Below are 70062 nucleotides of genomic sequence, written 5' to 3' on the forward strand. Positions count from 1 at the left end.
GCATCCGGAAGATTTTGTTTACAAATTACGGGGGAAGCATCCGGAAAGCAGCGGGAATGCTTCCGGACGCGTTCGTTTCATGATGGTACGCTTCGAATCAACAATCCCCAGCATCCAGAGGCTGTTCCAATACGGGAACCAAGGGAAATGATTGTTCCGGGATGCGAGAATCAGCGAAAAATGCATCCGGAAGATTTTGTTTACAAATTACGGGGGAAGCATCCGGAAAGCAGCGGGAATGCTTCCGGACGCGTTCGTTTCATGATGGTACGCTTCGAATCAACAATCCCCAGCATCTAGAGGCTGTTCCAATACGGGAACCAAGGGAAATGATTGTTCCGGGATGCGAGGACCAGCGAAAAATGCATCCGGAAGATTTTGTTTACAAATTACGGGGAAGCATCCGGAAAGCAGCGGAATGCTTCCGGACGCGTTCGTTTCATGATGGTACGCTTCGAATCAACAATCCCTAGCATTCATAGGCCATTCCAATGCGGGAACCATGCGATCTGTGTGTTCCGGGCTGCGAGATTCAGCGAAAAATGCATCCGGAAGATTTTGTTTACAAATTACGGGGGATGCATCCGGAAAGCAGCGGGAATGCTTCCGGACGCGTTCGTTTCATGATGGTACGCTTCGAATCAACAATCCCCAGCATTCATAGGCCATTCCAATGCGGAACCATGCGATCTGTGTGTTCCGGGCTGCGAGATTCAGCGAAAAATGCATCCGGAAGATTTTGTTTACAAATCACAGGGGGAAAGATCCAGAAAGCAGCGGGAATGCTTCCGGACGCGTTCGTTTCATAATGGTACGCTTCGAATCAACAATCCCCAGCATTCAGAGGCTGTTCCAATACGGGAACTAAGCGAAATGTTTGTTCCGGGATCCGAGAATCAGCGAAAAATTTATCCGGAAGATTTTGTTTACAAATTACAGGGGAAAGATCCGGAAAGCAGCGGGAATGCTTCCGGACGCGTTCGTTTCATAATGGTACGCTTCGAATCAACAATCCCCAGCATTCAGAGGCTGTTCCAATGCGGGAACCATGCGATCTGTATGTTCCGGGCTGCGAGATTCAGCGAAAAATGCATCCGGAAGATTTTGTTTACAAATTACGGGGGAAAAATCCGGAAAGCAGCGGGAATGCTTCCGGACGCGTTCGTTCCATGATGGTACGCTTCGAATCAACAATCCCCAGCATCCAGAGGCTGTTCCAATACGGGAACCAAGGGAAATGATTGTTCCGGGATGCGAGAATCAGCGAAAAATGCATCCGGAAGATTTTGTTTACAAATTACGGGGGAAGCATCCGGAAAGCAGCGGGAATGCTTCCGGACGCGTTCGTTTCATGATGGTACGCTTCGAATCAACAATCCCCAGCATCCAGAGGCTGTTCCAATACGGGAACCAAGCGAAATGTTTGTTCCGGGATGCGAGAATCAGCGAAAAATGCATCCGGAAGATTTTGTTTACAAATTACGGGGGAAGCATCCGGAAAGCAGCGGGAATGCTTCCGGACGCGTTCGTTTCATGATGGTACGCTTCGAATCAACAATCCCTAGCATTCATAGGCCATTCCAATGCGGGAACCAAGCTACCGCTGTGTCCCGGGCCGCCACACTCACCGAAAACTGCATCCGTCAGATTTTGTTTACAAATTACGGGGGAAACATCCGGAAAGCAGCAGGAATGCTTCCGGACGCGTTCGTTTCATGATGGTACGCTTCGAATCAACAATCCCCAGCATTCATAGGCCATTCCAATGCGGGAACCATGCGATCTGTGTGTTCCGGGCTGCGAGATTCAGCGAAAAATGCATCCGGAAGATTTTGTTTACAAATCACAGGGGGAAAGATCCAGAAAGCAGCGGGAATGCTTCCGGACGCGTTCGTTTCATAATGGTACGCTTCGAATCAACAATCCCCAACATTCAGAGGCTGTTCCAATACGGGAACCAAGCGAAATGTATGTTCCGGGATGCGAGAATCAGCGAAAAATGCATCCGGAAGATTTTGTTTACAAATTACGGGGGAAACATCCGGAAAGCAGCGGGAATGCTTCCGGACGCGTTCGTTTCATGATGGTACGCTTCGAATCAACAATCCCCAGCATTCAGAGGCTGTTCCAATACGGGAACCAAGCGAAATGTTTGTTCCGGGATGCGAGAATCAGCGAAAAATGCATCCGGAAGATTTTGTTTACAAATCACGGGGGAAAGATCCAGAAAGCAGCGGGAATCCTTCCGGACGCGTTCGTTTCATAATGGTACGCTTCGAATCAACAATCCCCAGCATTCAGAGGCTGTTCCAATACGGGAACCAAGCGAAATGTATGTTCCGGGATGCGAGAATCAGCGAAAAATGCATCCGGAAGATTTTGTTTACAAATTACGGGGGAAACATCCGGAAAGCAGCGGGAATGCTTCCGGACGCGTTCGTTTCATGATGGTACGCTTCGAATCAACAATCCTCAGCATTCATAGGCCATTCCAATGCGGGAACCATGCGATCTGTGTGTTCCAGGCTGCGAGATTCAGCGAAAAATGCATCCGGAAGATTTTGTTTACAAATTACGGGGGAAACATCCGGAAAGCAGCGGGAATGCTTCCGGACGCGTTCGTTTCATGATGGTACGCTTCGAATCAACAATCCCCAGCATTCAGAGGCTGTTCCAATACGGGAACCAAGCGAAATGTTTGTTCCGGGATGCGAGAATCAGCGAAAAATGCATTCGGAAGATTTAGTTTAGAAATTACAAGGGAAACATGAGGAAAGTAGCAGGAATGCTTAATTATGTTTAATTATTTTTGGATTGAGCGCTCGTCGGATTCCATGAGGGCGGTCGCAGTATCATTTTGAGTTCAATTCGGTTGCTTGATATGAATTCAATATGGTAGCACTTATGGGATGATAGTGGATTGAGCGCTCGTCTGAGTCCATGAGGGAGGGCGCAGTAGCATTCTGAGTTCAATTAGGTTTCTCTAATGAGATTATAGAATGAGCGCTCGTTTTAATCCTTGGGGGCGGTCGCAGTGTCGATATGAGATCAATTTGGTTGCACTTATGTGATGATAGTGAATTGAGCGCTCGTCTGAGTCAATGAGGGCGTGCGCAGTGTCGATATGACTTCAATTTGGTTGCACTTATGTGATGATAGTGGATTGAGCGCTCGTCTGAGTCAATGAGGGCGTGCGCAGTGTCGATATGACTTCAATTTGGTTGCACTTATGTGTTGATAGTGGATTGAGTGCTCGTCTGAGTCAATGGGGGCGGGCGCAGTATCGATATGAGTTAAATTTGGTTGCACTTAAGTGATGATAGTGGATTGAGCGCTCGTCTGAGTCAATGAGGGCGGGCGCAGTATCGATATGAGTTCAATTTGGTTGCACTTATGTGATGATAGTGGATTGAGCGCTCGTCTGAGTCAATGAGGGCGTGCGCAGTGTCGATATGACTTCAATTTGGTTGCACTTATGTGTTGATAGTGGATTCCCGAGCAAAGCTTGAGAGCAAATCGATAACTAATTTTGTTGTTGTGAAATCGCCTAATTTTGATAACTCAGGTTGATTTCCTTTTGGTCGTTTTAACGGTTAAAAGATCAAAATTTACAGCAGAAAAATCTTACTGTGACATCAAATCGAAAACTATTCCTGCTATCGATGAGAGCAAATCGAATACTAACTTTGATATTGGTTTCGATAACAATATAAGTACACAGTTTGATATCAGATCATACAATATAGAAATCAACAGCAAAATGAGATCAAAACATGTCATCAGTCATGATGATTTATATTTAAAAACATATCATGATTTCAATTTGATATCAATATCAAAATATGTTTTCTATATGCTCTCATTATGTTTTCAGACTTTGCTCGGGTTGAGTGCTCGTCTGAGTCAATGGGGGCGGGCGCAGTATCGATATGAGTTCAATTTGGTTGCACTTATGTGATGATAGTGGTTTGAGCGCCCGTCTGAGTCCATGAGGGTGGGCGCAGTAGCATTCTGAATTCAATTAGGTTTCTCCAATGAGGTTATAGAATGAGCGCTCGTTTTAATCGTTGGGGGCGGTCGCAGTGTCGATATGAGTTCAATTTGGTTGCACTTATGTGATGATAGTGGATTGAGCGCTCGTCTGAGTCAATGAGGGCGGGCACAGTATCGATATGAGTTCAATTTGGTTGCACTTATGTGATGATAGTGGATTGAGCGCTCGTCTGAGTCAATGAGGGTGGGCGCAGTATCGATATGAGTTCAATTTGGTTGCACTTGTGTTTTGATAGTGGATTGAGCGTTCGTCTGAGTCAATGAGGGCGGGCGCAGTATCGATATGAGTTCAATTTGGTTGCACTTATGTTATGTTAGTGGATTGAGCGCTCGTCTGAGTCAATGAGGGCGGGCGCAGTGTCGATATGAGTTCAATTTGGTTGCACTTATGTGATGATAGTGGATTGAGCGCTCGTCTGACTCAATGAGGGCGGGCACAGTGTCGAAATGACTTCAATATGGTTGCACATATGTGATGATAGTGGATTGAGCGCTCGTCTGAGTCAATGAGGGTGGGCGCAGTATCGATATGAGTTCAATTTGGTTGCACTTATGTGTTGATAGTGGATTGAGCGCTCGTCTGAGTCAATGAGGGCGGGCGCAGTATCGATATGAGTTCAATTTGGTTGCACTTATGTTATGTTAGTGGATTGAGCGCTCGTCTGAGTCAATGAGGGCGGGCGCAGTGTCGATATGAGTTCAATTTGGTTGCACTTATGTGATGATAGTGGATTGAGTGCTCGTCTGAGTCAATGAGGGCGGGCGCAGTATCGATATGAGTTCAATTTGGTTGCACTTATGTGATGATAGTGGATTGAGTGCTCGTCTGAGTAAATGAGGGTGGGCGCAGTATCGATATGAGTTCAATTTGGTTGCACTTATGTGATGATAGTGGATTGAGCGCTCGTCTGAGTCAATGAGGGCGGGCGCAGTGTCGATATGAGTTCAATTTGGTTGCACTTATGTGATGATAGTGGTTTGAGCACTCGTCTGAGTCCATGAGGGTGGGCGCAGTAGCATTCTGAATTCAATTAGGTTTCTCCAATGAGGTTATAGAATGAGCGCTCGTTTTAATCCTTGGGGACGGTCGCAGTGTCGATATGAGTTCAATTTGGTTGCACTTTTGTTATGTTAGTGGATTGAGCGCTCGTCTGAGTCAATGAGGGCGGGCGCAGTGTCGATATGAGTTCAATTTGGTTGCACTTATGTGATGATAGTGGATTGAGCGCTCGTCTGAGTCAATGAGGGCGGGCGCAGCATCGATATGAGTTCAATTTGGTTGCACTTATGTGATGATAGTGGATTGAGCGCTCGTCTGAATCAATGAGGGTGGGCGCTGTGTCGAAATGACTTCAATTTGGTTGCACTTATGTGATGATAGTGGATTGAGCGCTCGTCTGAGTCAATGAGGGCGGGCGCAGTGTCGATATGAGCTAAATTTGGTTGCACTTATGTGATGATAGTGGATTGAGCGCTCGTCTGAGTCCATGAGGGTGGGCGCAGTAGCATTCTGAATTCAATTAGGTTTCTCCAATGAGGTTATAGAATGAGCGCTCGTTTTAATCGTTGGGGGCGGTCGCAGTGTCGATATGAGTTCAATTTGATTGCACTTATGTGATGATAGTGGATTGAGCGCTCGTCTGAGTCAATGAGGGTGGGTGCAGTATCGATATGAGTTCAGTTCGGTTGCACTTATGTGATGATAGTGGATTGAGCGCTCGTCTGAATCAATGAGGGCGGGCGCAGTGTCGAAATGACTTCAATTTGGTTGCACTTATGTGATGATAGTGGATTGAGCGCTCGTCTGAGTCAATGAGGGCGGGCGCAGTGTCGATATGAGTTCAATTTGGTTGCACTTATGAGATGATAGTGGATTGAGCGCTCGTCTGAGTCAATGTGGGTCGGCGCAGTATCGATATGAGTTCAATTTGGTTGCACTTATGTGTTGATAGTGGATTGAGCGCTCGTCTGAGTCAATGAGGGCGGGCGCAGTATCGATATGAGTTCAATTTGGTTGCACTTATGTTATGTTAGTGGATTGAGCGCTCGTCTGAGTCAATGAGGGCGGGCGCAGTGTCGATATGAGTTCAATTTGGTTGCACTTATGTGATGATAGTGGATTGAGTGCTCGTCTGAGTCAATGAGGGCGGGCGCAGCATCGATATGAGTTCAATTTGGTTGCACTTATGTGATGATAGTGGATTGAAGGCTCGTCTGAGTCAATGAGGGCGGGCGCAGTATCGATATGAGTTCAATTTGGTTGCACTTATGTGATGATAGTGGATTGAGCGCTCGTCTGAGTCAATGAGGGCGGGCGCAGCATCGATATGAGTTCAATTTGGTTGCACTTATGTGATGATAGTGGATTGAGCGCTCGTCTGAATCAATGAGGGTGGGCGCTGTGTCGAAATGACTTCAATTTGGTTGCACTTATGTGATGATAGTGGATTGAGCGCTTGTCTGAGTCAATGAGGGCGGGCGCAGTATCGATATGAGTTCAATTTGGTTGCACTTATGTGATGATAGTGGATTGAGTGCTCGTCTGAGTAAATGAGGGTGGGAGCAGTATCGATATGAGTTCAATTTGGTTGCACTTATGTGATGATAGTGGATTGAGCGCTCGTCTGAGTCAATGAGGGCGGGCGCAGCATCGATATGAGTTCAATTTGGTTGCACTTATGTGATGATAGTGGATTGAGCGCTCGTCTGAATCAATGAGGGTGGGCGCTGTGTCGAAATGACTTCAATTTGGTTGCACTTATGTGATGATAGTGGATTGAGCGCTCGTCTGAGTCAATGAGGGCGGGCGCAGTGTCGATATGAGCTCAATTTGGTTGCACTTATGTGATGATAGTGGATTGAGCGCTCGTCTGAGTCCATGAGGGTGGGCGCAGTAGCATTCTGAATTCAATTAGGTTTCTCCAATGAGGTTATAGAATGAGCGCTCGTTTTAATCGTTGGGGGCGGTCGCAGTGTCGATATGAGTTCAATTTGATTGCACTTATGTGATGATAGTGGATTGAGCGCTCGTCTGAGTCAATGAGGGCGGGCGCAGTATCGATATGAGTTCAATTTGGTTGCACTTATGTGATGATAGTGGATTGAGCGCTCGTCTGAGTCAATGAGGGCGGGCGCAGTATCGATATGAGTTCAATTTGGTTGCACTTATGTGATGATAGTGGATTGAGCGCTCGTCTGAATCAATGAGGGCGGGCGCAGTGTCGAAATGACTTCAATTTGGTTGCACTTATGTGATGATAGTGGATTGAGCGCTCGTCTGAGTCATTGAGAGCGGGCGCAGCATCGATATGAGTTCAATTTGGTTGCACTTATGTGATGATAGTGGATTGAGCGCTCGTCTGAGTCAATGAGGGCGGGCGCAGTGTCGATATGAGTTCAATTTGGTTGCACTTATGTGATGATAGTGGATTGAGTGTTCGTCTGAGTCAATGAGGGCGGGCGCAGCATCGATATGAGTTCAATTTGGTTGCACTTATGTGATGATAGTGGATTGAAGGCTCGTCTGAGTCAATGAGGGCGGGCGCAGTATCGATATGAGTTCAATTTGGTTGCACTTATGTGATGATAGTGGATTGAGCGCTCGTCTGAGTCAATGAGGGCGGGCGCAGTGTCGATATGAGTTCAATTTGGTTGCACTTATGTGATGATAGTGGATTGTGTGCTCGTCTGAGTAAATGAGGGTGGGCGGTCGGGGGCGGTCGCAGTGTCGATATGAGTTCAATTTGGTTGCACTTTTGTTATGTTAGTGGATTGAGCGCTCGTCTGAGTCAATGAGGGCGGGCGCAGTATCGATATGAGTTCAATTTGGTTGCACTTATGTGATGATAGTGGATTGAGTGCTCGTCTGAGTCAATGATGGCGGGGGCAGCATCGATATGAGTTCAATTTGGTTGCACTTATGTGATGATAGTGGATTGAGTGCTCGTCTGAGTCAATGAGGGCGGGCGCAGCATCGATATGAGTTCAATTTGGTTGCTTTCATGTGATGATAGTGGATTGAGCGCTCGTCTGAGTCAATAAGGGTGGGCGCAGTGTCGATATGAGTTCAATTTGGTTGCACTTATGTGATGATAGTGGATTGAGTGCTCGTCTGGAGTCAATGAGGGCGGGCGCAGTATCGATATGAGTTCAATTTGGTTGCACTTATGTGATGATAGTGGATTGAGTGCTCGTCTGAGTCAATGAGAGCGGCCGAATGTCGATATGAGTTCAATTTGGTTGCACTTATGTGATGATAGTGGATTGAGCGCTCGTCTGAGTCAATGAGGGCGGGCGCAGTGTCGATATGAGTTCAATTTGGTTGCACTTATGTGATGATAGTGGATTAAGTGCTCGTCTGAGTCAATGAGGGCGGGCGCAGCATCGATATGAGTTCAATTTGGTTGCACTTATGTGATGATAGTGGATTGAGCGCTCGTCTGAGTCCATGAGGGCGGGCGCAGTGTCGAAATTACTTCAATTTGGTTGCACTTATGTGATGATAGTGGATTGAGCGCTCGTCTGAGTCAATAAGGGTGGGCGCAGTGTCGATATGAGTTCAATTGGGTTGCACTTATGTGATGATAGTGGATTGAGCGCTCGTCTGAGTCAATGAGGGCGGGCGCAGTATCGATATGAGTTCAATTTGGTTGCACTTATGTGATTATAGTGAATTGAGTGCTCGTCTGAGTCAATGATGGCGGGGGCAGCATCGATATGAGTTCAATTTGGTTGCACTTATGTGATGATAGTGGATTGAATGCTCGTCTGAGTCAATGAGAGCGGGCGCAGCATCGATATGAGTTCAATTTGGTTGCTTTTATGTGATGATAGTGGATTGAGCGCTCGTCTGAGTCAATAAGGGTGGGCGCAGTGTCGATATGAGTTCAATTTGGTTGCACTTATGTGATGATAGTGGATTGAGTGCTCGTCTGAGTCAATGAGGGCGGGCGCAGCATCGATATGAGTTCAATTTGGTTGCACTTATGTGATTATAGTGAATTGAGTGCTCGTCTGAGTCAATGATGGCAGGTGCAGCATCGATATGAGTTCAATTTGGTTGCACTTATGTGATGATAGTGGATTGAGTGCTCGTCTGAGTCAATGAGGGCGGGCGCAGCATCGATATGAGTTCAATTTGGTTGCTTTCATGTGATGATAGTGGATTGAGCGCTCGTCTGAGTCAATAAGGGTGGGCGCAGTGCCGATATGAGTTCAATTTGGTTGCACTTATGTGATGATAGTGAATTGAGTGCTCGTCTGAGTCAATGAGGGCGGGCGCAGCATCGATATGAGTTCAATTTGGTTGCACTTATGTGATGATAGTGGATTGAGTGCTCGTCTGAGTCAATGAGGGCGGGCGCAGCATCGATTTGAGTTCAATTTGGTTGCTTTCATGTGATGATAGTGGATTGAGCGCTCGTCTGAGTCAATAAGGGTGGGCGCAGTGTCGATATGAGTTCAATTTGGTTGCACTTATGTGATGATAGTGGATTGAGTGCTCGTCTGAGTCAATGAGGGCGGGCGCAGCATCGATATGAGTTCAATTTGGTTGCTTTCATGTGATGATAGTGGATTGAGCGCTCGTCTGAGTCAATAAGGGTGGGCGCAGTGTCGATATGAGTTCAATTTGGTTGCACTTATGTGATGATAGTGGATTGAGTGCTCGTCTGAGTCAATGAGGGCGGGCGCAGCATCGATATGAGTTCAATTTGGTTGCACTTATGTGATGATAGTGGATTGAGTGCTCGTCTGAGTCAATGAGAGCGGGCGCAGCATCGATATGAGTTCAATTTGGTTGCACTTATGTGATGATAGTGGATTGAGCGCTCGTCTGAGTCAATGAGGGCGGGCGCAGTGTCGATATGAGTTCAATTTGGTTGCACTTATGTGATGATAGTGGATTGAGTGCTCGTCTGAGTCAATGAGGGCGGGCGCAGCATCGATATGAGTTCAATTTGGTTGCACTTATGTGATGATAGTGGATTGAGCGCTCGTCTGAGTCCATGAGGGCGGGCGCAGTGTCGAAATTACTTCAATTTGGTTGCACTTATGTGATGATAGTGGATTGAGCGCTCGTCTGAGTCAATAAGGGTGGGCGCAGTGTCGATATGAGTTCAATTGGGTTGCACTTATGTGATGATAGTGGATTGAGTGCTCGTCTGAGTCAATGAGGGCGGGCGCAGTATCGATATGAGTTCAATTTGGTTGCACTTATGTGATTATAGTGGATTGAGTGCTCGTCTGAGTCAATGATGGCGGGGGCAGCATCGATATGAGTTCAATTTGGTTGCACTTATGTGATGATAGTGGATTGAGTGCTCGTCTGAGTCAATGAGGGCGGGCGCAGCATCGATATGAGTTCAATTTGGTTGCTTTCATGTGATGATAGTGGATTGAGCGCTCGTCTGAGTCAATAAGGGTGGGCGCAGTGTCGATATGAGTTCAATTTGGTTGCACTTATGTGATGATAGTGGATTGAGTGCTCGTCTGAGTCAATGAGGGCGGGCGCAGCATCGATATGAGTTCAATTTGGTTGCACTTATGTGATTATAGTGAATTGAGTGCTCGTCTGAGTCAATGATGGCAGGTGCAGCATCGATATGAGTTCAATTTGGTTGCACTTATGTGATGATAGTGGATTGAGTGCTCGTCTGAGTCAATGAGGGCGGGCGCAGCATCGATATGAGTTCAATTTGGTTGCTTTCATGTGATGATAGTGGATTGAGCGCTCGTCTGAGTCAATAAGGGTGGGCGCAGTGCCGATATGAGTTCAATTTGGTTGCACTTATGTGATGATAGTGAATTGAGTGCTCGTCTGAGTCAATGAGGGCGGGCGCAGCATCGATATGAGTTCAATTTGGTTGCACTTATGTGATGATAGTGGATTGAGTGCTCGTCTGAGTCAATGAGGGCGGGCGCAGCATCGATTAGAGTTCAATTTGGTTGCACTTATGTGATTATAGTGAATTGAGTGCTCGTCTGAGTCAATGATGGCAGGTGCAGCATCGACATGAGTTCAATTTGGTTGCACTTATGTGATGATAGTGGATTGAGTGCTCGTCTGAGTCATTGAGGGCGGGCGCAGCATCGATATGAGTTCAATTTGGTTGCTTTCATGTGATGATAGTGGATTGAGCGCTCGTCTGAGTCAATAAGGGTGGGCGCAGTGTCGATATGAGTTCAATTTGGTTGCACTTATGTGATGATAGTGAATTGAGTGCTCGTCTGAGTCAATGAGGGCGGGCGCAGCATCGATATGAGTTCAATTTGGTTGCACTTATGTGATGATAGTGGATTGAGTGCTCGTCTGAGTCAATGAGGGCGGGCGCAGCATCGATATGAGTTCAATTTGGTTGCACTTATGTGATGATAGTGGATTGAGTGCTCGTCTGAGTCAATGAGGGCGGGCGCAGCATCGATATGAGTTCAATTTGGTTGCACTTATGTGATTATAGTGAATTGAGTGCTCGTCTGAGTCAATGATGGCAGGTGCAGCATCGATATGAGTTCAATTTGGTTGCACTTATGTGATGATAGTACATTGAGCGCACGTCTGAGTCAATGAGGGCGGGCGCTGTGTCGATATGAGTTCAATTTGGTTGCACTCATGTGATGATAGTAGATTGAGCGCTCGTCTGAGTCCATGAGGGGGGGCACAGTAGTATTTTGAGTTCAATTAGGTTTCTCTAAGGCGATAGTAGAATGAGCGCTCGTTTAAATCCTTGGGGGCGGTCGCAGTACCGATATGAGGACAATTTGGTTGCACTTTTGTGTCGATAGTGGATTGAGCGCACGTATGAGTCAATGAGGGTGGGCGCAGTGTCAATATGAGCTCAATTTGGTTGCACTTATGTGATGATAGTGGATTGAGCGCTCGTCTGAGCCAATGAGGGTGGGCGCTGTGTCGATATGACTTCAATTTGGTTCCACTTATGTGATGATAGTGGATTGAGTGCTCGTCTGAGTCAAAGAGGGTGGGCGCAGTGTCAATATGAGCTCAATTTGGTTGCACTTATGTGATGATAGTGGATTGAGCTCTCGTCTGAGTCAATGATAGCGGGCGCAGTATCGATATGAGTTCAATTTGGTTGCACTTATGTGATGATAGTGGATTGAGTGCTCGTCTGAGTCAATGAGGGTTTGCGCAGTGTCGATATGAGTTCAATTTGGGTGCACTTATGTGATGATAGTAGATTGAATGCTGGCCTGAGTCATTGAGGGTGGGCGCAGTGTCGATATGAGTTCAAATTAGTTGCACTTATGTGATGATAGTGGATTGAGCGCTCGTCTGAGTCAATGAGGGCGTTTAGTGTCGACATGAGTTCAATTTGGTTGCACTTATGTGATGATAGTGGATTGAGCGCTCGTCTGAGTCAATGAGGGTGGGCGCTCTGTCGATATGAGTTCAATTTGGTTGCACTTATGTGATGATAGTGGATTGAGCGATTGTTTGAGTCAATGTGGGTGGGCGCTGTGTCGATATGACTTCAATTTGGTTGCACTTATGTGATGATAGTGGATTGAGCGCTCGTCTGAGTCCATGAGGGCGGGCACAGTAGCATTTTGAATTAAATTTGGTTTCTCTATTTCATTTATTTAGTTAACATCTAAACAGATAACACTGAATCAACAATTTGACGCCACAATGCACGGTTCGAGGCCGCATCTCTCCATCCTCGGATACGCCCCACGCTCGCCAAGTCGTTCTGCACCTGGTCTGCCCATCTCGCTCGCTGCGCTCCACGCCGTCTCGTACCTGCCGGATCGGAAGCGAACACCATCTTTGCAGGGTTGCTGTCCGGCATTCTTGCAACATGTCCTGCCCATCGTACCCTTCCGGCTTTAGCTACCTTCTGGATACTGGGTTCGCCGTAGAGTTGGGCGAGCTCATGGTTCATTCTTCGCCGCCACACACCGTCTTCTTGCACACCGCCAAAGATGGTCCTAAGCACCCGTCTCTCGAATACTCCGAGTGCTTGCAAGTCCTCCTCGAGCATTGTCCATGTTTCATGTCCGTAGAGGACTACCGGTCTTATTAACGTCTTGTACATGACACATTTGGTGCGGTGGCGAATCTTGACCGCAGTTTCTTCTGGAGCCCGTAGTAGGCCCGACTTCCACAGATGATGCGCCTTCGTATTTCACGACTAACGTTGTTGTCAGCCGTTAGCAAGGATCCGAGGTAGACGAATTCCTCGACCACCTCGAAGGTATCCCCGTCTATCGTAACACTGCTTCCCAGGCGGGCCCTGTCGCGCTCGGTTCCGCCCACAAGCATGTACTTTGTCTTTGACGCATTCACCACCAGTCCAACTTTTGTTGCTTCACGTTTCAGGTGGGTGTACAGTTCTGCCACCTTTGCAAATGTTCGGCCGACAATGTCCATGTCATCCGCGAAGCAAATAAATTGACTGGATCTGTTGAAAATCGTACCCCGGCTGTTACACCCGACTCTCCGCATAACACCTTCTAGCGCAATGTTGAACAACAGGCACGAAAGTCCATCACCTTGTCTTAGTCCCCGGCGCGATTCGAACGAACTGGAGTGTTCGCCCGAAATCTTCACACAGTTTTGCACACTATCCACCGTTGCTTTGATCAGTCTGGTAAGCTTCCCAGGGAAGCTGTTCTCGTCCATAATTTTCCATAGCTCTACGCGGTCTATACTGTCGTATGCCGCCTTGAAATCAACGAACAGGTGGTGCGTTGGGACCTGGTATTCACGGCATTTTTGAAGGATTTGCCGTACAGTAAAGATCTGGTCCGTTGTCGAGCGGCCGTCAACGAAGCCGGCTTGATAACTTCCCACGAACTCGTTCACTAATGGTGACAGACGACGGAAGATGATCTGGGATATCACTTTGTAGGCGGCATTAAGGATGGTGATCGCTCGAAAGTTCTCACACTCCAGTTTGTCGCCTTTCTTGTAGATGGGGCATATAACCCCTTCCTTCCACTCCTCCGGTAGCTGTTCGGTTTCCCAGATTCTGACTATCAGTTTGTGTAGGCAAGTGGCCAGCTTTTCCGGGCCCATCTTGATGAGCTCAGCTCCGATACCATCCTTACCAGCTGCTTTATTGGTCTTTAGCTGTTGAATGGCATCCTTAACTTCCCTCAAGGTGGGGGCTGGTTGGCTTCCATCGTCCGCTGAACTGACGTAGTCATCTCCTCCGCTGCCTTGACTTTCACTGCCTGTACTCTCAGCGCCATTCAGATGTTCCTCGTAGTGCTGCTTCCACCTTTCGATCACCACACGTTCGTCCGTCAAGATGCTCCCATCCTTATCCCGGCACATTTCGGCTCGCGGCACGAAGCCTTTGCGGGATGCGTTGAGCTTCTGATAGAACTTGCGTGTATCTTGAGAACGGCACAGCTGTTCCATCTCCTCGCACTTCGCTTCTTCCAGGCGGCGTTTCTTCTCCTGAAAAGGCGGGTCTGCTGTCTCCGCTTCCGTCTATAACGTTGCACGTTCTGCCGGGTACCTTGCTGCAGCGCGACCGCCCACGCTGCGTCCTTCTCCTCCAGAATCTGTTTGCACTCTTCGTCAGAACCAATCGTTCCGTCGACTTCAACCCATATACCCGACGTTGTTCTCCGCTGCGTCGTTAATGGCTGCTTTAACTGTACTCCAGCAGTCCTCAAGAGGGCCCCATCGAGCTCACCTCTTCCGGCAACGCTGCCTCGAGATGCTGCGCGTATGCAGTGGCGACATCAGGTTGCTTCAGTCGCTCTAGGTCGTACCGCGGCGGTCGTCGGTACCGAACATTGTTGATGACGGATAGTTTTGGGCGCAGTTTAACCATCACCAGATAGTGGTCCGAGTCGATGTTAGCGCCACGATATGTCCTGACGTCGATAATGTCGGAGAAGTGCCGTCCATCAATCAGAACGTGGTCGATTTGTGATTCTGTCTGCAGTGGTGATCTCCAGGTGTACCGATACGGGAGACTGTGTTGGAAGTAGGTGCTGCGAATGGCCATATTCTTGGAGGCGGCGAAATCAATTAGTCGTAGGCCGTTTTCGTTCGTCAGCCGGTGAGCGCTGAACTTTCCAATAGTCGGTCTAAACTCCTCCTCTTGGCCAACCTGAGCGTTCAAATCTCCTATGATGATTTTGACGTCGTAGATTGGGCAACTGTCGTACTCACGTTCCAGCTGCGCGTAGAATGCGTCCTTATCATCATCAGTGCTTCCGGAGTGTGGGCTATGGACGTTGATTATGCTGAAGTTGAAGAACCGGCCTTTGATCCTCAACCTGCACAATCTTTCATTGATCGGCCACCACCCGATCACGCGCCTTTGCATATCGCTCATCACTATGAAAGCTGTTCCCAGCTCGTGTGTGTTGCCGCAGCTCTGGTAGATGGTATGATTACCTCTAAACGTTCGCACCATTGATCCCTTCCAACAAACCTCCTGCAGCGCTACGATGCCGAATCCACGGTCCTTGAGCACATCGGCGAGTATGCGTGTGCTCCCGATGAAGTTGAGAGATTTGCAGTTCCACGAACCGAGTTTCCAATCGCTAGTCCCTTTTCGTCGCAGTGGTCTTCGCCGTTGGTTCCGGTCCGTACTCTCTTGTTGATTGTCCGTTGCGTATATTTTTTCAAAGGCTGGCTTGCAGGGCCTGACACCAAACGCTAAATAAGGAGGACCATTCCTCTTTATTCCCGGTGGACCATGGTGCACAGTTTCACTTAGAGTCCCTCGCTGGCACTCGGACGATGATCAGCCGCCCCTAACATGGAGAACAGACGCTGTTGTGAACCGATCCTGACATGGAGAACAGACGCTCAATAAGATTTGCACCTCCGAAGAGGAGCAAACCCCCCCTTCCCTGTCAGCATACGACCATAGTTCCCACCGGGGTTGGTTACCCGATCTTCCCTAAGGTTGCTCGTATCCTGGCCAGCACCGCGAGGAGGTAGGGATAGGAGTTGCTGGGTAAGAGGCTAAGGACCGCGAGATGGGGTCTATTTTATTCCTTCAGGTACGCGAAGTACCAATGGTACGCTTTACCCAGCATTTGCCGTGCCGTGGTTTCTCTATGGAGATAGTAAAATGAGCGCTCGTTTGAATCCTTGGGGCGGTCGCAGTGTCAATATGAGTTCAATTTGGTTGAACTCATGTGATGATAGTGGATTGAGCGCTCGTCTGAGTCCATGAGGGCGGGCACAGTAGCATTTTGAATTAAATTTGGTTTCTCTATGGAGATTAGGGTGGTCCAAAAAACATTTTTTCAAATTTTTTGATGGGCCACCCCCCTATTCGGTTCTATTTGATGCCCTGATGCTCTGGACAAAATTTCAGCCAAATCGGTCAACGTTTGGGCAGTGCTAAACTCGTTGGAAGTTTATATGGAAAAATGTATGCAGAAACATCCAAAAACAGTGATTTGCAGTTGGACGGCACAATTTACGATCAAGAACCATGATACTCATTCAGTTCTTGTAAAATAAAATACAGAATGTTATGCTGAAAACCGCGAGAAGATTAGAGTTTATTAGACAAAGATATTAGCATTTTACTGGAGTGTTGTAGGGGTGAATTTATTTCTTTTCAAAGGTAAAAGAAACGAAATTTGCTCAAACCCCACTGCAGAGAAATCCTAATAACTTAGCTGGGCAAATTCGAATCTTCTCGCGGTTTTCTGCATAACATTCTGTATTAAATTCTCCAAGTTCTGAATGAGTATCATAGTTCTTCATCGTAAGTTGTGTAGTCCAGCTGCAATTTACTTTTTTGGATGTTTCTGTATACATTTTTCCATAGAAACTTCCAACGAGTTTAGCACCGCCCAAACGTTGACCGATTTGGCTGAAATTTTGTCCAGAGCATCAGGGCATCAAATAGAACCGAATAATACGGCCCATCAAAAAAATTGAACAAAGTTTTTCCCATACTAATTTGAGCCACCCTAATGGAGATAGTAAAATGAGCGCTCGTTTGAATCCTTGGGGCGGTCACAGTGTCGATATGAGTTCAATTTGATTGCACTCATGTGATGATAGTGCATTGAGCGCACGTCTGAGTCAATGAGGGTGGGCGCAGTGTCGATATGAGATCAATTTGTTTGCACTAATCTGATGATACTGGATTGAGCGCTCGTCTGAGTCAATGAGTGCGGGCGCAGCATCGATATGAGTTCAATTTGGTTGCACTTATGTGATGATAGTGGATTGAGCGCTCGTCTGAGTCCATGAGGGTGGGCGCAGTGTCGATATTACTTCAATTTGGTTGCACTTATGTGATGATAGTGGATTGAGCGCTCGTCTGAGTCCATGAGGGCGGGCACAGTAGCATTTTGAATTAAATTTGGTTTCTCTAAGGAGATAGTAAAATGAGCGCTCGTTTGAATCCTTGGGGCGGTCGCAGTGTCGATATGAGTTCAATTTGATTGCACTTATGTGATGATAGTGGATTGAGCGCTCGTCTGAGTCCATGAGGGTGGGCGCAGTGTCGATATGACCTCAATTTGGTTGCACTTATGTGATGATAGTGGATTGAGCGCTCGTCTGAGTCCATGAGAGCGGGCACAGTAGTATTTTGAGTTCAATTTGGTTTCTCCAAGGAGATAGCAGATTGAGCGCTCGTTTGAATCCTTGGGGCGGTCGCAGTGTCGATATAAGATCAATTTGGTTGTACTGCTCGTCTGAGTCCATGAGGGCGGGCACAGTAGCATTTTGAGTTCAATATGGTTTCTCTAAGAAGATAGTAGAATGAGTGCTCGTTTGAATCCTTTGGGGCGGTCGCAGAGTCGATATCAGATCAATTTGGTTGCACTCATGTGATGATAGTGAATTGAGCGCTCGTCTGAGTCCATGAGGACGGGCACAGTAGCATTTTGAGTTCAATTAGGTTTCTCTAAGGCGATAGTAGAATGAGCGCTCGGTTGAATCCTTGGAGGCGGTCGCAGTACCGATAAGAGAACAATTTGGTTAAACTTATGTGTCGATAGTGGATTGAGCGCTCGTCTGAGTCCATGAGGGCGGGCGCAGTATCGATATGAGTTCAATTTGGTTGCACTTATGTGATGATAGTGGATTGAGCGCTCGTCTGAGTCAATGAGGGCGGGCGCAGTGTCGATATGAGTTCAATTTGGTTGCACTTATGTGATGATAGTGGATTGAGAGCTCGTTTGAGTCCATGAGGGTGGGCACAGTAGCATTTTGAGTACAATTAGGTTTCTCTAAGGAGATAGTAAAATGAGCGCTCGTTTGAATCCTTGGGGGCGGTCGCAGTGTCGATATGAGATCAATTTGGTTGCACTAATGTGATGATAGTGGATTGAGCGCTCGTCTGAGTCCATGAGGGTGGGCGCTGTGTCGATATGAGTTCAATTTGGTTGCACTTATGTGATGATAGTGGATTGAGCGCTCGTCTGAGTCCATAAAGGCGGGCACAGTAGTATTTTGAGTTCCTTTTTATTTTCTCTAAGGAGATAGCAGATTGAGCGCTCGTTTGAATCCTTGGGACGGTCGCAGTGTCGGTATGAGATCAATTTGGTTGTACTGGTCGTCTGAGTCCATGAGGGCGGGCACAGTAGCATTTTGAGTTCATTTAGGTTTCTCTAAGGAGATAGTAGAATGAGTGCTCGTTTGAATCCTTGGGGGCGGTCACAGTGTCGATATGAGATCAATTTGGTTGCACTCATGTGATGATAGTGGATTGAGCGCTCGTCTGAGTCAATGAGGGCGTTCAGTGTCGACCTGAGTTCAATATGGTTGCACTTATGTGATAATAGTGGATTGAGCGCTCGTCTGAGTCAATGAGGGTGGGCGCTGTGTCGATATGAGTTCAAATGAGGGCGTTCAGTGTCGACCTGAGTTCAATTTGGTTGCACTTATGTGATAATAGTGGATTGAGCGCTCGTCTGAGTCAATGAGGGTGGGCGCTGTGTCGATATGAGTTCAAATTGGTTGCACTTATGTAATAATAGTGGATTGAGCGATTGTTTGAGTCAATGTGGGTGGGCGCTGTGTCGATATGAGTTCAATTTGGTTGCACTTATGTGATGATAGTGGATTGAGTGCTCGTCTGAGTCAATGGGGGTGGGCGCAGTGTCGATATGAGTTCAATTTGGTTGCACTTATGTGATGATAGTGGATTGAGCGCTCGTCTGAGTCAATGTGGGTGGGCGCTGTGTCGATATGACTTAAATTTGGTTGCACTTATGTGATGATAGTTGATTGAGTGCTCGCCTGAGTCAATGAGGGTGGGCGCAGTGTCGATATGAGTTCAATTTGGTTGCACGTATGTGATGATAGTGGATTGAGCGCTCGTCTGAGTCAATGTGGGTGGGCGCTGTGTCGATATGACTTGAATTTGGTTGCACTTATGTGATGATAGGGGATTGAGTGCTCGCCTGAGTCAATGAGGGTGGGCGCAGTGTCGATATGAGTTCAATTTGGTTGCACTTATGTGATGATAGTAGATTGAGCGCTCGTCTGAGTCAATAAGGGCGTTCAGTGTCGACATGAGTTCAATTTGGTTGCACTTATGTGATGATAGTGGATTGAGCGCTCGTCTGAGTCAATGAGGGTGGGCGCTGTGTCGATATGAGTTAAATTTGGTTGCACTAATGTGATGATAGTGGATTGAGCGCTCGTCTGAGTCAATGAGGGCGAGCGCAGTGTCGATATGAGTTCAATTTGGTTGCACTTATGTGATTATAGTGGATTGAGCGCTCGTCTGAGTCCATGAGAGCGGGCACAGTAGTATTTTGAGTTCAATTTGGTTTCTCTAAGGAGATAGCAGATTGAGCGCTCGTTTGAATCCTTGGGGCGGTCGCAGTGTCGATATAAGATCAATTTGGTTGTACTGCTCGTCTGAGTCCATGAGCGCGGGCACAGTAGCATTTGAGTTCAATTCGGTTTCTCTTAGAAGATAGTAGAATGTTTACACTTAGTTGATAGTTGAATTTGTTTACACTTATGTGATAATAGTGGATTGAGCGCACGCCTGAGTCAATGAGGGCGAGCGCAGTGTCGATATGAGTTCAATTTGGTTGCACTTATGTGATGATAGTGGATTGAGCGCTCGTCTGAGTCCATAAAGGCGGGCACAGTAGTATTTTGAGTTCCTTTTTATTTTCTCTAAGGAGATAGCAGATTGAGCGCTCGTTTGAATCCTTGGGGCGGTCGCAGTGTCGGTATGAGATCAATTTGGTTGTACTGCTCGTCTGAGTCCATGAGGGCGGGCACAGTAGCATTTTGAGTTCAATTCGGTTTCTCTTAGAAGATAGTAGAATGAGCGCTCATTTGAATCCTTGGGGGCGGTCGCAGTGTCGATATGTGATCAATTTGTTTACACTTATGTGATAATAGTGGATTGAGCGCACGTCTGAGTCAATGAGGGCGAGCGCAGTGTCGATATGAGTTCAATTTGGTTGCACTTATGTGATGATAGTGGATTGAGCGCTCGTCTGAGTCCATAAAGGCGGGCACAGTAGTATTTTGAGTTCCTTTTTATTTTCTCTAAGGAGATAGCAGATTAGGCGCTCGTTTGAAACCTTGAGGCGGTCGCAGTGTCGGTATGAGATCAATTTGGTTGTACTGCTCGTCTGAGTCCATGTGGGCGGGCACAGAAGCATTTTGAGTTCAATTAGGTTTCTCTAAGGCGATAGTAGAATGAGCGCTCGTTTGAATCCTTGGGGGCGGTCGCAGTACCGATAAGAGAACAATTTGGTTAAACTTATGTGTCGATAGTGGATTGAGCGCACGTCTGAGTCAATGAGAGCGGGCGCAGTGTCGATATGAGTTCAATTTGGTTGCACTTATGTGATGATAGTGGATTGAGCGCTCGTCTGAGTCAATGAGGGTGGGCGCTGTGTCGATATGAGTTCAAACTGGTTGCACTTATGTGATGATAGTGGATTGAGCGATTGTTTGAGTCAATGTGGGTGGGCGCTGTGTCGATATGGCTTAAATTTGGTTGCACTTATGTGATGATAGTGGATTGAGCGCTCGTCTGAGTCAATGAGGACGGGCGCAGTATCGATATGACTTCAATTCGGTTCCACTTATGTGATGATAGTGGATTGAGTGCTCGTCTGAGTCAATGAGGGTGGGCGCAGTGTCGATATGAGTTCAATTTGGGTGCCCTTATGTGATGATAGTGGATTGAGCGCTCGTCTGAGTCAACGAGGGCGTTCAGTGTCGACATTAGTTCAATTTGGTTGTACTTATGTGATGATAGTGGATTGAGCGCTCGTCTGAGTCAATGAGGGTGGGCGCTCTGTCGATATGAGTTCAATTTGGTTGCACTTATGTGATGATAGTGGATTGAGCGATTTTTTGGGTCAATGTGGATGGGCGCTGTGTCGATAAGACTTAAATTTGGTTGCACTTATGTGTTGATAGTGGATTGTGCGCTCGTCTGAGTCAATGAGGGCGGGCGCAGTATCGATATGAGTTCAATTTGGTTGCACTTATGTGATGATAGTGGATTGAGCGATTGTTTGAGTCAATGTGGGTGGGCGCTGTGTCGATATGACTTAAATTTGGTTGCACTTATGTGATGATAGTGGATTGAGCGCTCGTCTGAGTCAATGAGGACGGGCGCAGTATCGATATGACTTCAATTCGGTTCCACTTATGTGTTGATAGTGGATTGAGCGCTCGTCTGAGTCAATGAGGGCGGGCGCAGTATCGATATAAGTTCAATTTGGTTGCACTTATGTGATGATAGTGGATTGAGCGATTGTTTGAGTCAATGTGGGTGGGCGCTGTGTCGATATGACTTAAATTTGGTTGCACTTATGTGATGATAGTGAATTGAGCGCTCGTCTGAGTCCATGAGGACGGGCACAGTAGCATTTTGAGTTCAAATAGGTTTCTCTTAGGCGATAGTAGAATGAGCGCTCGTTTGAATCCTTGGGGGCGGTCGCAGTACCGATAAGAGAACAATTTGGTTAAACTTATGTGTCGATAGTGGATTGAGCGCACGTCTGAGTCAATGAGAGCGGGCGCAGTGTCGATATGAGTTCAATTTGGTTGCACTTATGTGATGATAGTGGATTGAGCGCTCGTCTGAGCCAATGAGGGTGGGCGCTGTATCGATATGACTTCAATTTGGTTCCACTTATGTGATGATAGTGGATTGAGTGCTCGTCTGAGTCAATGAGGGTGGGCGCAGTGTCGATATGAGTTCAATTTGGTTGCATTTATGTGATGATAGTGGATTGAGCGCTCGTCTGAGTCAATGAGGGGGTTCAGTGTCGACCTGAGTTCAATTTGGTTGCACTTTTGTGATGATAGTGGATTGAGCGCTCGTCTGAGTCAATGAGGGTGGGCGCTGTGTCGATATGAGTTCAAACTGGTTGCACTTATGTGATGATAGTGGATTGAGCGATTGTTTGAGTCAATGTGGATGGGCGCTGTGTCGATATGACTTAAATTTGGTTGCACTTATGTGATGATAGTGGATTGAGCGCTCGTCTGAGTCAATGAGGACGGGCGCAGTATCGATATGACTTCATTTCGGTTCCACTTATGTGATGATAGTGGATTGAGTGCTCGTCTGAGTCAATGAGGATGGGCGCAGTGTCGATATGAGTTCAATTTGGGTGCCCTTATGTGATGATAGTGGATTGAGCGCTCGTCTGAGTCAACGAGGGCGTTCAGTGTCGACATGAGTTCAATTTGGTTGCACTTATGTGATGATAGTGGATTGAGCGCTCGTCTGAGTCAATGAGGGTGGGCGCTCTGTCGATATGAGTTCAATTTGGTTGCACTTATGTGATGATAGTGGATTGAGCGATTTTTTGGGTCAATGTGGATGGGCGCTGTGTCGATAAGACTTAAATTTGGTTGCACTTATGTGTTGATAGTGGATTGTGCGCTCGTCTGAGTCAATGAGGGCGGGCGCAGTATCGATATAAGTTCAATTTGGTTGCACTTATGTGATGATAGTGGATTGAGCGCTCGTCTGAGTCCATGAGGGCGGGCACAGTAGCATTTTGAATTTAATTTGGTTTCTCTAAGGAGATAGTAAAATGAGCGCTCGTTTGAATCCTTGGGGCGGTCGCAGTGTCAATATGAGTTCAATTTGGTTGCACTCATGGGATGATAGTGGATTGAGCACTCGTCTGAGTCCATGAGGGCGGGCACAGTAGCATTTTGAATTAAAATTGGTTTCTCTAAGGAGATAGTAAAATGAGCGCTCGTTTGAATCCTTGGGGCGATCGCAGTGTCGATATGAGTTCAATTTGATTGCACTCATGTAATGATAGTGCATTGAGCGCACGACCGAGTCAATGAGTGCGGGCGCAGTGTCGATATAAGTTCAATTTGGTTGCACTCATGTGATGATAGTGGATTGAGCGTTCGTCTGAGTCCATGAGGGCGGGCACAGTAGCATTTTGAGTTCAATTAGGTTTCTTCAAGGAGATAGTAGAATGAGCGCTCGTTTGAATCCTTGGGGGCGGTCGCAGTGTCGATATGAGAACAATTTGGTTAAACTTATGTGTTGATAGTGGATTGAGCGCACGTCTGAGTCAATGAGGGCGGGCGCAGTGTCGATATGAGATCAATTTGGTTGCACTTATGTGATGATAGTGGATTGAGCGCTCGTCTGAGTCAATGAGTGTGGGCGCAGTATCGATATGAGTTCAATTTGGTTGCACTTATGTGATGATAGTGGATTGAGCGCTCGTCTGAGTCCATGAGGGTCGCGCTGTGTCGATATGACTTCAATTTGGTTGCACTTATGTGATGATAGTGGATTGAGCGCTCGTCTGAGTCAATGAGGGCGGGCGCAGTGTCGATATGAGTTCAATTTGGTTGCACTTATGTGATGATAGTGGATTGAGAGCTCATTTGAGTCCATGAGGGTGGGCACAGTAGCATTTTAAGTACAATTAGGTTTCTCTAAGGAGATAGTAAAATGAGCGCTCGTTTGAATCCTTGGGGGCGGTCGCAGTGTCGATATGAGATCAATTTGGTTGCACTAATGTGATGATAGTGGATTGAGCGCTCGTCTGAGTCCATGAGGGTGGGCGCTGTGTCGATATGAGTTCAATTTGGTTGCACTTTTGTGATGATAGTGGATTGAGCGCTCGTCTGAGTCAATGAGGGCGAGCGCAGTGTCGATATGAGTTCAATTTGGTTGCACTTATGTGATTATAGTGGATTGAGCGCTCGCCTGAGTCCATGAGAGCGGGCACAGTAGCATTTTGAGTTCCTTTTTATTTTCTCTAAGGAGATAGCAGATTGAGCGCTCGTTTGAATCCTTGGGACGGTCGCAGTGTCGGTATGAGATCAATTTGGTTGTACTGCTCGTCTGAGTCCATGAGGGTGGGCACAGTAGCATTTTGAGTTCATTTAGGTTTCTCTAAGGAGATAGTAGAATGAGCGCTCGTTTGAATCCTTGGGGGCGGTCACAGTGTCGATATGAGATCAATTTGGTTGCACTCATGTGATGATAGTGGATTGAGCGCTCGTCTGAGTCCATGAGGGCGGGCACAGTAGCATTTTGAGTTCATTTAGGTTTCTCTAAGGAGATAGTAGAATGAGCGCTCGTTTGAATCCTTGGGGGCGGTCACAGTGTCGATATGAGATCAATTTGGTTGCACTCATGTGATGATAGTGGATTGAGCGCTCGTCTGAGTCCATGAGGGCGGGCACAGTAGCATTTTGAGTTCATTTAGGTTTCTCTAAGACGATAGTAGAATGAGCGCTTGTTTGAATCCTTGGGGATGGTCCCAGTGCCGATGTGAGATCAATTCAATTATTTTAATAAACCTAAAATTTATTTCTTATTACAGCAATCGTACACTACTTTTTAATAACATTTACTAACCGTCTCATAGTTTTAATCCACAATAAATAGAAGTAGATTGTTAGAAACCCGGATAAAATTTAGAAAAAAAGTGATATTGTAAAGACCTCAGCTATTAGCAGCAGGACTTTGCGATTTCGTAGAAACTTCTTATAGTTGGGAAAATCATATTTGAAAAGAATTTCTACCTCTAATTGAATATTAAAAGGTTTTCTGTACTTGAAGATACAAAAGTTGAAAGTTTAATCATACATCGTGGAACCAATGCTAACAGAATCCTGAATTGGCATCAAAACATTTTCACTTGGTTGAAAACTACATTTCTTCCGAAAAAAGGCACAATTTCCATCGTGGTATGCCAGACCCCACTAAGATAATTCTCATTGCCACATGGTTAAATTCATCTACCCAAAATGAAGTTCAAACAAGTCAAAATTAAGTTCAATTTCCTTAATTCTAGATCGTTGCTGGGGGAAGCCAAATTTCAGTCGAATGGGTCAGCCTGAGCTTTAGTATTTGATTTGAGTTTGCGTTTGATCATGTGTAGAGAAGTATCTGAATTCTAAGTTGTTTCCACCTAACGAAAGGTTTGAATAGGTTCAAAAAACCTAAGTTTGAGATAAACCCCTTCAACCCAATTTTTAATTCCCCGTCGAACTGCTATCGTTAGGTGGTTTACTTTTTCTGATTCTGATATCATCGGGTGGAATGAGACAAGTAAAACAACTCAAAATTTAGGTTGTTTGATCGATCCGTGTATAATAACCATATTTCATCATATTGCTTTTGGAAAAGTTAATTTAAAATGAACAAATCTACTAACAAGAAAACAAAACCTTTTTTGTTTCTTTATTTTTGTATCTTTATTAAGAAGACTTTCAGCCCTAGGCTGGCTCGACTCCAATAAATCTTTCTTAAATTCAATTACATGTAAAATGTGAACAGTACTGCCCATGATATCATGATTGACGTAATAACCTTTCAAAATTTCAGCTAATTTAACTTACTTTCGCATTTACTACGGTAATTCAATTGTTGTAACATCGATAAATTGCATGTCTCAAACCTCATTTAAGTTTTTACGGGTAAATTGTTTAAGATTTGCGATATTTGTCTTCAAGTAATTCCAAATATCAACTATAAAATCATGGGCAGATTAAGTACCCAACATTTTATATTAAATATTCAAAATAGCAAAGTTCATTTAATCATCGTACAATGTTCTGTGAAATTGTTCTGTAACATACCAACAATCGAGCGATCAGAACCAATTTCCAAATCGAATGTCGAATGTCGGAGGTGTATTTTCCTATAAATTTTGACTCAAAGCCCCATAAAAACATCTAATCAAATGCGCAGCTTATGCTACAAGCGATTGAGCTGAAATTTTGAGGGATTGATATTCTTACTATAAGACACAATCCAAGGGGGGGGGGAGGGGCGTGGAATTCGACAACTTTTTGTTTCCTGGGCGAGTCTACTGGATACTTTGCATGGGCGCGGCGTTCATAGTGACTTGAGCGCTTGCCAGAGCCCCATGATGGCAAACACAGCACGAGTTTGAGTTTAAATATGTTGCACTGAGACGATCATAGTGACTTGAGCGCTCGCCAGAGTCCCATGAGAGCGGACACAGCATGAATTTAAGTACAAAATTATTTCTCTGAGACGTTCATAGTGAATTCAATACCTAATTTCCATAACGACTTATCTGCTTTTTGTAAATAAAGATCCCAACGTCGATTTGACGAATCTGATGGCACTCCCACGCTACCCATCACCATCTACACGTAAGTGAAGGCTTCGGCTACCTGTTATGGTGTTGGTTTGTGTGTGATTCGTCAAATCGGCGTTTGAATCTTTATTTACAAAAGCAGATAAGTCGTTTTGAAAATTTGTTATTGAATTGAGTGCCCCCCAGAGTCCCATAAGGGCGGACACAGCATTGTTACTCTGATTCGTTCATAGTGACTTGAGCGCTTATCAGAGTCCCATGAGGGAGAACACAGCATAAGTTTGAGTCTAAATCTGTTGCACTGAGACGTTCATAGTGAATTGAGCGCTTGCCAGAGTCCCATAAGGGGGAAAACAACATGAATTTGAGTACAAGATTGTTACTCAGAGACGTTTATAGTGAATTGAGCGCTCGCCAGAGCCCCATGAGGGCGGATACATCATGAGTTTGAGTTCAAAACTGTTGCCTTGAGACGTTCATAGTGTCTTGAGCCCTCGCTAGAGTCCCATGAGGGGATGACTCAGATACGATTTGATTACAATTTGGTTACTCGTAGGTGCTCATAGTTAAATGAGTGATCGTCTAAGTCCCATGTGGGTGGACATGAATTTGATTTGAGTACAATTCGGTTACTCTGAGGCTTTCATAGTGAATCGAGCGATCATCTGAGTCCCATGGAGGCGGACACAGATTCGATTTGAGTACAATTTGATTACTCTGAGCCTGAGGTGTTCATTGTGAAATGAGTGATCATCTGAGTCCCTTGAGTGGGCGGACATAGATTTGATTTACCCTGAGGCCTTCATAGTAAGTTGATAGATCCTTTGAGTTTTGTAGTGCGGACATAGAATCAATTTTAGTACAATATGTTTGATTCGAGGCATCCATAATGAGCTCAGCGAACGTCTGAAACCCATGAAGTTAGACACAGATTCGATTTGAGTACATTATGGTTACTCTGAGATCTTCATTGGGATTTGGGCGGTCTTGTGAGTCATGTGAGGGCGGCCTTAGTAGCAATTGGAGTACAATTTAATTGCTCTAAGGCATTTATAGTGAATAGTTTGTTTTGGTCGATTGATGAACATTTAAAATTAAAATTAAAGCCGGTACACCTTATTAGTTTTCATTTTACCGTGACACACCACGATAACAAATTTGTCTCAACGGACAGCACTCTCATGTAACACTTTTGTTGATTAGTGATAAATTTTCCGATGCCGAAAAAAAAATCTTTTTACTAGGGTAGGAATCAAACCGACATTTCTCAGCACATGCCACTAGACGATTGAAGTTACCCAGAAGCATTTTAAACGTCTAAAACACATGGGCGTAAAACTGTTAATGAAGTAAAGTTTAGGAGTGTGAAAACAAGCATTTTTATGGAATGTTTGTTCAATGAAGATACCTAAATTTGTGGAGCCGAAAAAAATGTCGGGTGCAGGCGAAGTTCAACGGACGCGGACGTAAAGACATTTGTTCAGTTTGTTGAGCTGAGTCGATTGGTATACAATACTATGGGTCTAAGAGCCTTTTATAAAAAGTTCGTTGTTGGAGTGAAATGATAGCCTGAATGAATTTATTCACATTTAGGCGTGGGGCGCAATTTTCAAATCAATAAAGTTTGATGGGCGGATTTTCCAAAGGGCGCAAAATTTTAAATGTATGAGTAACCAGCTCATGATTTGCCATGACAGCACTGGTTTGGCATCACCACAACGGTTGGTAATTTGGCACCATTTCTATAAAAGTGAGTACCAACCGAGCTACGCCATCTTAGATCGAAAAACGTACAATCCGAGCGAGTGTGGTGAAAAAATTAATCTGCAGTGATTAGTGGTCGGAAGTGGCAAAGGTGTTTTCGTGACATTCCGTAAAGATTGTACCTTGCCAAGGAAGAATGGTGTCAGCTCGCTCGGATCCCGACCAGAAGATAGTGCGCGCTTCAGTACCACCCTCCGGACCCGCGAAACAATGGCCGTTCACTACTTAGGCCTAACCGCCCCCCTTCTGTTGTATATCTGCAAAAGCCTGGCAATGAAGAAGAAGCCAGTGAAGCAATCCAGTAAAACAATATCGGAAGAAAAATATATTAAGCTCTTGTATTCAACCGTCTAAGACGAATTAATTACTCTGAAAGAGTACTTAATTCGTCTTAGACGGTTGAATATCGGAAGCATCAAATATCAACAGAAGCAGCAACCACCGATCACCAGCAGCAGAAACGGCCGCAACGAACCGGTCGGCTCGACTCATTAACACCCCCCCCCCCCTTTTTGGTCTTTAAATAAAACATAAAAAAAATATTTCATCAAAAATTGTATGGCCCTCCGAACCGCAGCTGTCCGATTAGTCCTCAGTCCAAAAAGCTTGTTCTCCGTTGCTTCAGTCCACTTTGTTATTGTCCGCCTTTCCACCACATAAAACTAAATAGAACCACAAAAGATATTAGCACCACAGACCAAGAAAAAGTAAGTAAAACGACGCTGAGGACCATGGAGAATAAAAAAGAGGCCTTGAGTGCCCACCCCGGAAGCTGCCGTGGCTCTAGACCAGCAGCTTAGGGGTTTGCTGGTCTTCGTCTAGGAATGGTCTCTAATGGTTTCAGATTTACGATTTAAATATGTTCAAGCCGGAATATCTAAGTTCTCCAAATCTCACTGTGGAGTTCAGACCAATTGATATATTGATCTAGATCTAGTTAACTTGACTCGTTACAAAATAAAAGGTACCCGTTACCCCTTAAATGCGCAAGGCGAGTTTTTTCTTAGAAATCGTTTTATTTTTATTGTGAATGATAATTGAATTTAGGGGAGTCCCGTAGCGTAGTTGGCTACACGTTCAACAACAGGGAATCAAGCTTACACAACCTCATTTGATCAGTACAGTTGCTGATGAAGAATGTGTATAGCCGCCAGACATTCTAAATACTCACGCTCCTCTAATGTGAACGTGTACCATACACATGTGGATGTGTTGGCTTGAGAAATAGATTGCGAGTGATTCGACTATGCGTCAAATTTGGGAATCTCGAGCTCGTTCAGTATCCGCTAGGTTGCGAAGGCCGACGGAGGTCCTTCGTAGCTTAGTTGGTTAAAGCACCAGTCTAGCGTACTGTAGGGTCATGAGTTCGAGTCCCATCGAAGGGAAAGTGGTTACCTCCAATACATTTTCCGAATCAATATCTTCCACATAATGTACATATTCACATATTCGGTGCTCGAATATTGATTCCTTGATCAACAATGCTTGCTGAGTAGGATTCTTTTGTTTTGTATTTTTATCTTCTCCTCTTTTCCTATGATGAGTAGCTTAGCCAACTCAGTTTGCCAACAGCAGGCTAAAGCTGAGGATCATTCGGCACAAATTTCCTGCCTTTTTCTGTCAAGTGATAGTATTCACCGATGTATTTATATAAGACCGTCACTTTCACGCACCAGGGAGTGAACTGAATGGACTGTGGGCTGCGTGTGCGGTGAGAAAAGAGGTCTTTTGTTTACTTTATCTTCTATTGTTGCTGCTAACCATTTTTAGTTTTCACTGTGAGGAAGTGAGTGTAAATAGGCAATGGTATCAATCTCAGCCACTGATACTGACAATTCACACCACTCACTGGTCATGGGCTCGATTCCCAGCCTCTCCGTCAAACCCTCGTCAGTCGCCGGATCGGCAGCCCATACGGTGGCGTTCTGGGGTACGCGCCTTACCCCAAGGGCTGCCTGCTGACGTCTGACAACTTGTTCTTCTCGGAGGCATTTCTCCAACGTTACCCGGTTAAATATCAACCAAACAATGCAACGATCATTGGATAGACGACATGGACAAACGGACACAATTGGACTCACGATGATATGGATTGGCAACGACAATAATGATGAGCTGGGAGCTGCGGACTCGATCGAATCCAATTTTCAAGATATTTTGCTTGAAACTCGCAAATTTCCTCTCGGTGTTCAATGTACACGTTACGATTTTCTCACATTGAATTTTCATTGTGTTTATCTTTATAGAATTAATTACAAAGATTTCGTCAATTTACTGCATCGCATAAATTAACGTGTCGAATATAAAATTAATTCATACCCTTCACTTATTTTGAATACGTCGATATATTTAAAATGACGCCACAAAATTGAAATTTGTTCAAAATGAGCTGTATTTAGTATGAGTTGATTTATACGTGTACTCTCTCAGCTGCGCTCAAAATGCACAAAACCTCTCTCGATGCGATGGATACTTTTTGACAGCTTACCTTGGAGATTTTTTGGCACTCGTTTTGACTCTATCCGCAGCTCCCATGATGAGTAATGGAAATCTAAAAATTGGCTACGAAATCAATGAAGGATGTTGAAAGCTTCCAATATCTTGGTAGTAGTACGCCGAGTCTATTCAACCCAGGTATCTGGCACCCCCAATCCTACCCACTACGTTTGACAATAGCCAACATCTTTGAGTTTCCCATTGTTCTGTTGAAATTGGGTTTCCCACTGACAATTCTATTTTGTAAACAAACCACTATTCCGAAGTGATTTTTTCCAAATGGACGTAATTATTTTTCACCATTTTTCAAATACTTATGCGAAAGTATGAATGCAAGGTGTATTTCAACAAGAATATTGATGCCTTTAATAAATTATCATATTTCAACCGGCACCAAGCGCTCTACTTCGCCAAAATATCATGATATTTAAAACACTTTTTCAATGGCAGGTTTCAACGACTATAATTACGTCCAATGTGCTTCAGTAACGGTGTGGGCCAAAGTCCTCTATGTCTGTAGTAGTCGAAAAATTAACGTAAACATTGCCACCCACAGTGGGTGGGCGGAATGAAACGTCACGTCTGTTATAAAAATTGTACTGAGTATGCCAGACGTGACGTCACATTCGGTCGCCTTCGGCCATCTTCGGCAACCCAGCTGAGAGTTTCTCTATCAAAAGAGAGAATTTTCGTTGAACAAATACTACTTTAGGGTTTGGCCCACACCTGTAGTAAAGCACATCGAATTACGTCTTCGTATTAAATTATTCGATGATTTTGATGCTGGCATCAGAAACATGGCCGCTTCGCAGACCCCTGATTCAACCGCATTCTCGTTGTAGGTGCAGGTGACAACAAAGTCTACGTGGGGCAAACAGGCCGTATGCTGGACACACGAATTAATGAACATAGAACCAGCATAAGGAAAAGGGAGGCAACGACTTGCCTGGCACAACACTATATGACAAAAGGACACAATTTTGATTTAAAAAATACGGAAATTTTAGAACAGATAGAAATCCAGGAGAGCAGAATCATCACCTAGAAGTTACGCATTGCTGCAAACTAATCATGCAAACTATCGTGGCAGCTACTGGACGACAACGGACAGAAACTTATGGAATCTTCAATGCCATATAAAATTGAAGCAGACTTCAGAAATTTTACCAGCAAATTCTTCTCAATGAGCTACGCATCGAAGCGCTATAATCATTCCTCAAGCAAGCGTACATCTTAACTTCGCATATATTTTCGGACGCGTCGGCGGGCTTTCGGCGCATGTGCATGTCAGAACGGAGGATGCATCGGGCGAACTAAGGTGGCTTTACTACTATCCAAATCTCACAAGTTGTTCCACTTAAACACACAAACAATTCCCAGACTTGAGCCTGAGTCAACACTGGCCGCGGAAATGTATTCCAATTCAAGGATCTGATGGACGCCCCAGAACTTTTGGACCGATCTAAATCGTTCGTTGGTGCAGCAACCCCTTCTTGACATGACCACATTCAGCGCAATCGTTACAAATTCAACGGTTGACTGAAACTGCCACTGGTACCATGTTCCGGAGAGAAGTAAACCCCGCTGATCCTTAGCATCTCGTGGGATCTCACCCGAAGAAGCCATTACAAAATCAACTGGTGGAAGTCGACTGGTTGCAAGCAGGTGTGAATATTGGCCGAAGCAGAAGGTATTCATGGCGAGCGGAATTGAAGAGGAGAGGAAGTAGAGTGGTGTTAATAAGGAATCGGATCTCAGTTTTATCGCTGATTACATAGCTCGATATTCTACCTATACTACTATGGTTCGTCACTTGGCTTGGTGGTATCGCTATCTACACAACCTACAAGGAAAAGAGAAGATCGTCAATTTGGAATTGCTGACCGCAGGGATCTCCTATGTGCCGAAACGACAATAATGCCAACGTGTCCAACGGAGATGCTTCCAACCGAGCTAAAAGTCATAAGCAAGGGTGAAGTATCGCGACGATCTCCTCTGCGTTGGTACTATCCATTCGTTCTGAACGATGGTCTGCTAAGGTAGGGGGAGACTCTGAAATCGGGAGAGTGTGAAGATACGAAGCACCCTATCGTGCTACCTGCCCGCCACACGCGTTAACAAAGTTGATAATTCGACACTACCATTTGAGATTGCTGCACGCTGACCGCAAACTCATATTGAGCACAGTCTACTGATTTTGGCTTCTAGGAGGACGTAACATAGCGACACAGGTCTGTCAACAAAGTGCAAGCGTTGGCAGGACGAAACCAGCAACTATTCGCTGTTCATGGCCGAACTATCGGCACCAAGAGTTAAAATAGCAAACCATTTTTGACAACGGGGTCGATTATTTTGGCGCCTGATCTATGCGACTAGGGTACCAGCAAGAACACCAGTCAAGGCGTATGTGGCAGTGTTTGTTTGCTTCTCCACAAAGCGGTGCATTTGGAGTTAGTAACCGATTCATCGACAGCCTGTTTCATCCGCGTTTTGCGTCGATTTATTTCACGTCGCGGGAAGTGTGCTAAACTGTTCTGACAACGGCACAATTTTGTTGAAGAGAACGCAATGGAAAAACTTTGCAGAATCTGAGGTCAAGGAATACAACGAAGCAGTGTCAAGGTGGTGTGCGGATGAAGGAATGTGTGAGTTTATACCCCCCGGCGCCCCTCACTTTGGTGGCCTGGGGAGAGCGCAGTACGTTCTACAAAAGTGCATCTACATAAGGCATTAGGAGAAATGGCGGTTTCGTATGAGGATATGACAACTCTTCTGCCCAGGTGGAGTTGCTTAAATTCAAGGCCCCTAACACTCTTTATCCGATGACCCAATGATCTGGAGGCCTTTGACTCCCCGGGCATTTTTGGTCACGACATCTCTTCAAGCAATTCCTGGAGGAGGATTTTAATCATTCCAACAGGCAGATTGCAACATCGAGAGCTGATTCAACAATGTTCGCAGTTCTATTGAAGCGATGGAATCTGAGTATCTTACGATGCTTCAAGCGCGAATGAAGTGGTGGCAACCGGCGAAGGAGAGATCAAGATTGGCAGCTTGGTGGTAATATGGGATGAGAACCAACCACCCACACGGATGGAGGATGGCACGTATTCGCCAGTACACCCAGGGGACGACAATGTGGGTCAGAGGGCTTCATACTTAAAAACTGTCGATGATCTAATAAGAGAATGTTAGGTAAATTGTTTCCCACCAGCAGCGAGCCCAATTGAAACGGATGAAACGAATGCCGAGCTATTTCGAAACCCGCTGCTTCAGAGGCGGGGAGATGTTGCGACCAATTTATAATTCCACCTATAATAGCTGGTGCTCACCATCGGCGCTTTTATCAACAGATTCCCGTTTTATCAGCCTTTTCTTTTTGGTTTTCTTTTATTTTCTTTGTGAAAAATGTATAATTAGAAGCCAATAATTTTTCTATACGGCCTAGTAACGTTAAGAGCCATGAGCAGTCGATTTCGCAATAAATTATACCTAAAATCATGTTTAAATAAAAATGTAGTGAAACCGTTTTTCTAAATAAAGTTTAACTTGACTATGTAGTTTTGTGATGAATATTGAGTGCTATTCGTGCCGCACCGAAATTGTTCATCGCCGTGAATTGATCCAAACTCCTGTCTAACGGATCCCAGGAAGATTCAAGTGATCGACCAATCAGGACAAATTCCCGGTACCAATCCCAGTTATCGAACAATCTGAAAAAAATGTTCTAAGAGAAAAATGGATTTTTCTAATTTTTTTTTAAATAGCGTCAGAATCGACGTTTCAAGCATTTTTTCCGTCATTTGGCATCAAAAACAAAAATTGACTTTTCGACTTTTCCTTTGGTCCCTTACTGGAAAAAATTTATGCGGGGTAAAATTTCAAACAATGATTACACTTTTAGGCACCCCTAACCGTGTCCGATTGAGTTAAATTTTGCATGAGGTCATATTTTGGGGTATTTGAAACTTCAGAAGGTATCGTTTTTTGAAATTCGATGACAATTTTTTTCCACCCACCCTACTGCATAAACAGAAACGAATAGAACTTCCGCCAGACTCAACATGGTACGCAAGTGGAATACGGTAAAATCTTGTAAAATTAATTTTTTTTTTCAAACTGGTGAATCCAACGATATTTGTTCAATTTTATTATTTGATGTGATCTTTTCCAATGAAAAGAAATTCAATTTAGATGGTCCTGATAGATTTACCGACATTTAAATTATGATTAGACGGTGTTTTCATGAAAAATTCTTTTGCCATAGATTTCACTTGTAGGAATTTCAATGGATTAAGTGAAGATTTGTTGATATTGGTTTAATAATTGTTTGTGTATTGCAATACATTGTGTAATGTATTGCCCAGAACTATATTATTTGCGGGCGCGTAGTTTTCAATCTTAATTTTGCACTAGCTTTCACCTGGCGAAATCGAGCGCACTCATTTCCATGAAAGTACTTTGGAAACAACTGAAAATATTAGTTTTGAATGCACCCTCATCATGATTTTCATCATCATTTATTTGTATATTATTTTCACAAATTTTTGTTTCTTTCAAAGCAACATTTTATTGCAGCTGCCGCAGCCACCCCTTTTTTTCCGGCAATGAAACGGATTTATACTCTTATAACATAGAGAGGGCTATTTGGCAATATCTTAAGGGGGAAACGCAACGAGTGCGGCAACGGAAAACGGTAACGGCAAGTTGTTTGTCGACGGTTTGTAACAAAAAAATCCGCATCATTGCTGCAGTTAAAACGCAATGCATGCGGATTTGCCGGACAGGTTTCATATGACGTTTCAAGTTTTGAAGAAATTTAATTTTTAAAAGATGATTTTTGATTATTTCTGTAGAGACGATTTTAATTTCAATTATTTAAATAAACTTTTAAATTAATTCAGTTGATCAGTGACTGCTTTTGAATATATCAGCCTCGGATCAGAACAGTAGGAGTCCCATTTTTGATGTCTGGAAATTGGAATGAGTGAGCTTCTAATTTGAAAGCTTCCAGCACCATTTGGTCTTTTTCGAAGTTTCTTCTGAAGTGGTCGAGAAATTGTTCCATCGAATTTCTGCTGAAGTTCCTCCAGAAATTCTCCTATAAGTTCTTCAAAATCCCCTTAAGTTCCTCCTACGAATTTCTCCGAAGCTCCTTCCAGGAATTCCTCCAGTAAGTTTTCAAAATTCCTTCGGAAGCTTCAGTAATTCTCGGACAATCTCCAGGAGTTCCTTTAAGAAGCTCCTTCACAAATTCCTTACAGAATCCAGGAAGTTCTCCATGAATTCTCCTGAAAGTTCCCCAAGAGTTCTCCCGGAAGTTTCTTCAAGAGTTCCATCAAGAAATCCGCATGGAGTTCCACCCAGGAATTCTCCAAAAGTCTCCACGAATTCCTCCAGGAATTCCATCGATGTCCTCAAGATTCTTTGAAAGTTTCTCCTGAATTCCTTTCGAAATTCCTCCAAGATTCCTCGGAAATTCAAAGTTCTTCCGAAGTACCTCCAGGAGTTCCTCCGGAAGTTCCTTCCAAATTTCTCGAAATTCCTGCAAAACTTCTGAAGTTCCGTGTTCTTCCAAGAGTTCCTTCGAAAGTTCCTCCAAAAGATCCTCCGGAAGGCTCTAAAATTCCTTCCCAATGATTCTCCACGGATTTTTCAGAATTCCTCCGCGCTCTCAAGATTCCTTCGGGAAGTTCCTCCAGAATTCCATCGACATCTCTTCGGAAGTTCCTCCAGTAATCTTCCAAGTTCCTTCAGAGTTCCTACAGTTCCTTTCGAGTTCCTGTGAAAATTCATCTGGAAGTTCCTTAGTAGTTTCCAGCAGTTCTTCTCTGAATGTTCTCCAAGAGTCTCCTCTGGAGTCTTCTAAGAGTTCTTCAGAAATTTCTCCAAAAGTTCCTCCAGAAATTCTCTCCGAGTTCCTCTAGATTCCTTCGGAAGTTCAGTGTTCCTCAAGAAGTTCCTTCAGAATTATTTCAAAAGTGTTCCTGAAAATCTTCGGAGGTTCCCTCGTAAGTTCCCCAAGAGTTCTTCCGAATGTCTGAGATCCCGAAATTCGTCCAGAATTCCTGAATTCTCAAGAAATTCCCCGGAAGTTCCTCCAGGAATTTCCCTGAAGTTTCCAGAATTCCACCGGAAGTTCCTCCAGGATTCCCCGAAGTTCCTCCAGGAATTCTGAAGTTCCTCCATGACATTCCCCCGGAATTTCCTCTCCGATTTCACGAAAGTTCCCTCCAGAAATTCTAAGTCCCTTCCAGAATTTCCTGAAAGATCCTCCCTGAATTCCTCCTAGTTCCTCCACTTTTCTCCTGAAGTTCCTCCAGGAACTCTTGGAGGAACTTTCGAAGATTTTTTCCGGAAGTTCTTCCAGAATTCTCCGAAGTTCCTCGGCATTCCTCCGGACATTCCTCAGCTGAATTCCTCGAAGTTTCTTCAGGAATTCCTCCGGAAGTTCCTTCTAGAATTTCTCCGAAGTCTCCGAATTCTAAGTGTTCCTCCAGGAATTCTCCGAAGTTCCTCCAAGAATTCCTGTGGAAGGTCCTCCAGAATTCTCCGGAAAATCTCCAGGAATTCTCCAGAGCTTGGGTGTCCTTCGGTTTACGAATTTCTCCGGTCACATAGTCCTCCAGGATTTCTCCGGAAGTCTCCAGGTGATTTCAGAGTTCCTCCAGAATCCTCCTGAAGTTCCTCCAAGAATCCCTTCTGGAAGTTCTCCAGAATTCTTCCAGTGTTCCTCCAGGATTTCAACCTGGAAGGACCTTCTGATATTCCCCGGAAGCCCTTCTATATATTTTTGAAACTGTGAAGCTCTTGGAATTACTGAGGAACTGAGAAGAATTCTGAGAACTTCCGAAAAACATGGAGGAACTTCCGGAGTGAACCCCTCAGGAGAACTTTCTGAATGAAATCCTAGAAAAACTGCTGATTAATTCCTGGAGGAACTTCAGGACTCGGAGGAATCGGAATTCCTGGAGGAACTTCCAGAGAGTGACAATCCTGAGGAACTCCGATTCCTGGAATCGAGAATCTGGTCGGAACTGGAGGAACTTCCGAGGAATTCCTCGAGAATTTGAGAATTCCTGGAGGACTCTGGAGGAATTTAGTTCGAGGTTCGAGAACTTCCGAGGAATTGGTCCTCGGAGGAACCTGTCCCCGGAGGAATTCTTGGAGGAACTTCCGGAGGAATTCCTAAACTCGAACTGAGGAACTTCCGAGTGAAATTCCTGAGGAACTTCCGGAGGAATTCTGACTCCGGAGAATGGAGCCTGAAAACTTCCGAGGAATGCTTCCGAGGAACTCAAGGAATTCAGAGGAACTTCCGGAGTGAATTCGAGGAACTTCCGGAGGAATTCCTGGAGGAACTTCCGAGGAATTCCTGGAGGAACTTCCCGAGGAATTCCTGAGGAATTCCGATTCGAGACCGGATGGAATTCCTGGAGGAACTTCCGGAGGAATTCCTGGATTGGAGGAACTTCCGGACGGAGGAACCTCGGAATTCCTGGAGGAACTCGAGGAATTCTGGAGGAACTTCCGAGGAATTCCTGAGAACTTCGGAGGAATTCTGAGGAACTTCCGAGGACATTCCTGAGGAACTTCCGAGATTCTGGGATCTCCGGAGGAATTCCTGAGGACTCCGGAGGAATTCCTGAGGAACTTCCGGAGGAATTCCTGGAGGAACTTCCGAGGAATTTGCCTGGAGGAACTTCCGAGATCTGGAGGAACTTCATTCCGGAGGAACTCGGAATGGAGGAATTCCAATCGAGACTTCCGAGGAATTCCTGAGAATCCGGTTCTGGACCGGAATTTCCTGAGGACTGGGAATTCGGAACTTCCAGGAATTCTGGAATTCCTGAGGAACTTCCGAGGAACTTCCTGGAGGAACTTCCTGGAGGAATTCTGAGGAACTTCCTGATAACTTCTGAGGAATTGGAGGACTTCCGAGTGAATTCGGACTCGGAGGAATTTGGAACTTCCGAGGAATTCCTGGGAGTGAACTTCCGGAGAAATTCCTGGGAGGAACTTCCGAGGAATTCGGAGGAACTTCCGAGGAATTCCTGGAGGAACTCTCGGAAATTCGAGGAGCTGAGGGAATTCCTGGAGGAACTTCCGAGGAATTCTGAGAACTTCCGAAGAAATTGGGGAACTTTAGAATGAATTTCAGGAATTTCCGAAGGAATTCGAAGAACTTCCCTCAAAGCAAGGGGAATTCATGGAACTACCTTATTTATTAGAAATTTCAATTTGTTTAATTCTTGGATTATTCAATTCAGGGGAATTTCTCTTCGAGTTTCAGGAGGTTTTCTCTATTGATAGAGAGGAATTCTCTTGTATTTTGTTTGAATTTCATAGGAATTTTTCATTAAAATGAGAGAAAATCCTTGCAAATTCAGAATCAATTATCTAACAAAACTCAAGGTTAATTTCATCTAAATTTGGAAAATTTTTACGGAATTTTTCTCGGAAATAAGATCTGGGACCTCAATGTTTATTTTTATTTGACGTTTTAATGATTAATAATAATACTGAATCATTATTCATTAATGTTTCTTCGAAGTTTTCTCGATTTCCATAAGTAATTTTCCATTCGTTTTCAGCAACCAAGTTTAATTCAAGTAACCTTGATTATGCTTTCTTTTGCTTTCTGCTAGTTCTCTCTGCACATGAAAATAAATACAAATTTGAAATAAATCACTCATGCTAAAAGTGCAACAATCTTCTGCACAATTGCTGCGGTATTTTTTGAAATTCAAAAATATGCGGTTTTAGTATATCTCGCATTCTGCTGTTCCGCACCATTGCGTGCCGTTCCATATACCTGCCGTATTCAAAAGTGAACAGTTGCCGTATCGTGCCGTTGCTGTTCCGTTGCCGCACCACATTGCGTTTCCCCTTTACTCTTATAGTGGCCATAGAAGGTTGTTTTTATAGTGGGTATATCTGGAGAGAGAAACAGATCTAAAAATGTGTGTCAAGCTGAGCTGAAATCCAGCTGTGCATGATATGTCAGTGAGCGAGAACAAAACTTCTCGTCAAAGAAAATTTTGAGGCTAATAACATAATAACACAATAAACAAAATTTGGTCTTTTGTAGGTGCTACGTTGATTGTTTATTCTTGTAGAAAATTGTTTGTGTCCTGACAACAGTATTTGTTTATTTGAGTGGTGAAATCGAGAAGCTCCTTCCCCAGGGTTATATTATCAGCTCTCTATAATTTGATCCTGAAACCATTCCTAAAGGGAATAAAACCGCAGTGTTACTTGCTGGCAAGATCTACGGAAGAACCAGAGTACTTCCAGACGTAATTTCTTGAGGAAATCTCAGACGGTTTGGCTTTCTTTTGTGCTATGAAGATTTAATATACAAATTTTCTAACGATTTTTTGTTTTAATGAAGATTAGACGATTTGATCGTATTCGATATAAGCTTGGAATACACCATCAACAGGTAGCAGAAGGCTTCTGCAACCCGCTGATGGTGTTAGTCGTGAGCTTATGATTCAGTCAAATCGTCGTTTGAATCTTTTGTTTCACAAAAGCAGATAAATCGTTTTGAAAATATTGCTTTGAATTGGGCTTTAAATCTTGTGAAAGATGAACTGAGATTACATTGAGGTTCTTGAAGCCACTCTTAATTATTCACTTAAAGCCAAGTACCGTCGCAAAAATCGTGTTCAAAAAGATACAGTCAGCAGTTCCGCTACAAAGTCACGGTGAAAGACCGGAAATCGAGCTCCTGTGGTGACCAGCCTGTCAGTTCCAGATCTAAAATCTTGATTACATATAGGGAATATTGTCACCGACGGATCTCCGCACAGAAGGCAATCCAAACATTGTTGAGCTTAAAGTGGCAGTTTCGAAAGGGACGATTTTAAATGACATTTCAAAAACCTGTTGGAGTTGCAGAGGAATTCCATGTTATCGAGCGTGCTGGAAGGACCAACTGATTATTAATGATGCGAATGTACTAGAAGAATAATATCTAACATGTATCCACATTGAAAATAGTGCGGCTACAGAAAGCAGCCACTCAATTTGCATGAATTTGTATAAATAAAAGACTTCTGTTGCAAAATTGTCAATTCAGATTTGTCTGTATCGTTAAACAAATCTATTTTAAACGTATTGCCAGAAGAAATGAAGTTCTATCCCCCACTTCATGTCTAAGCATAAAACTAGTCGCAGTATAAGCCTAGGGTGTCGAGAAACAACCTTAAAACATCTAAGACTCGAAACTGAGAATTGAATCACCATCTCCGATTGCAATCCTGCGCCTTTGTCTTAACTATTATGGCCCACGCCTAAACGGCAAGTTAAGCTTACAAATAATTGTAAAAAGAAAATAACCCAATACTTGAATAAATGACTCAACTCAATTCATACACTTGAATTGTTGAAAATTATGGATCGTCCTTAACATATGGCTAAAAAGTTTTGCCATCTTCAAAAATCTCAAGCCACTCACACTCAAAGAAAATTAAGAATTTATCTGAAATTGATTAGGATTACTTTGTAAATTCTTTTGAGAATTTCGATAATTACTTCCAGGAAATGGGTATAAAAAATACTAAATTTCAAAGATTTTTTCAAGTTCATTCTGAAGAAACCTTAGTGAAGGTATTTCTGGGTCTGTTTTCAAAGAAGCTTTTGAGAATTTTCCTAAAGAATCACATAGTGAGTATAATTCCGGGAAACTATTTGTATAATTTTCTTAATTATCTAGTGAATTTTCAAGATCAGCCCTGAATAAAACTTACGAGTATTTCAAAAGAAAACGAAGGAATATTCAAGAATTGTTTGATAATTTCTGAAGGATATCCTGAAGGGATTTCTGAAAAAAACAAAGGAATTGGATTTTTGAAAGACTCTCAAGGAATTCGAATCGATTTTCAAGAGCAATTTCTGAAGGTATTCTAGAAAGAATTCGAACAAATTTAAAAGGATTTTCAATGATTCCACAAGAATTTCCGAATAGAGTTGGTTGAAACAATTTAGCTTACATCGTCTCGAACGAATTCCAAAGAAATTCTTTATGAAATTACTAAAATTTCCATAGAAATTTTGCGTGACCATCCTCTCCCCTCCCCCATTAAAATAGTAATGAGTGCTAATCACTTATGATACTAAATCGTGATTACACTTGAGCAGGTATTATCTATTGCTCGCCAGGGGAGCTTGCACAGACACTGCTGTTGCACTTTTCTTCCTCTCGAACAAAACATAGTTTGTGATATTTCAACGTCAATCTTATTGGGTATTCTGAAATAGCACACAACACAATCAAGTGCTGTTAGAGTAAATTCCTAAACGTTCTCGAAGATATTTCTAAAAGAAACCTACCTGAAGAATGTCCAAATAACTAACGAAGATATTTCTGAGGATTTTCTTGAGGAAATTTTGATGGAGTCCCTAAAGGAACTTCTGAATGAAATCATGTTCTGAAGCATTTTGGAGAATTTCGAAGCAAATTCGTAGACCTACTTGAATATGAACTTCTTTCAAAGCAATCCTAGAGAATTTTTGAAAGAATACTTGGAGGAATTTTAAAGAATGCTCTGGAGAAAGTCCTGATAGTGTCTAGATGTATTTGCAAAAGAGAATCCTGGACTATTTTCAAAGAATTTTAACGAGAAAAAATTGCTTCCCACCAATATCTCATATAAAAAAAGGTTTTCTCTCAATATTCACTATACAGCATGTTTGAATTGATTATTTTGCTGCAGAATCGATACAGCACGTTGTTTTACCTGGAACTTAATGCCTAGCACCTGAAAAAAAACTTAGAAAAACTTAGGAATTTGTTTTGAGATGAGTAGACATCCGGTAACGATTTTAACGATTTAACAGGAAGAAAGTTTTCCTGTAATTTCATCGCGATTTAAAATAACAATAAATAAGGTAATTTTCGGCTTAGCAATACCACAAACTTCTATGACACTTCACTAATCCAGCTGGTATCAGACAGTTATAGTACACACCGACTGAAGTTATACACCGTCATTTTTATAGGTCACTTTGGATGCATGGTAAAATTATAAAACGATATAAAGTAAATCCCAAAGATGAGGGGGTGCCTTGAAAACGCGAGTTCAGAGACATCATATATGGGACTTTCGCCGCAAAAAGTCCATATAATCGAATTTTCTCATAATCGAGCAAAAAATCAATAACAAGTTTTTTTAAACCATGAAAATACTTTAATACAATAAAAAGAAATTCTATTTATTGCCTTACAGTGTAAACCACATGTTTAGCTCCGTTTTATGATGATTCAGAAAATTTTGATTTTTTGAAGATCAACTGTTTTAAGTTGCTAGTCTTGAACCGTTCTAAGATTAAGTTAGTAAAGTATCTTTTTTTAACCAGTTCATTGATTTGGTAGGTCAGTCAGATTGATAATCTCTGATTGTCGCCAAATTCTCAAGTATGCTCGATCCAGCGTTTGATGTTTAGAAACGAATGCTTGCGGCGTCACGCCTCGATTTTGGATTGTTAGGGAGCATCTTTCGATGGCCAGAGTTCGGGTACATCTGTACAAGAAACAGAAGTAATAGGCGTTTATCGAGAGAGCCATCCTAGCTGGAAAGTCCGATAAATAAAGACAAAAAAGTGTCAATATATTGGTACAGTTTATGTGGAACACAAAATACACTTTTAAAATTCTAAAATATGCGTAGAGAGCTATATGTTCACTAAAAACAAACTTATATGGACACCACATCATCCATATTCCCTGATCGCAGCAAATTAAATTCTACGGAGATTTTTCCCATGGCTTCTATTGGAAATTGGTCCGATCGAACTAGGGCTCGATGTTAAGCGACCTCAAAATTTATATGCAAAACGCTCATAAACAATCTAACCTTGTCTGACTACTTTAACTGATCCGGCTTAGAAATAAGTTGCGCGATTCGGGGATTCTACAATTATTTTAAATGTATGTAACATGGATCCTCGATCCTATCAGTGATATTTTACCAGTGTCAATTGATTCCACCTTCAAAGATATCAAGGTTTATATTTTGTACTATATGGTAAAATGCCCACGAGGACCCTCTAGTAGCGGAATTTGCTCTTCCTGTATACAAGGCTTTGAAATTTAACATATTAATCTCTTCTTGAATCTCAAGCTATGCATCCTCTTCAGGATACATATAAAACAAATTCAAGTCGATCGTTATTCGTTGAATTTAAGATTGAAAGTTTAACTGAATTCGCCCTATAGTAGACCCCTGGGTTCAAACAGGAAGTTGTCTCAGCAGTCGTATACACTCATTTGATTTTCATGTCCTCCAATACGTTCTCCTTCCCTTTTTATGGACTTCCAAAATATTCTATAATGGACGCTTCCTGTTTATTTTTGATAGAACTGTAAAAAATCATTCAATTTAATCTGCATTTCCATGCATGTAATCAAACTCAGGACTGTGGTAAGGTAGGTCTCCTGATAGAATTTTCATAAAAATGCTATATTGAAAGCTGTAATAATGCAAATGGCTTAGGGTCCACATATTGTGGGGTCCACGATAATGGGCACTATCCTACCTGGTGCTTTCGAAGCATAATGAGCAACTTCTAACTGAACAAACGAGAATGAAGGAATCCGTGTCCATGCTAACCAGAAGTCCATGGTTATAACAGACTGGAAAAATCTGATGAGCATATTCTTGATTATATTGTCGCAATCGAACCTTCCTATCATCATTCAAGTATTTTGCTGCCTGCACCACGGTAATTTTCTTTAAAACACAAATTCTCTGAGAACAATGCTAACTTCTTGATATTGAAATGTCTCTGTCGTTTTTAAGCATCAGTATAATCGCAAACTTTGTGCTGAACGAACATAAATACTGGGATATTGAAACTTTTTCGAAAGTCTTCTCGAAGATTTTCATGGCACTGACAGTGGGGAAAAATAGTAATCTCTCACGCAGGCCTTTTTTTCTTCCTCGCAAATCAATTTCTCGGCGAAGAAGATATGTGGAGTAATCATCTTCGCTCAGTGAATATAAGTGAGCATTGATCGCTGGTAGTGTCTAAAAAAACTCTTTTCAGTTTCTTGACACTTCTTCTTCTTCTTCTTATTGGCATTCATCCCTACACTGGGACAGAGCCGCCTCAGCTTGTGTTCATTAAGCACTTCCACAGATTAACTGCAGGTTTCTAACCAAGTTCATTTTTCATTCGTAATCATGAGCTAACACGATGATACCTTTATGCCCAGGAAGTGAGACAATTTCCAATCCGAAAATTGTCTAGACGGCACTGGGAATCGAACCCAGCCACCCTTGCATGGTCTTGCTTTGTAGCCGCGGTATTACCGCACGGCTAAGGAGGGCCCTAGTTTCTGGACATACCGTTAAAAAATCAGTCTCAGTGGTTCAATTTACTGATGGTAATGCGTCATCCGTTTTTACACTCAATTAATACGGCAATCTCATCTCATCACTTGCTTCCCATACGTTAGACCGACAAGCCTGTTCACGTTTTCTTTATCAGAGATCACCTAAAATACGTGTTATCTTTCCCCCACAGATTTGTAAGGACGTGGCCGCTTTGTTGATGAATGAATACAATTACAATAAAAGTTGCACAAAAATGGTGAATCAATCTTAGCAAGGACCATATGATTTAGTATGCGCTCTTATATATAGCTTTGAAAACATGCCATACTGACCCTAAATTGCCACAGTGCACCTTAATAAATAAAGAATCATGAAATACATGGAATATTCAACAGCTTTTCAAGCTCCCAAAATACGAAAAACTGAGCTAAAAAAAATCCATATAATCAAGGTAAAAAGTCCATATAATCGAAGTCCGAATAATCGAGGGTCTATAATGAGGTATACCTGTACTTTTGAAATTTGAATTCGTGAGTATTGTCCCTAAACGTCTATTTCCCATGCCAGAGGTATGTAATCAAGAGAAGTGACACTGTCAGAATTGGAACAAAATTCATCTGTCATCTCTACAAATCGTGTTCCAAACGAGTAGGAGACCTGTCAATGCGTGGCACATGTCGCCACTTAATATATACACCTGTCCTATGCCTACTTTTATTCTACAATATTCGATCGTAGGCAGGAGCCAGAAAATATCATTGTACACCCAGGTTTGCTTTTTGCGATTGAAATTCATTTTAACCTGAACTTTCACAGCTTATTAAATACTAAACCGAATTTTCTTTAATTGTTTTATTGACGAAGGTTTTAATCGACTAAAACGAAACCGTGTAAAAACTGGGTGCACATAAATGACCGAAAGACGTTAAATTACCAAAAAATGATTTTTGTGTAAAATTATTTGAAAGGAAGTAGAGTGAAGACTATAGAAAAATCATTTATCTACTGTACTTTTGTACCGGTCTCATAATTTAATGTGCCTAGATGATGACTTTGTCGAATGATGAATAGAATGTTGCTTTTATACTGCTTATGATGAGATGTACATTTATTTTATGCTCTAACGGGGTATATCCGCAATTTTTATATTGGTTTTGCAGGTTCTTGTACATAATTGTTGGAAAATTTAATATTCGCTGTTTGGAAGTAGGTAGAATATGATATCATTGATTGTGGATAGTAGCGTAAACATCGCCCAAGACGAATACCAATACATGATTAAACGAAATAGTCACTATCCTTATGAAAACATGTTCACACTGGGACGAGGTAATAAGTTATCTATTCATCAGAACCCACCATATATCAATTATCAACTGTTATTGTCAGCCTGAGGTGTCTATGTTAATCATGCATGGAATTGGCCCATTTTCTTCGAGAGGGTCGAAGGAGGACACCTAAATCGATCTGGTTGAATGCCTTGTGGTGGTACCTAACAAAAGGCTGTTGAAGTAAGCTCAGAAAAGCGTTTAGACAGCTTTATGCGTTTCGATTTTCGTCGTTCAGTCTATGGTCACCAAGCATGATTTGTAGGTGGAACGCACAACCATTAACGGAGATGCAGACCAGAGAGCTGGCTAGACTAGACATGCTTTGTATGTCGGTATGACATTTCTACTCTCCACGCTAAGCAGGGCCTGAGCTTTAGCATCACGTGAAAGGTATTGCCGATGGGGCATAACATATGGGTAACTAGCTTTCAAGCGAAGCTTGTTCGAAAAAAATCTATGACAATCGTTGTGATACAATATTTATATGGCAAATTTTGGAAGCATAAAGGGTTACTGCTCTTGGCCTTCATTTTATAGCGCTTACTTTCATCCTATCAAAGACAAAACTTTGAAGAAAAGTAATTATTCTTTTGTGATTTTATTCACAGTGAGTTTACATGCACATAGAAGGACGAGATTGGCAGCTGTATTTTTTTTACATTAGATGAATATTCATATGTTCAGTGAGATGAAAATTAGTATTATCTTCTATAGGTTACTAGTTGACCCAGCAGACGTTGTTAGTAGCCGTAAATGCGCGCAAGTAAACTGCCTATGCGAAATTCCATGAATCCCAATTTCAGTTTTTCATGATTTACTCTGACTTTTCTAGTCATAGGCTACTGCTTCTGTCTCATACACAGGAGGTTGTGGGGTTCCAATCCCAGGTCCGTTCCATTCTCCTACTTTGTATCTTTCTCTTTAGGGAGCATCCACAAATTACGTAACGCTTGAGGGGAGGGAGGGGGAATAAAGTGTGACGATCCATACAAAATTTTCAGTTTCATACAAAAAGTGTGACATAGGGGAGGGGTTTCGAAAATGCCCAATTTTTGCGTTACCACGGATCTTCCCTTACTTTCATGTTCTAGCAATCGCTAGAACTGGAAATGGACTTCATACCGTTTCCATTACTATTCTATACCTTCAACTTGAGTATTTAACAGTAATCTGCTAGAATTGGAAATGAACTAAGAGCTGTTTCCTTACATCCAATTATAAATTCCATCAGTTACCTTCTCCTACTTATCACATTGGCAAGTCTAACCAAGACGGGCCTCTGCCTCCAACTCAACTCCGACATTCCAACAAATTTGCTGAACTCGTGGCAAAAGTAGAGGTATATTCGGTTGCAGGCGAGGATTGCATCATCATTTCTCCCCTTCCCTACATTGACTTGCATTTGAGCTGGCAGGCGTCAGTATGACTTACAAATGAGATCGCGTATTTCAGACATTGAAGATGTGTGCTAGTCCCAAGCAAACATCTGTTGGTTCCCTGTGCAAGAACAGCTGATCTGGTCATAATGGAGTAGCAACTATTAAGCAGTCAATCAGTCCAAGCTTTACTCGACTTTTCTTGTCACTTTCACATGAAAATATCAATAAACCGTCAGAAACGATAACCATACCTGCTGAAGAAATGGAGGAAAATCTATCCAGCTGTTTTCGAGTTATGCGGATACGAACACAGACCATTTTACTTTTATATATATAGATTGCACGCCTAAGGCGAAATGATCAATGAAAAATCTATCGAGATTATCGCGGTTCAATGATTTTTACTTCTCACTCGAAGGTTTGTGAACATCTTATCAGTTTACTGCTAAAGTCACCGTTTGAAGTACATAAAAATGTTTCATCCATGGATGCATCGTCGCCATCCACGGCAGTCTACGGAGAGTCCGGAGCCATCTTCCACCTGATCCACTCCACCTTGCTCGCTGCACCTTGTTTCCGTCAGATCAATGTAACGTTCATCCATTTTCACCGGGTTATCAGACTATCGGTCTAATGAGCGTTTTCAGATAGTACGGATGTCACCAGTAGGCCAATGTCACGAATTCTCAACCACCGGTTAACAATTATCAGCATGTAACAAGTGTTCCAAGATATATGAATTCGTCGATAGCCCCAAATCATATTCCAACCATTTCGTCGTCCATTCGTCCATTTAAAGGCATGAAGTTTCTTCCACTGCTCTGCAATCTACACAGACTGGGAAAATCCGATTTCAAAGGTGAAAAATTGATAACCGTCTTGAGAACAACTTGCGAAGAGATGAAATGTTTTTTCTGAAAAGGAATCTTCGAATGAATTTAGTGAGTGCTGTTTTATGGACGTGGAGCACTTCTTGTATGGTAATAATTGAGCTTCGTTTTTGCCCCAATGTCTCATATATCACGAGTTTTATTTTTGTTCATAATATCTTTGAGACAATGCTCTAAATTTGTGCTTATCTCAACTGTAGATCCACAGAAGGACCAAAAATATTTTGTGGCAAAATCTGGAATCTTAAGGGATTTTGGGGTCAAATACATCGAAGTGAATTTTATGTTAAATTTTCAGGTATTCTGTAACAATAATAGTATTTACAGATAATTGTTGATATTATTGTCCTTAAGTTGAACAGATATTCATAAATGTACCAAAAAACTAATGAAGTAAATCGTTTCATAAATTATTTTATTGAGTAAAAACGAGTTTTCAAAACTTTGAATAGCACCGATACCAAATGTTTCCAAACCATACCGATAGCACCAGTGTTGGTAGAATCAATTGCGCTTGAGTTTTTTGAGAGAATCGCATCACTTTGCTCATGCCGAAAAATGATTTCCTTTTAAAAATCAGAACGCAATCGAGACGTATGTTTTACTTACATATAGATTTGTTAATCGTTGTTTTAAACGAAAATAGGTAATTCAATGCATTCAACAATGAAGAATACATAAAATCATGCAATGATGCAAATCGCGATTTAAAACATGATCGACTTTGGGCTATGATTCTGATGGGATGTGACTCACGCATGACTTGAATCGCCGATGATTTGAGAATCTGAGATTTTGCCAGCACTGGATAGCACAGTTAGACAAGAATAGTCATATTATATGAGTCTTGATGTGATCATAGATAAGAAGTGACGGAGATCCTCAAACTCAAATTTTGCCTAAATTTCCCTATGAGCTCAATGATTCTTGAGTAAGTAAATGATGTAGTTAAATTATTTAAATAAAATAATTATCAATGCCAATATTATTAAAATATATTGTGCCGAGTCGAATTATCTCTAGTCGTTCGTTATGGTTGGTTTTACATTGGTTGGTCTAGGACTAGTGTATTAGCGACACACGATCGCTTTGGTGGGCCTGTTTGTTTAGGATACAGCTTTGGCCATTCGAACCCTTTTCATTTAGTTCATGTCCCAAGCAGTTAACTCAAGCTTATTTTTTCTATCTTCTACTTTTATCGCGTTTCAAAACTGGATATTATTGAATAGTAAACATCAAGTATCTGGATTTGGATCGATTTTGCAATAAATTAGGACTGAATTTGATTCTTATTCTATTTGGAATGGATTCGGATATAATTTGATTGAATTCGGATTGATTTTTTAATGAATTTGGACTGAATTTGGATTCGTATTCGATTTGGATTGATTCTGGATATAATTTGATTGAATTCGATTGGTTTTCGAATGAATTTGGATTGGTTTTGAATTGATTTGTATTGAATGGGTTGGTATTTGACCGATTGATTTGAAATGGGTTACATTTGGATTTGTTTTGGAATATTTTAGATTGGATTTGCATGGATTTAATTGGGTTTGGACTGGATTCGGATTGAATTTGGATTGTTAATTGACTCTGTGAATTCATTGTTGAAGTAAGAATTTTCGGCGATTAATACCGAGTGAAGTTATAGAAATCAATGAACTTTCTTATACGTACATGTATAGGGGCGACAGATTGGCAGGGCTGTTTTCAAAGCGCCAGGTATCTGATGTTTGATTATGCTTGAGCTCTCTATACTGGATTGGATTGATTTTGAATTGGATTTGATTGGATTTGAATTCAGTTTGAACTGGTTTTAGAACTGAATTTGGATTTGATTGATTTGTATTGTGTTTGATTTAGATTAATATGGATGGATTTTGCATAGGATTTGGATTGAATTTGAAGTCGTATTGGATTTGGATTGATTCGGATATGATTTGATTGAATTCTGGATTGGTTTTTCGAATGAATTTGGATTGATTTTGAATTTGATTTGGATTGATTTTTGAACTAGATTGATTTGAAATCGGTTACATTTGGATTTGTTTTGAATATATTTAGATTGGAATTGAGTTGCTGGATTTGATTTGAATTTGATGGGTTTTGACCGATTTGGATTGAATTTGATTGATTTAATTTAGATTGATTTGGACTGAATTTGGGTCGTATTTAAATTCGATTAAGATTGGATTTGATTATTTTTGAATGGATTTGGATTGCAAGTGATTGATTTTGATGGGATTTGGCTTGAATTGGAAAAGATTTATGATTTGGAATTTTATTTGAATTGGATGTGGATTGATTTGAATTGTTCAATCATGAAAGTAAACTTTGTGTTTCAACATTTGCATAAGAGCACAGAAGAAAGCGAATGTGGTGGATGGATTTAGATTGAAAAATAGAACAGTAATGCATTAGACTGATTTGGTACTTTATTGTCCATCATAGCATAAGTCTTCGATCAAGCACAAATCTAGGCAGTAATAAAATGTTACAAATGATTCAACAAAAAGGCTCCATTTGATTCGTCTCATTTTTCTATTGTTTTTCAATGTCTGCCGGTCCGTGTGTGCATGTGCGTGATCAAAGTTTAGAAAACCTTCTTGGCTCTGATTTTCTAGACAAGTTCCATCGTTACTCTATGCATTGGGAAGTCGAGACCCAAAAACTCCTCGACCAGATCAGAAGTTGTATTCCGTTCCGAATATATTCTGAACAGTGAAAGCTTTAAGTCCTAAATTCTAAATTAACAAAATATCGTTTATTTAGGAATCAAAATTATGGTGAGTTAGAAATTCTGATACCTCTTTGATTATGTGCAAGTAGCCCTTATCAAATACATAAATAAATTGATATAATGCAAATTTTGTTGACCGAAATGGATAGTGTGCATAACTGATTTGGTTTATATTTAAATTGAACATTTGCTTAGTGTATCGGGAATCGTAACTCCAACTAACATTTGGTTATCAGCAATGTTGAAAGAATCATCAACGCCATTAACAGGCAATGCATTTTAAAAAGTGGTAATACCAATTAATTTTCATTCATATGCCAACATTTCGTTTCGAATTCAAATTTGAATTTAAACCAAATAAATTTAAACTCCTACGAATAACATAATTTAGCATGTCGAATCAAATCTGGTCTCACACGTTGCCATTTTACCAATCACCTTTAAACGGTTTCCTAAATTCCTGGTTCTCTAGTGGTTTCTTTCCCCTAGGATGGAGGTGCAGTTCGGTTCGCCTACTTTTGCGTTACGATCATCATCAACCGAGGTGATGCGATTTGCCACTTATAAGAAATGTTTCCACGATCTTTCTGGCCGCAAAATATGCTTGCGTCATCGTTCCAATTTGAATATTGTTTCGCGCCGCACGCTTGCTCCTGCACTGGCAAATTTGTTCGCTCTGTCCTAGGTCAATGGGCAATCAGATGATGATTTGTTTTTCTTCTCTACGTTCCATTTCAGGAGACGGCGGATCAGTTCTTCAAACGGATCGTTCTAACAGCCACATCTGAAGCTGGTTACGATCAGGTCGGGGTACTCACGTTCGATGCCGCACAAGAGCGTGAGGCGGCAATGAAGCCAACGAAAGCGCGAGAAGATAGCCAACTGCTGGTCTCTGACCAGTTCCGAGGGAACCGATCGACGGGAATATGGAAGATCCATGGATAGATCATCCAGTGCAGAGGAGGACGAGAGCCCATGCCCGCATGCCACGAAGATCTTCACGGGAAAAGTTGGCCGAAAACGTTAAAATCGGGGATCCATTAATATTGGTTATCAACATCGATAAGCAAAAATACGTATGGTTTGTACGTTACCGATTGTTTGGCTGTGATGGCCTTGGTTGGGAGAACAACGGTTGATTAATGACGAGGGGCTGTCCTTGGATAATGAATTCTTGGGACCGTCGAGCAGACGTCAAGAGTTCCTGCGCATAAGTTTCCGTATACCAATCTGGTTTACTATCAGTGCAATGTGAAGCTGCGCTTGGAGGATCCGAATGCCATAAGGTTCGTACAGTAATTATGTCTATGCCTTACTCTTTGGTGCTACCACTGTTTGATAGACATCCTAATTCTCGGATTCTGGTTTATGAGAACAATGTAGGAAATGGTAATGTATCCAATAGATCTGGTAATGTATTTGGATACTTAGCATCATTTGATGGAATCGTGTGTTTTCGAACAATATGCCAACGAGAACGAGTCTTAGTAGAAAAAGCAATCAAGATTAAAAAACTCTGATATATTCTTATAGATCATGTCCATCAAAATGAGTAGTAGATGTATATAACTTAGCGTTTATATGTATTATCTCAGACTAGAAGTCTAGAACTTTAGCGTTATTTGTCAGATAGTATGCAACTCTTACACGCATTTTAGGATCCAACAAATTCTAAGAAACTGCAAGTCTGATCTGCACTTGGAAGGGTTAACCTACCTACAATAGGGTGGCTCAATTATATGGGAAAACTTTTCATTTTTTGATAGGCCTCTTATTCAGTCTATTTGATTGTAGCTCTGGACAATTTTTGATTAATTGATACTCATTCAGATCCTTTTGAAGACTCAAGAAGATTAGAGTTTGCCCTGAGTTATTAGCATTTCTCTGAAGTGGAGTTTGCAAATTTCGTTTCTTTTTACCTTTGAAAAGAAATAAATTCACCCTACAACACTCCAGTAAAATGCTAATATCTTTTCCTAATAAACTCCAATCTTCTCGCGGTTTTCAGTTAAATTCTGTATTTAATTTACAAGAACTGAATGAGTATGGTTCTTGATCGTAAATCAGCGCCAACTGGCAAATCACTGTTTTTTGGATGTTTTACATACATTTTCCATATAAACTTTCAACGAGTTTAGAAATGTCCAAACGTTGCCAATTCTGAAATTTGTCCAGAGCATCAAGGCATCAAAGAATCGAATAAGAGGGCGGCCTATCAAAAAATTTGAAAAGTGTTTTTGAGCCACCCTAACCTACATGGATACCGTTGGCAATTCACGTCGATAACATGCCTAGCGTATTGTAGAGTTCCACAATCGTTGATCCTGCGATGTTCTGCCAGTTTCACAACGTTCTGAGTACGACTCCACTGCTTGAATAACGTGTTCGTGGCCTTGCACGAAGTCGCCGGCCTCTATCCGGTTCTCTGTTGAATATTGATTTTGCTATTCTTCGCACCATGTGGCCAGTCCACTGAAGTCTGCAATATTTCCATATGCTACTATTTTCTTCTTTGTACACTTGATACAGTTGTGATTAATGCGTCTGCGCCACAAACCATGTTCTAGTTTTCCTCCAAGTATTGTACGCAGCACTTTTCGCTCGACAACCCTAAAGCTCTTCGAAATACGACCGTAGGATAGTGCCGTTTCGAACGACAGATCAATCAGCCTACAGTGCATTGTTGAACAAAAAATCGAAAGTGCATCACTACTAATCCATCTAAGGTCATAAAGCTGCATTCCGAACTCTGGATTTCGAGCTATCAAGCATTGCACGTATCAACCTAATCAGTTTCGAGAAACCATCGTACATTCGCCACAGTTAATTTATTTTACGGAATCGCTGCTTCGAAATCATAAAGATGGTAATGCGTTGTAATCCCAGAATATATCAAGGATCATCCGGGTTAAACACGTGACCAGTAGTTGATCGGGTCTCGCCAAATTCGGCCTGGTATTCGCGACGAAGGACCCCTGCGGTTCCAGCCTATAACAGAAATGTAACAGAATTTGTATGCTCCAGAGAGTAACTCCTCGTAATTTACAACGTCTGTCTTCTTTCTTATAGATCGGGCATGAGCCTTTCCAGTTCTTCTGCCTTATATTTTTGAAATTATATGCTACTATGATGCAGCTACTCATCCTTCTCAGCAGCTTTACTGTTTCTGCAACCTTTACCTCATCCAGTTGGTGGATCCACAGTCGATTAAATTGCTGACTATGTTCATCAAGTCTTTAATAACTTCTGTTTTCACCGTTCGGCAAATCTTAGAAGTGCTCGTTCCACCTTGCTGCCACATCGTGCGAATATCCATGATTGAGATTCAATGCTTCTCGAGACTTAGCAATATTTATGGGATTTTTTATACAGTGTATTTTCATTAGATTTTTTTCTCAACTGTTTATGAAAAGTGACAAGTACCAACATGTTCAACGGGAAAGCTACGGAAAGTATCGAAGTGGGATCGGCAAAACATACATGCACTGGTCAAAATCGAGATGAAATGAAGCGATTTTGTCTGGTAAGCTAACCAACGGATTCTGATGAAAACCAGGATTCTGGACATTCTTCAGAGTCTTTCTGAATTCTTTAGGAGTCATGATGCGATACCTTCGGCAATCCTGGTGCAATTGTTTCGAGAATCCGAGGGTTTTCTGAGCCCTGGAGTACTTTCGGAATCTTAAAATGATTCCTTCGGCGATCCTGGAGGGATTCCTCGGATATGAGGATTCTTCGGTAATTCTGTAAAGATTTCTTCGAACTCTAGGGGATTTTTCTTGGAATTCTGAAGAATTTCATCTTGGATTTAGGACTCCTTCAATTCTGGAGAATCCTTCGAGAATTCATAGAGATTCGTTCAATCTGAAGGATTCTTCTGAGTTTCCTCAGGAATTCTAAGATCTAATTTGAGGTCAATGGGAAGCTTTTTCCGAATTCGGGAGGATTCCTTTGGTGTTCTGAAGGTTTTTGAAAATACCCAAGGATTCCTTCGAGTATTCTGAGAGACTTCTTCTGGAATTTGAAACGCTTCGTTTGGGAAATCCAGGAATTCAGGGGATTCATTAGGGAAGCCAAGAGATTTTTTCGGAATTCTGGAGGATTTTTGGGATTTAAGGGATTCTTGGAATTATGAAGGATTCCTTCGAAATTTGGAGTGTTTCATCAAGAATTCTCAAGAAATTGCTGGAATTTTGAGGATTCTTGAACGGATTGATTCTTGATCACTACGGAAATTTTCGGACCCTGTAGGATCCTTCCTGAGTTCGTGAGCGATTCCTCTGGAATTTCTGGAATTCTGGAAGAAATGTTGAGAATTCTGGAGGAAAATTAAGAGGGATTCATCTGGGAATTAAGGAGAGATTCCTTGGGAGTCCTGGGGTATTCTTCGGGAATCCTTGAGGTTTTTTTAAAGAAATTGAGGAATATGTATGGATTTCTACGGGAATTTTGAGGATTTATAGAATCTACGAATTCTTTCAGATCCTGACGGATTTTTTAGGAATTCTGAGGGTCTTTCAAAAAATTTGAGAGTTTTTCTGCGATTCGGGAATTCTGGAGTTTTGATTGTTTGGAGTTCTGAGGGTTCTTCGAATCCACGAAGATTTTTTCGATTCTGTGAGGAATTCTTCCGGAATTCTGGAGCGATAACATTGAATTTCTGAGGGAATTCAGGAGATTCATTTGGGAATTACTGAGGGATATTTTCGGAATATGGAGGGATTTTCAAATTCTGGAGCTTTTTCGGGAATTCCAAGTGACTCTTTCGATAATTCTGGAAAGTATTTTTTCTTTGGAATTCTGGAGTTTTTCAGAAATTATGAACGGATTTCTTCGATGGACGATTCCTCTTCGAATCCACGATTTTTTTGAGCTGGAGGATCCCTCCGAATTCTACAGCGATTCTTTCTGGAATTCTAGAAGGAAATCTGTTAAGAATTCTGGAGGGAATTAAGATGGATTAATTCGGGAATTATGGAGAGAATCTTTTAGAACTATGGAGGGAATTCTTGGGGATTCTGGAGGTTTTTTAGAGAATTCTGAAAGAATACTGTATGGATTTCTTGGAATTTCGGAGGATTCCATTGAGAATCTAGAGATTTTTCAAGAATCTTAGGATTTTTTAGAATTCTGGAGGGTTTCTTCAAAAATTTGGAGGTTTTCTTCGCATTTGTTTTTTCGGGAATTCTCAAGGGATGCTTCGAGAGTTCTCGAGGGAATCCACGAAGGATTTTTCGGAATCCTTGGAGGAATTTCTTCCGAATTCTGGAGCGATAGCTTTGGGAAGTGGAGGAAACTTCGAGAATTCTGGAGGTTATTCAGGAGGATTCATCTGCAAATTTGGAGGTTTTTCGGAATTCTCAAGGGATTCTTTTCGGTAATTCTGGAAAGATTTCTTTGAGTTCTGAAGGAGTTTATTAAGGAATTATGGACGGATTTCTTCGGGAATTTTGGAGGAAATCCTTCGATAATAGATAGTGTTGAAATCTTCATAAATCTAGATGCGTCGCACCCCAGAGTATTGTCAGTCAGCAAATTCCTTCTCGGTCTCATCAGATACTGACAGTCCTGAAAACTCCACATATCGTTTCTATTCATGTTCTCCTGCGCTTCTATCAGACTCTCTCTGTGCTGCTGCCTTTAATTTCTGGTTGGATTCGTTTCTCTTGCTCTTGCTACATTACACTGTTCTCTATAGCGCCACTAGCAGACCTTGGCAATAATTCCTCGTTCGTCACTCGCTTGCTCTTGCTCTCCCCATCAAACCAGTTATTTCGTTATGTTGCAGTGCCTAACATCAGCGCTGTTGTAGTCAGAGTTTCGTGGATATTCTCAAACAATCTGTTTACTTGTTTGCATCTCCCATCCGCTCGTTCAGCTTGCAGTATTCAACTATAAGATTATAGAGGGACTCGACGGACAATTAAAAGACTCGACAAACTCGCAGGACACTGACTCGTAAGCACTCGAATAGTGTTTACATGACTTGTTTAGTCCTCTTTAGGATTTTCAAAACCTTATTCTACCATTTAATGGTTGTTCAGAATTGAAAACTCGACCACAATGTCTTATAATTTGAAAACAAAATACGTCAACACTATTCGAGGACAATAAAGTTAGGAGAATTGTCTGTATACTATAGTAGTATACTATAGTGTGCTTCGAGTTTATCGGAAACCTTTGAATGTACACCGGAGTCCCTCTATAGTGTCCTTATACTTCATTTTAGTTGTTTTCTTTATAACATATTCCAAACATTTTTTTTCTGATGTTTGACATCTAGAAGTTGATTTTGCTTCCATATTTAAACTCATTCCTTTATCATTATAAATTGATTATGAGGCAGCGCATTATTGGGAACATTGCCGTATCATTTGGAGCCATCGATATTAAATTTACTTTGTTTCAGACTCCCACGTGCACTGGCAGAAACAGGGCGATCGAAACGGCAAGCAGATGACGAAGGCCTGCCAGCAACCATTGAAGTCTTCTCCGGTTGAAGTCAAAACGCTGAAGTACTGAATGATGATGCTGATTCAGTGTTCAAGGAGAAGGTAAACCTTCCAAATTAAATAAGCGGTACTTAGATATTATCCAACCAATATACAACAAGTCTTTTTCAGACGCCGGACGACGCCATCTGCGTATCCCAGAGGAGTTTTGCCGTTGCCATCGCCATTGCTGGTCTCGCCTGATGCTGGCCGTCGTTCTCGCGTGATGGTATCGTGGCCAGGCGAAGCGGAAAACCGTCTCCAACTCGGAAGCTCTATCTACAGCGGTCCTTACACCACTGCCTTCTCGCATAGTAGTAGCTAAAGCGTGGAATTGTTAACGCTGGATGTTACAAACAATAGCCGGTAAGAGGATGTGATGGTGTGTGATCGAATATTTTATCAGGAGGAAACTTGAGTACTTGATCGCGTGACTACTGTGATTTTCCTTTTTAAACAAAGTAACTAATAAGACAACGATCTACTTTAGTAACACAAAGCAAATCGTAAGAAGCAAGCACAAATTTCATAGGGTTAACGTGCCAACTAGGTGAAATAGGTACTTTTTCAGAAAGCCTCTATTGGTTATAGAAAACTACAAGACATCTAAAGAGTATTATATACCAAGTTTGAATGAAACTTTACAGTTATCTAAAACTTAGCTACTTAAACCAACTGTCAGATATTTCTGATAATAATTTATTTAAAAGTTCCTTACCTATTGATTGTCCATAAATATCGCAGAGGCCGATCTTAAGATTAGATCCTTTGATGCATGGTTTGAAGAAATCTAAATCACTTTGTATTTCTTTCATCACATGTCCCTCATTGGACGTCGAGCTCTTTGTCTGTTAGGTTTAACTATTTTCAAACCAGTTTTAATAAAACCTCCGTCCAATTGTTATACATTTGCACAAGAACTGTCCAAACTAAGTCAGGTGATGGGTATTTTTCTTCGGTCCTTCCCGATCTATCCGCCTTTCCTCTACACAGAAACCGATTTGATTGAAGGAAATATTTAAAATTTTAATTTAAATAAGCAACGAGCAAACACGAGGAATGAATCGTTTAAGTTGAGAATTTGATACGATTGAATATTTTTAACTGGAATAAATAGTCAAGCAAATTACTCCAATCGAAGCCATTGCGGTTTGAAGCATATTCCAGATCACGTAAGATAATATTCTCTGTATCTCAGTTAAAGCGTGAAAATAAAAACAACACTAACATCTATAGAAAGCTAAGTAAAATCTAAACAACGATACGAACATAAACGAAATTCATCCTAACAACACACAAATGTATAGAAAGAATTTTAATTAGTGTATTTGCAAAAAGAAAACGAATCAAATAAAGAAGGTGTTGAAGCAAACGATATTTTTTTGTTTCCGAAATTATTGATTGACCCTTCCATATATGGCTTCCTCGTACACATTCACAAGTGTACATAATGGCTAAATGATCGCAACAAACTAAAACTTTTATAGAAGTCCAGAAACACATTATGTTAAATACCCATCTACTCAGTTCGACAAATGTTTTTACAAAACCGATTGTTCACGTAATGATCTGGCACACATGCTTTGATAATTGCGCACGGAGTGTTCAGAGTGGGACTCACCTTGGCCCCAACCATAAGTCCCCAAGGACCGCTCTTCAGCAATACGGGGATATGCAGTACTTAATCTACTTCATCTCAACACGACACGCTGCACGAGTGCCTTTTTTGATTTTCTTCTTGATTTCTGAACCCTTAAACACCATACTTCGAGCAACTTATCAACGGCGTGACGCTACGCCTGCGCCGCACGCCTCGACCGACGAGTTGATAGTTGGCGCTTGCGCATTATGCGAAGCACTCTAACCCTCAACAAACATTCATAGTTTAACTAAATCAGTGTGATTATTCAGTTCAGCACTGTGTTGAATTATGTCTGTACATTTCTTATCGCATCTTCTCAGTGGCGACAAGGTGGTTTTAGCAAACCCCCCAAAGACAAATTTTTCAGAAGAAATTTATTTTCGAAAAAAATGTTCGGAAAACCCCCCAGACTCAATTTTCTGGCTCACGCCACTGCATCTTCTGTTCAGGCTTTGTTCACACATTTTGGAGTATAACAGTTATATTAACAGAACAGTTATACAGCTACAAGATCTCATTTTGAAAAACAACTTTATCACTATTTATTTATTCAGCTACATGTAAATTCTTCGAAAATATTAACACATTGAGAGTAAGATGATCATGATTTCCATTAAACGTATTGCAATTGCTATTTTCATATGATCATTTTAAATTTTCAAATCGGTCTCTGAACTGCTGACATTTGATCATCCGCCGGTATCCATCCGCGCCATCCTTGATTTGTGTTATGGCTTACTCAATGCAAAACATAAATAATCGTATGGTGAATATGAATCATAATTGACTCTTAATCAACAAGTCAATCTGTCAAACTACAGTTTGTTAATAACTGTACAAGATTTTTATTTCAACAATTCTTCAGCCAGTCAAACCATTCAACACTGGGAAAAAATAAGAAATAATGTCAAAACGATAAATAAAATTCGTCTCCAATGATGGGGTTTATGAAAATTTAAAGAATTTATGTTCGACCTTTCTCGATACTCTGAATAACCGGTTGTGATATTATTCTGCCATCAATACCACATGCAGCGAGTAAAAATCACATATCGACATTTATTTACATATAAAAACAACTAGTATGTAGGAAATCTGAAACAGACATGCAATATGGTCGATTTTTTTATGAAGTTGTTGTGTTCGTTTCTTCAGGTTTACAACAACTGCATGAATTTTCTTCATTGCACCAGCAATTTTATTCATTATAATTCCAACAGCTTTATCCTAGATCAGGAATTAATTATGTATCACGAAACAATTATGCATTGCCCCAGAATATAAAAGCCTGAGTGTTCTTGACAATGAATCCAACAAGTCAAAAATTATTATTTTCCTACCCAAATCACTACATCAACTTAATCGATTTTCTTTCAAACGGAAAAAGCATAAACTATTATCATGTTTTCTCCTACTGTGCGATAGATCCGGTAAAGGTGAAATCCAATGGATAAGAAAGATGTCTAATGCTTGCTTATTAATCTACTATTCAATCTCAATTCGACCACCCTTTTAGCATCACATCATAGTCGAACAGAGAATTTTGAAAATAATTAGTTCAGCACATTAGAACTTTCCAATGTGCTAAATGAAGAAAACCAAACGTTAGTTCTGACCTCAAATAAAGTGGTAAACAAAAAATAGGCCAAGTCGAATGTTAATTGGATCAAATGCTGAGATGAAATCTGTTTAGCGAATTATTCAGCATCCATTTTATTCAGCTGATGAAGATTTCAAATAAAACAATAATTCGACTTAGATGCTTATTTGTAGCTTGTCGTTTTTGTTGGGACGCTCATGGTCCGCTTAGCTCATCATGGCGGCATGCCGCTATCCTGCGCGCCAACCTCGATGTAATATATCGGCTATCCTGGTCATCACTCTGCAATAGCATTTCACCGTTCTGCGTTCGGGTATTCTTCGACGATATTATTTGTAGTGTCCATTCCGCATGCCTCCATAATCGCGCTCTTCTCGGGACACGAACAGAATGTGTTCAACCGTTTCCGTCACGTCTGGACACCACAGACAGGCGCGTGAAGGAGCATTACCTTGACATCCACACCTGTTAAGGACTGTTAAGTCAAAATTTACATACACGAACTCTGTTAACTAACTGAACAGGCGATGGGATATAGTCGATGGGTCCACGTAATTGATTAAGAATTCTGCAGCCATTAACGCCTCCCATCCTGATTTCCGGTTGTTGACAACCATTATTCCCTTTTTACAAGGAGTAATGCATTACGTATTGACCCAGCACACGCGTAGAAGTTGCTACTCACATGGCAGTGTACCGGAGTGTGGACTCACCCACTCAACCCTCTTTGGTCATCAACCCAATTCCCTGGGACCGCTTTTTGAGACTTACTTGGATGCTCACTCTAACACCCACCGCCATGAGGCGTCAATAGCGGTAACTGCCTGAGCCAATAGATACTACGCTAAGACACCCTACCAACTGTAGTCTTTTTTTCTTCCTAGCAATGGAGGGAGAATCTGTTCAACAGACATCTTGGTTGTCCAGGAAGTGCGGGGGGGACCTCCAACAGCAAACGAGGGAGGCAGGACTACATCCCGACCCGCTAAACCGTTTCCATTGCCGCTGCTCATAGTCCCTTCGGTACAACCAGAAAGTAATGCTTTAAAGAGGGGCGTGACAACGCACCCTCGAGGTTAGTTGCGTCCTTGCAGCACCGAACATCGTGACTGACTTTTAGAAGAACACCATGGTATCGTGCCAGCGCATTGCCGGCTTTCCAGGTGGCCTTACCACGCCCTATGTCCTCGGAAGGTGGAAGGGTCTGACAACTGGTATCAAGAATGATGATGCCGCGTGCACCTAAATTGACCTCTCTGCGACAGGGTCTATTCGCCAACACACAGAGGGACTTGCGACGCGGTGCCTACGCCTGCCCCAGCCTTGACGAGGATCCCTTTCCGTCCTCCGGCCTGAAACCCGCCTGGTTGCCGACGCCGCGAAAGCGACGATACCATGTTGTTCTTCGCGCGACCACTTGTTCGATAAAAGGATCGAGTTCAACCACAGAGCATGACCCCGGAATGACCCATCAAGCCGACCTGATCCTTGACCACTCTTATTTGCGCCTGAACTAGCCATCCTGAGTCCACGCGCCACCTTCTGTGTAGCTCCGAGACGATTTGGGCGATAGCCGATGAAACGGCGTTCCAGCCAACTTCATCTTTACACATCCTCCGAACTAGGTTGTCGGGTAGTGTCCAGACCACATGTGGCAAGCATGTGGTCACGCACAGCGAAACGTGAGCACACGAACAACACGTGTTCCGGCGTTCTCTAAACCTGCGCACACCAAACACTCGGGCGAGGCCGAGGCCAGCTGCGTTACCTGCACTGTGATTTTGCAGCACGCTTAAACGCAAGTACATCGAACCCCCCATGGGTGCTTGCTGTTCACAGCTTTGTTGAACAAATCAAACAATTGGGAGGGTGTGCAGCATTGTGCCTTATGTCCCTCCAATCTGCAGCGTCGGCAGAGATTGCTTCTGTCAGGGCCTTTAGTCTCCATTGCTTGTGCCCGGTTCCAGGCACTTGAAGAAACTTCGGTTGTCGTATATGCTCCAGGGCATACCGAATCCCACCTTGACGCCCCTAATTTGACCTTTTGAGTTGAGGCATCCACTGCAGATAGCCGAACCAATGCTACCTGCGTGCCTGCGGACTTTTCCGTAGCCGAACGGCTGCGGTGGGCGTTCCACTTCACACCGTCGCCGCAGTGCCGTGACGAGTTGTTCGACTTCGGTGATCTCGTCCAGGTCTTCAACCCTTAGATTCACCTCCGTCGAGTATCACCCTTGACCGTCTCGCCAGGACTTCCTCTGCCAACTCTTTGAGGCAGCGCCCTTTGCGAGACGCTCCGCTTCAGCTCGAGGATCATCTGCCCATCCGGGTACGTCTTATTCGACGTACGTCGGCGCTGAGTTCACCGAGCTGACGTCACCTCATCGTTTCAAGACGTCCGAGTACTTAGCCTCGTCCGTCATGGTGACTAGGCATCGCCCTGGAGCGATTGGCGCCTACCCTAGACTTCTTGCTACCTTCATTCGCCTGACCTTGGTACGGCCCTTGACGTCTTCTGGTTTTGTTCTTGACCAGGGTCCATGAGGCGTCATCCCCTCTATTTACCTGGTCTGGGGGTTGAGAGCTCTTAGCCTGCCGTAACCCCATACCACTGTCTTTCCTGGGTGGACAGACTTGCAGGTCCTTCCTCCCCGGTTCAGCATCCCAGCCCCACTACCCTTGTTCGTAGTAACCTCCGCGTTTTGGAGCGGCCCCAGGGAGCTCATCCCTTCCATCCCCCTGTTCTCCTTGTGTTCGCTCCGTTGGAGAAATACCCTGACGTGCCTGCGAATACTTGAGCCTCAGTCGATAGACTTTGGCACCACCGTCTTCACTAGCACGCCCTCGGTCGATTCGACCTTGTCCGAATCTGCGAATCCTTGGGCCTCAGTCTGGGTAGACCTCGACTCCACGGATTTCATGGGTTTAGATTTGGCTGTCCTGACCACCTCTCCAGCTTGGCGTCCAACATCGACTTTCGAAGTTTCAGCAAGCCCTCTTGAGGTCCTTACTGATATTGCTTCGATGACGCAAAGTCGATGATGGCGTCCAACGTTCCGTCGCCACTCGAAGACCGAAAGCCCATCGCGTTTGCGGTTCATCGCTCCACAAGCCATGGGCCGTCAATAACCACCTGGCGTTTTTTTGCCAGATGAAGGTTATGACCCACGCTGCACACTGAGCTGCCGACTATTGCCTCTGGCCTCAGGCGGAGACCTGAACAACCCACCTCTTGCGAAGGGGTTGTCGCCACACTACACCTACTAATTGAAGAATTGACTTAGTTTCCATTTTGTCCTCGAGTGCTCGGGAAGAGGTCCACCACGCCAGAGCCCAGCATGACGCGGTAAGGGACAATTACTGTGAAGGTGCCAGGACCCCACCGGCTCCGTTAAAGGCTTAGCTTATTATTTCACCACCCTCCCATGCATCCCGCACGGATCGCTTAACGCCTTGGGATTAGGGTTAGGGACGATGGTCCCGTTGGTCGCACCCACTCACTCTAGCTGATATCAGAAGGACAACAGTGCCTAGAGGACTACCAGCTAAGTACGCAACCCTTAGCTGGCAGATTGTCATCGGGAGACCGTGGAAGCGTGAGATTGGAACTTTGAGGACCAGAGCGTGTAGGCTGCCCTTCCCAGATGTAAACTCACCATTCGCAGCCCCAACATGTGTAGTCTATTCTATGCCAATCTCAGCCATGCCTCGGAGTGACCTGGTACCTGCCATGACTCCTCTTCTGCTGAAGCAGACCACGCGCTACCTACCGAAATAGGACGCCCCTGTGCACCACTTGTGCCTCATGGTGTGTGGATTCAATCCACTCATCACCCTGCCGCTGAAGCAGCTTCTCCAAATATCACTGCCTCATGTAAGTCTTTATGGGTACTCGCTCACCCTAACATCAATAATGGCATGCCTCGAGGTGCAATAGTGGTATGAGGACCAATCAACGATACCTACACGACGCTCCTGCCTTAGCACGCAGTCCACACTCAAATCCTGCCATGCCTCGAGGTGACAATAGGTTATCCTACACCTATCTCGGCAAGCAGATCACCTGCCTATTGCCGAAGCAGCCCACGCGCCTACCCTACCGAAGAAAGGACAGTCCCCATGAACCTTGGGGTTTTGAGATGTCATATTGTCAGCTTTAGAGTTGAACGTGGTTGAATCGAGCTCTGGGAATGACCGACACCGTTACGCACTTCAGAGTATATTAATTTCCGTTATTTTGATATTTCCGTTTTATGATCATCAGAATGTCGAATAGACCAGTCTATTCGATCTCACTGATTTGTACGCGATCAATGTTACATTACGTTCTACAGTAATGGACACATTATGCGAGCGCAAGTGCTGTCATGGCAAATCATGAGCTGGTTACTCATAATTTAAAATTTTGCGCCCCTTGGAAAAGCTGCCCATCAAACTTTATTGATTTGAAAATTGCGCCCACGCCTAAATGAATAAATTCAATTTAATACTTATTCTAGATCAAACAAAACACGTAATACCGAGAGTAACACCAGAAATTAGTTTGATGCGTCATATACATCTGCATAAACAAGAATTCATATGTAAAGCAAGACAAACAGACAAAAATCTCAAATTCCATCGTTTACTAATTTACTGGTCAATTCAAATAATTATTGGGCCAATCGATCACTGCGTGTGCATCGTTTTTGCTCGAGTTCAATTGGCATGTTAGAATGAAAATGAAACTCTAATGAAATAGGATCTTCAAAATATACACGTGTTGAACGGAACTCTATAGTTTTCAAAATACCAATGAAATTTCGCTTTCTAAAATCATTAATGTAATGCATCGTATTATGATTTTACAGGTTTATGTGCCGACTTTCAAAACAATTATGTTGATGAGTAAAACATTGATCGAAATTTCAACTGTATTTTGTATTGAATATTTGATTATTTTTTTCGATTATCTGCCTCTATCCAAGTCAAGTTTTTATTGTCTATTTAAATCGCCTCCATTTAATCACAACATTTTTATCTAAAAATTTTATAGAAAACTCTTACTAATTTAGAGGTCCACGCGCCTCGAATTGATGACTGCCTCAACAAAGGTTGTTTTTCATAAGAAATGCCTAACTTTGACAAGCTAGCCTTTCTATTTCACTCTCATATCATTAAAACATTTTCTAAAGGAAATACGCCCACTTAGAATGCTTTTTGAAGTACCGTGCTGTGCCCTTATTCCGTTCACCTAAGACAATGCGCTATGTCCAAAAGCTCTAAAAATAGTCGTTTAGTATTTTGAAGCTGCAATTTCACTATATGTCATTTTCTATATACAATTGAAAATAAAATATATTGGGATGCATCATAGACTTATGCTCATAGTGAAATAAAATTGACCACTTATGTGGTCCTAATTCCAATCATCTAAAAGGCATTGTTCCTAATTCCGTTCATTCATTCAATTCCAATCCCCGAAAACATTTGATTTCTTGGAGATGCTAATACCAGGCATCATTTTTCTCACAAATCCATCTTTTCATTTATTATAATATTGCAAAATAAAAGCTTAAAACGTAATTTCCTTCCAAATTTAAAATACAATGAATGATATTTCCTTAGTATAGCCAAGTTGACTGTTTTTAGTTTGTTTCACTTACCATTTGAGATATATTCAACATGAACGTTGATGCTAGCTGCCCAGTTCCATTAGGTACCACAGAAAAGAAAAGATACGATTCCTTATCGGAGTTTTAGACTCATCCTCAACGTAATTTTGATTAGAGCCTGGATACTAGGCCTTTAATTTGACTGAAACTTCCAAAACAATGTCTCTGTTTGTTTGGAGTTGTTCGTACCGCTGTTTCTGTCAAATTGAATATTCTCTAAAGTTCCGGTTCTTAATGTACTGATGACCCTTCTCGAAGTATTCACGGATTTCGGTAAAACATAATCTTATTTGCAGCTCAGCGAGGGTAGTATTTTTTATAGAAATTCGCCAAGAAATTGCCGGATAAAGCTGTAAACAAGAACGCCACAATTATGGATTTGCTGTTTAAAACTGTCCGTATTCTCCGGAAACCCTTTCTAATATTGTCCAGCATTCACTTTATAAATCCTCATAAAATCTTAACTGAAAAAAAATATTTTCCGGCACGAGTTGAAAAAGGTCCCATAATTTTTCTGAGGAGTCGTTAACGAATTCCTTTCGGTCTGCCTCCAGAATTTCAAATGTTCACATTCATATGGCTTCATGTACGATGTATTTCTTACTCATAGATTATATTCTCAAAACGAATTTTCGAATCCATCCTCCAAACCCAATGAACGGAATAAGGAACGAGTAGATTTAGATACCTATTCCGGTCAAGATATTTTCACTTTTCAGCATTTTCTATCGGAAATACAGGCAACAATTTGGTAATACGCATAATGTTACCTGTTTTGTCTTGTTAAGGTTCCCAAACACACGCGACGCGACAGTCACGACGCGATTCTATCGCTTGCACGCGACTTGTCGCCGTTGGTATAGAAGCGTACAGAAATAGCCGCAGCGACCAACGATAGAATCGGCGACTAGTTGTGCCGTCGCGGCGATGAAATCACTTAGGTCTGGGGGAGCCTTTATGCTGCAGTGTTTGAAATCCAGGAAAATTTTACTTAAAATGATTAAATTTTTTCAGACGTTCTTAGAAGTATTAATGAAAATAGTCAAAATGGCGCTGTAGTGACGACCAACAAATTTTGTTTAAATTTTCACTATTCATCGCTAAAATGACGCTGGTTTTCATTTCATTCATGCACATAACCAAGAAAAGTACAAGATATTTTCTGTTGTTTTAGACAAAAACTTTATTATTTATCATTTTGTCTTGCGTGAACGGAATTAGGCGTGATTGGAATAAAGGCACAGCACGGTAGCTTCAAACCAGTACCCAGTAAACTCTGAAGATATTTTCACTAATTTGCAATGCTTTTAGGAAAATTTTGCACTCTGATCATTTGCGTAAAGAAAGGCTATCATTTCACCCACAACGAACTTTTAATTGGCTCTTAGACCCATAGTATTAATACCAATCGACTCAGCTCAACAAACTGAACAAATGTCTTTACGTCCGCGTCCGTTGAAATTCGCTCGCACCTACTTTTTCGCGCTCCACAAATTTAGGTATCTTCATTGAACAAACATTCCATAAAAATCTTGTTTTCACACTCCTAACTTTACTCCATTAACAGTTTTAAGCCCATGTGTTTTGGACGTTTAAAATGCTTCTGGTAACTTCAATCGTCTAGTGGCATGTGCTGTGAAATGTCGGTTTGATTCCTACCCTAGTAAAAAGATTTTTTTCGCATCGAAAATTTATCACTAATCAACAAAAGTGTTCATGAGAGTGCTGTCCGTTGAGCGAAAATTTGTTATCGTGTGTGTCACGGTAAAATGAAAACTAATAAGTGTACCGGCTAAATTTAATTTTAAGTTCATCAATCGACCAAAACAAACTATTTACTATAATGCCTTAGACAATTAAATTGTACTCCAATTGCTACCATAGCCGCCTCACATGACTCACAAGACCGCCAAATCCAATGAAGGTCTCAGAGAACCATAAGTACTCAAATCGAATCTGTGTCTAACTTCATGGGTTTCAGACGTTCGCTGAGCTCATTATGGATGCCCTGAATCAAACATATTGTACTAAAATTGATTCTATGTCCGCACTACAAAACTCTCAACTTACTATGAAGGCCTCAGGTAAATCAAATCTAACCGCCCACTCAAGGGACTCAGATGATCACCATTTCACAAGTAATCAAATGTACTCAAATTGAATCTGTGTCCCTTCAAGGGACTCAGATGATCGCCTGATTCACTATGAAAGCCTCAGAGTAACGAATTGTACTCAAATCAAATCTATGTCCACCACATGGGACTTAGACGATCACTCATTTAACTATGAGCACCTTCTTCTTCTTATTGGCATTACATCCCCACACTGGGACAGAGCCGCCTGCAGCTTAGTGCGTTGCCATACAGTTATTAACTGCGAGGTTTCTGCCAGGTTACCATTTTTGCATTCGTATATCATGAGGCTAACACGATGATACTTTATGCCCAGGAAGTCGATACAATTTCAATCCGAAAATCTAGACCGGCACCGGGAATCGAACCCAGCCACCTCGCATGGTTCTTTGTAGCCGCGCGTCTTACCGCACGGCTAAGGAGAGCCCCATGAGAACTATGAGCACCTAGTAACCAGCAACGAGTAACCAAACTGTTATCAAATCTAGTCAGAATCATGCCCTCATGGGAATTTAGCGAGGGCTCAAGACATTATGAACGTCTCAAGGCAACAGTTTTGAACTCAAACTCATGATGTATCCGCCCTCATGGGCTCTGCAAGCGCTTCATCTATAAACGTCTCTAGAGTAACAATCTTGTTCTCAAATTCATGTTGTTTTCCTTATGGGACTCGGAGCGCTCAATTCACTATGAACGTCTCAGTGCAACAGATTTAGACTCAAACTTATGCTGTGTTCGCCCTGGACTCTGATAAGCGCTCGTCACTATGAACGAATCAGAGTAATAATGCTGTTCCGCCCTTATGGGACTCTGGGGGCACTCAATTAAATAACAATCAAAACGATCTATCTGGTTTTGTAAACAAGATTAAACGTCGATTTGAATCGATGGCACTCCACGCAAACCAACACCATAACAGGTAGCCGAAGCCTTCACTTACGTGTAGATGGTAATGCTTAGCGTGGTAGTGCCATCAGATTTACAATCGACGTTTGGCTTATTTTTAAAAGCAGATAAGTCGTTATGGGAA

At 42.5% G+C, this 70062-nt stretch overlaps 1 pseudogene; it reads left to right on the plus strand.

Annotated features, from left to right (window-relative positions):
- Positions 1–32745: 32745 nt before the first annotated feature.
- LOC134203768 (uncharacterized) lies at positions 32746–58329 on the plus strand (annotated as a pseudogene).
- Positions 58330–70062: the final 11733 nt, after the last annotated feature.

The sequence above is a fragment of the Armigeres subalbatus genome, unplaced genomic scaffold (assembly GCF_024139115.2).
Source record: "Armigeres subalbatus isolate Guangzhou_Male unplaced genomic scaffold, GZ_Asu_2 Contig223, whole genome shotgun sequence".
Taxonomy (NCBI): Eukaryota; Metazoa; Arthropoda; class Insecta; order Diptera; family Culicidae; genus Armigeres; species Armigeres subalbatus.